The sequence below is a fragment of the Primulina eburnea genome, chromosome 3 (assembly GCF_022965805.1).
Source record: "Primulina eburnea isolate SZY01 chromosome 3, ASM2296580v1, whole genome shotgun sequence".
Taxonomy (NCBI): Eukaryota; Viridiplantae; Streptophyta; class Magnoliopsida; order Lamiales; family Gesneriaceae; genus Primulina; species Primulina eburnea.
Window position 1 is genome coordinate 31,601,754 of NC_133103.1, and position 72,089 is coordinate 31,673,842.

Here is a 72,089-nt window from a genome sequence, read left to right on the forward strand (position 1 = left end):
CAACTGCTGGCAGACATTGTAGCCAAAGGGCTTTTGGCGAAGGCTGGGTCGTTTGCTGCTCTGACTCTGGAAAAGTTTCAACTCATCACCGTAATCATGACTGGACGACGAATCAACTGGAAGCATCTTCTATTCACTATTTTGAAGAACATGTTCTCTTCTGCTAAGCAATCCAAAGGTTTTGCTGTCCAGCTCAGTTATCTGCTGAAAAAACAAGGGTTAATTGCTGATGATTCTGACAGATTAACAAGATTCAAGGTATTCAATGCTAAAAACATTCTACCATCCAAAACCAAATTATATCTTTCCCCTGAGAAATTCATCAAGATCAAAAAGGAAATTGGGATGGAGCAGGCTGCTCCCAAATCAGTCAAAGTTGCCAAGAACTTGACAAAGAAGAAAGAGTCAAAACGCAAACTGACTCTCAGTGATTCTGATAGTCAGAAGACTCTACCTCTTCAAATTGTCAAGAAACCAAGGACACTGAAGACCAAATCAATTGATCATGTTAAACCCACATCCACTGATCAGGTAATGGTTACAGGAACTCAACAGCCAATCCAGGATGTTTTCTCAAAGGAAGTTTCAGTTGCATCCTTAACTGAGGATCAGTTACCGTTATCCTCATTACTGCCAAACATCACTGCATCCAGCAAATCATCAAAACTTCCAGGGGTCAAAGCACCACTGATTAGTATCTCACCTTACTCTTCTTTACCATTTGTCAGACCCACCGGAATAATACTCAGAGAAAATATTGACGCAACTACATCAGGATTAACTATTCCACACATTTTAAGTGACTCAAAGGGCAAGAGTAAACTTCAAGAAGAACCCAGGCCCTCAAATGCAATTCAGACTCATATTGACCTTATCTGGCAAGAAGTCAATACATTTGCAGCAGAGAAGCACCAAGTTTTTGAGAAATGGGTCAATTTCAAAGTTAATGTTTTTGCTAAGGAACTGCGCAATAAATCAAAGTTGAAAAGATTTATTGATCTAGAACAATTAGTGCTCAAAACAGTTAAGGCCTCCTCTATTCAGCAAGCTTTGCAAAGGAAGAAATATTTCTTTAACTTACATCGGGAACAAAAGTTACAGCAAATAGTTGCTGAACTCAGGCAAAACTTTAATCCCTTTAGTCCAACAGCATTCAACGACAAAGCAGTATATGCTCAATTGGAAACAGATCTGATAACACTACAAGCAGAAATTAAAGACTGGGAAATGGGTCAAGAGCTGATCATCCCAGAGATGTCTCAAAAAATTACTGAAGAAGCTCCAGCTGATCATTCAGTTGGAAACCCAGTCACGGATCTTGCTGATTCTTCATCTCAACCAAAAGGTATTTCATCAATTGCTCCATCTTCATCCGACACAGCACCTACAACTAATATTCCTAAGATGTATTCTGAGGCTGAGCTGAAATTGGGAAACATTGATGAAGTTATTCAGTCAGTTGTTCAGGAATTTTCCACAGTTGATCACTCTGCTGATCAAATCAATCCGGAGGTCACTATTGAATCTGTACAACCTGATCTATCTAATGATCCGGTTCACCCCACTAATGAGCCAGACACTTTAATCAATCATCCTGAAGAGGCACCAACTTCAGTGCTTTTATCATCTGCTGAACAGAACCCTTCTTCATCACCTCAGGATTTAGATGAAATCACTGCTGATGATATTCCAGTTCAAGGAGAAATAACTGAAACTGATATTTCAGTTCAAAATGTTATTGAATCAGTCTCAACTGATCAAACTTTGGTCATTTTTGAGCACATCTCTAAAGAACAAGGAACATCTTATCAGTCTCCTCCTTCATCTTCTTCAGATGTTGCACTTATCTTGGAAGAAGTTCAGCGCCTACAGAATAATATGGAGCAAATGATCTCTACCATCTCCAAAATTCAGAACACACAACTATCTCACACTCTAAAGCTGGACCATTCACATGCATCCAACTTAGAGAAAATGAATAAACTTCAAGCCAATATGGACTCTCTTATCCAAACTGTAACAGATATGAAGAAGGGACTCATCAACTCTTTCTCTACAAATCAGGATGTAAACAGTCAAAGAATTGGGCGACTGGAAACCTCTGTTTCAAAGAAGATAGAATTACTGCAGACTTCTTTCACCACTATAGCCACAAGTATCTCCTCAGATGTAAAACTTCTATCCATCGATGTTAGAAAGCTCTCAGACAGAATGGAGGTATTTGACAAAAAGGGGGAAAGCAGCTGAAGCAACTGATATCATTTGTCCAGTTATTTTATGATTCAGTTGAGCTGAATAATTAGTTGAAGAATAAATCAGATTATTATTATCAACTGATATCATTATATCATTTGTCCAGTTATTTTATGATTCAGTTGTGCTGAAGAATTAGTTGAAGAATTAATCAGATTATTATTATCAACTGATATCATTTTCTCAGACTTTATATTATCTACAAGGAACCCAGCTATTCTATGATTCAGTTGCGTAATCTATTTTCAACAAAGAGCTGAGTTAAATCTCTTGGTTTTGTCAAACACCATAAAGGGAGAAATTGTTGGAAACTAAATTCTAGAGTTTGACAAAAACATAAATCAATCGATTAAATCATCTAATACGCGAAAGCAAATTCGGCAGCTGTTTCGGCAGCTGGACTTATCAACTGAAATCAGTTAACACAAACTGATCAGTTGAGAACTGATCAGTTAAAACATTCAGCCGAAAATATTAAAATCTCTCAACTGAAGATACCTCGGGAAAGATCATATCAGCAACTGAATATGGAAAGTCGCACCTCGATCACTACAACATAGAACAATGTGTTTCGGCTATTGCATTTAAGACGCCGTATCACAATAAATGAAGAGAACATTGCCCAAAGGAATATTGAAGAAGCAATCAACGGATACATAAATTCAAAGTTACCGTTGAAAGACAAGTCTATAAATATGACAAAAGAGCAGTTGAAGAAAAACAACGATCTATCAATTTCAAACTTGCTATTACTCTGTCAAAATCTCAGTTCACTCTTATTAGACTTATTCGTAGCAATCAAGGCTACAAGTTGAGCAAACTAGCACTCTGTAATATTGATAATTCAACAAGTGCTAAAGTTCAGTTACTTTAGAGAGATCATTGTATTATACTAAGAGTTTCAGTTTAGGCAATAGATAAGTCCTAACTGAAGTGGGTCTGTACAAGTGTTGTACTCGATCAAAGTCTTTTAGTGAATATCCTATCCTTGAGATAGAAGGGGTGACGTAGGAGTTATTCAAATCTCCGAACATCCAGAAACATATTGTGTTGTCTTTACTGCAGTCTTTCATTTTCAGTTAGATATTCTATCTTTCAATCAGTTTATTTTCCGCAACTGCTTATTCAGTTTAACTGATTGTTATTGACCGACGGGATATTTAGTTCAGTTTGTAATAAAACTGAACTATCTTTTTCAAAGAACTTTTAAATTCATAGAAGTGTTTATTCAACCCCCCCCTTCTAAACACTCCTTAGTCAATAACCGATCCTATCAGTTTGTATCAATCAAAGTATTTTAGTGTATATCCTATCCTTGATATAGAAGGGGTGACGTAGGAGTGTTTGAAATCTCCGAACATCCATAAAATCATGTGTCTTATTATTTCAGTTTTTATTCTATCTATCAGTCAGTTTATTTCCGCACAACTACTTGTTAACTGATTGATATTGACTTACAAGATTCCCAAGTATCAGTTTATCACTAAAATAACTCATCATTCAAAAAGGTTTTGAAAATTGTGATTTTTTATTCAACCCCTATTCTAAACACTCTTTCACCCTTAACCGATCCTATCAAATTTTGTGCATGCATGTGGTTTACGTATGTTTGGTTTTTCGGACGTTAAAATTTAAATATAAAAAGTCTATGTTTAAAATTTGAAAAATTTATATTAAAGTTTGAATTAAATCGGAGTTGAAACGTTCTACGAATTAATAGCTAATAAATAATTAGAAATCCTCAAATTTAAGCTAAATAAAAATATGAGAAATTTAATTTAAGCTTAAGTAATTATTTGGGATGGTCTAGAGTCAATAAAAGCAAGAAAAATTCAAAATCGAGGAATGCTACGCCTAGAGGTCAAACGATCATTTTACATCTGAAGAATAGAAAACGTTATGGCAGTGCCCCGAATGCTGTAATATATGTTAAATTTTTTATTTTATATGTTTATGAAATTTTATGATATAACGTTAATGCTAAAAGATTTGTTTCATGTTTGGTTTAAAAGAAAAATGATTTATGCATATTTAATTTTTATAAAGTGATGAAATTATGAAATGTTGAAGGAAGTGAAATAATTGTAACTAATACGATAATACGATTATGATGATACGATGATATGCAAGGTCAATGCTCAGTTGACAGGTGAAAGTGTCACTGATGTCCCTGCCGCCCAGTACTGTGGTAATACGTAGATGGATCCATCGACCTTCAGCTAATACGAAAACCACAATTAATGATCTGAATTCACGAAAGGAAAACGTACATGTATATGATGAAAATGAATATGTATATGCTTATATGAAAATGTTTAGGTTTATCCATGTTTATGAAATGTTATTTTAAGTAAAAATATTTTCACGGTTGTATGTGATTGTATACGTATTATTTGCTATTATAGATGGTTATGGTTTGCTGAGTCAATAGACTCACTAGTTGTGATCGATGCAGGTGAGCATGATGTTGATGTTGTTGAGGGCCTTGATGGTTGATCTTACTGGACTGAAGGTGCACATAACCCGAGGACCAGCACTAGTTTTTCCGCAGTTTTGATTTTAAGTTTATGTTAAAGATTTTTACGACTTTTATTATGTTTTTGAGTGGTTGTTAGAGTTAGCTTTATTTTGGAATATTGTTAAGTTAGGGTTGACAAACGTTTGACGGTTTTGATGTTTTAAACTCTTTCCTTTGAATTTTCAAATATAGTTGGTTGATTTATTTTTAAAATGACGTCAAAAATATTTTAAATATATGTGTATGTACTCGACCGAGATCTAATGTAAAAAAAAATTCTAGTATTTTTAAGAAAAACGAGTAGTTGACGTTTCAACCATGGTTAAAAAAGGTCAAATATCACAAAAGAGCTGATTCAGATTGAATATATCAAATAATGCTATTTTTAAATAAATAAGAAAAATGGAATAAATTACATTTAAAGGACCAATAAATAGTATGGTTGATATTTAATGATAGTAATAAAATGAATTAATTTTGGATCATATTAATGAATGGGGAATAAAATCTGACATTCTATAAAAGATTAGCCTTTTATGTGATTGGACAAATTTAACGTTTTGTGGTTTTTTTTGTTTTTTTTTTTTTAATCTCACGGTTCCGTAATGTACATTGTTTTGTGGGCCAAATGTTTGAAGTCCAAATAAATAGGTTTCTCTTTAACTGGAGGGTCAGGCCCAATATCGCCCATTAATTGCCTCGTCCAGAACCCGGATGAATTACATTTATTTCAAGGTTAACCAATGGATCGCAAAATCCAGATTTCGAACAGGGGTGCGGATAATCCATCCAATTTCTGTCCTATTCGAGGTAATTTTTAACCAAGTAGTGAGTCATGGTCAATCTCCATTGATATTTGCCCGTAGGTGCTGAATTATTCAGCTAAATCTCACTTCTCAGAACCCTCGCCGTAATGATTCCGCTCCCGTTTTGTTGTTCGCCTATTTCATGTTTTTGACATTCGTGTTCCCTTGATAGAAGTTTTCTGTTTGAAGATTGAATGTTGTATCCTACTTTTATTGGGTGATCATGTATTTGAAGGAAGGGTGTTCTTTATTGTTGAAAGTGCCCAAGCGTTCAATCCAGTTTGTGCTCAGCACGAACCCAGTATTCAATTTCATGCCTCAGAATGAAGTAAGTGGTAAAGAACCGGTATTGCTTAAAGATTCTCAAGTGTTGAAGAGATTGAAGAATGAAAAAGACATTATACTGGCATTGGAGTATTTTAAATCTTTAGCTAATTCGAGGTCTTTCATGCACACCCGATCAACATATCAAATGATGATCAAGAAGCTCGGGTGTGAGGGTGAAATTGATGCTGTGCAGTACCTTTTGCATCAGATGAAGTTAGAGGGGATAGGTTGTTCAGAAGATGCATTCATTAGTGTGATTAACTCTTACAAGCATGCCGGGGTCGCTGAGCAAGCTTTGAAAACGTTTTATAGAATAAGTGAATTTGGGTGTGCACCAACTGTTAGGTTATATAATCATCTTTTGGATGCATTGCTTAGTGAGAATAGGTTAAATAAGATCATTCCTATTTACAATAACATGAAGAAAGATGGGTTGGAGCCGAATGTATATACATATAATATTCTTTTGAAGGCGTTGTGTAAGAACAACAGTCTGAGTGGCGCCCGCAGTTTGCTTGAAGAAATGTCCAATAAGGGGTGTGAACCTGATAAAGTCAGCTATACAACTATAATATCGTTTTTGTGCAAGTCGGGAAGGCTGAACGAGGCACGGGACTTGGTTTTAAAATTCATCCCAAGTGTGTCTGTGTATAATGCTTTGATTAATGGTTGCTGTGCAGAGGGAAACTTTAGAGAAGCATTTGAGTTGTTAGATGTGATGATGGAAAAGAGAATTAGTCCAAATGTCATCACATACACTACAATCTTGAATTCTCTTGTTGATTCGGGATACATTGAATTCTCCCTTGCCGTTTTGGCCAAAATGTTCGTGCAAGGATGTAATCCCAATACCTGCACTTTTACTTCTATGATAAAAGGGTTTTCCTCAAAAGGTAGATTTCCTGAAGCTCTTAAACTTTTATGGCAAATGTTTGAAGATGGAGTTTTGCCGAATCAGGTCACATACAACACACTGATGCATGGCCTCTGCTTGGCTGGAAAAATGGATGATGCTTTATCTCTTCTTAATCAAATGGAGAGAAATTTATTCCTTCCAAATATAGTAACATATACTACACTAATTGATGGCTTTGCCAAATCCGGGAATTTAATTGGCGCATCCAAAATGTGGAACAAGATGATATCTCTCGGTGTTTGTCCAAATGCCTTAGCTTATACATGTATGATAGATCTCCTATGCAGAAATTCCATGTTTGGCCATGCTTATACCCTCCTTAAGCAGATGTCAACTCATAAGTGCCCACCAAATACAATTACATTCAATGCTTTTATCAAGGGTTTGTGTGTTCAAGATAGAGTTGATTGGGCTATGGAATTGTTTGATGAAATGGGGAAACACGGTTGCGTTTCTGATGTTACCACTTACAATGAGATATTGAACGGTTTATTTAAAGTTAAAAATATCGAGCTTGCATTTGAACTTGTCAGAGAGATGGAAGAATTGGGAATTGAATTTAACGTAGTGACGTACAATACTATCATTCATGGTTTGAGCTCTTCAGGTAAACTTGAGGAGGCACATAAGCTTTTTGGGAAAATGATTATCCGAGGAATTAAGCCTGATGCTTTTACATTAAATATGCTAATCCATGCCTATTCTACACATGGTAACGTTGAATATGCCATTCAACTTCTGGGTTCTATGTGCCACATAGGCTTGAATCCCGATATAATTACCTATACCAGTCTGGTGCGTGGGGTTAGTGAGCAGGTTGGAATCGAAGAAGCCTTTATTTATCTTCACAGGATGATAAATGAAGAGATCTGCCCCAATGTTTCAATTTGGAGCTTTTTGGTCCGATTTTTAACTAACAAGATTGGTTATGTCGGAGCCGTGAACTGTATGAATGCTATATTGGCTGATTCATCTATGTACAATTGAATTGGTTTACTCCGTTCTATCTCAAGCAATAGGTTCTGACCAACAACAGAATATGCAGCATGCTTTACTGAAATATGAAGCAAACTTTAGATGGAATCTTGTTCGCAGATCCAACATGACCCTTTGGTGGCAGGGCTTTGATTAGATTCCTACCCTACATACATTCCGCGTAAAGCATTTATCGTGAGGCTCAATCTCGCTCTCTTTGTATACGTGCATGTGTCTCAGATGGAATTATCCTGTTTCTCACAGATTTGTGTGATTTATATTACTAAAATCACGGTGCAATCGATAATTACCTCTCTTGGTGAGTCTAAGGTGGAACATCATCTTTCAGGTGGGGCAGCGGAATTTTTCAGAAAGTGAAAAATCACTTACTGTTCGAGGAAATGAAGATTCCTTTGGCTTACATTCGGAATCCATATATGATCAAAACCCATGAAGAAAAATTGAGCAGGAAAGATGCTCACCAAAATTTTGGGCCATATTGCATAGCAAACTCTTTAGCTGATTCAAGAGATAAACTGCATGCAGTTTTCAAGCTTCTTTACCATCGACGGTATATAACTTTCCACTTTAAAGAATTCACAAGAGTTCAAATTATACTAAAAGAGCTGCATTTTTTTTCCTTTTTTCCAATGGTTTGATGAAAGAAAAACCATGAGACCAAATGTATTAAGAAACGACTGCAAGCATATGTTAAACGCCATGCAAAAACGAATTCAATCTGGTTAAGTTGCATACACAAAATGTAAAGGTGACTGAATTTATTCATCGTACAAAATCATCAATATTACTGAAAATTAACACATAGGCCTACTTGGGAGTAATAAACGAAAAAAATTTCCTTTACGCTATGCAATCAGTATTCGACAAACAGATTCAGCCAAATATCATCCAGATAGGTCTAAAAACGACAGTACCTAAAATCATGACATTCTAAACCAACTCAAATGAAAATCTCCATTTCAAGAATTCAAATATATGGATTTCGAAATACAAAGCCAGCAACACAAGTGTATTGATGCAGTTAAGATAAATGAGTCGAGTAGACTGCGTATGTGAGATCCGACTGGTTAGTAAACTGGTCAACTTGGCCCGTAAATGGGCTCGCCTGACTGATAAACGGATCCATGTAGACAATACACAATTAATTTGCGGGGCGTCACATGCGTAACGAACACTCATCAAGTGGGCCTCGGGAGGGTTCTCGACGTAGACACTCCGACTCTCAAGTCAGTAAGCAGGTTAAAGAAAACTCAGAGAACTAAAGAACTTTTATAAAAAATGAGAGCCTATCTTGAATTGTGTGGGAGTTCCTCTATTTATAAATTTTTAGGAGTGTTTAATAGGCTTGGACTTTTGCAAGTACAATCCAAAATTTTGGGTTAGATAATGTTAAAACTAAACAAATAACTAATTGAATTAAACTTATTAAATTGAGCTTATTCTTATTAATCCAACAAATAATTAAACGAGTTGGATTAGATAATTATATTGAGCTTGTACCATCACAGGCCTCCCACTCTCAAGCAGCTTAAGGTAAAAGAAGGTAATCGAGAGTATAAATTGTGCGCGGAGATCAATCAAGCAAAGATCGATTTTTTTAATGCAGTTTTTGGGGGAATGATTTTATTTCCTTTTTTGCAATAAAGGTTATTTTTATTTGCGATATATATATATATATATATTTATATATTTTTGGGATGATTTTATTTGCTTTGATTTGTTATGGAAAAAAAAACCTCCAAGCACTATATATATGAGTAGGTGTTAATTAAACCAAAAGAAGACAAAACAATTGCAAGAAGAATTGTGAGTGGACCGAATTTGCAGAATGAGTACGCATGGTCTCTTCCATATATTTATTATTTTTGACTTTTCATGCCATTGTCGTTTTCACATCTTGGTAATGTGTCTTGGATTAAGACTTTTCAAACATGTCCTACTGTATTTTGATAATCATATATTCATTCTTCCATATTTGGACGAAATGAGATGGTTTCCTCATATGTGCTTTTTGTTTTTTATTTCTTTGTTTGGGTTTTGAATTGATGTATGGCGGAATTGCTCGATTTCCTCTGCTGATGTGGTGTATTTATGGCGACTTGGCAGATATGGAGATGAGTCGATCAATGCTGGAAAGAGGGATGCTTATTTGCGATCGGTTGAAAGGGCGATGGAGCATTGACGCTTACTGTACTCGTCTTTGCATCTCGTCACCAACAAACCACTGGTCCCCCCAACAAGCAATTCGGTCAACATGGCTCCGTTCTATGAGCGTCACAGCAAGACCATCTTGGATTAAAGGCCCAACCGCTGCCATATCGCCCCGAGACCCTGTGCTTGGAGAAGAAACCTGAACAGGATTATAGCCGTTGTTGCTCTGCAAAGCCAGCATCAAGACTTGATGTGGACCCCCAGTGGCCGAACGATCGAAGTCCGAGTAACGGAAAGCCTCCGTCACACGACAAGCTATCGGATGACGGAACAAACTATCGGCAGAGCCCGTCATTGGGCATAGGCCACTGGAACAATAGCCGAAGTCAACTCCACTACGAAGATATTGCCCATAAATCATCCCCCTCAACCTTTATCGCCTCTGCTAAGTTCATAGGCCCACGCGACCGAGCCCGGCCATCTTCATATGGTCTGCTGCCCGTCTCAAGTAGAAGCCACACGATCGTCAATGCCACCACGGCTTAATGCCACCAACATTGTCGATAATTCCATGTCTAAGCACACAACTCCACAACCACAGCCAAGGTCACAGAAGAATGCAGAATGACCATCACCACCATCGCCGCTGCCATGAACAATAAGATTTTGATCGTGGTGCCTCCATACCCAACGAGTTTATTTAGTTGGAGTTTCATGGTGCTTGAGACCTTATTATTATTATTATTATTATAAAAAAACATATGAGTTTTATTACACTACAAAAGAAACGGAGATTTGTAACCGTATTAGAGACCGCCAAAAATTTCGGTGTCTAATTTGAGACCGAAATTGTTATATCGGTCACTAAATATATTTTTGTCACGTTTTTTATTTAATATTATTTTTGTACCTCGATTTTTTATTCTACTCACAAATTGAAGACCGAATTTTTATTTAGGTCTCTAATTGGAGACCGATATAAATCCTCGGTCTCTAATTTGCAACCGATATATTGAGATGGCCCTAATTTGAGACCGATATATTTAGGCCGTCACTAATTTGAGACGGAAATATTAAGGTGGTCTCTAATAAAACCCAAATATTTTTAAACTCCCCGCGTTCCTCTCGCTCCAGTCATCTCTCAAACCCTACAAAACTTGCGCTTTCTATTCTTCCAACACCATCGCCGCTTGTCGCCACCTACTGCCGCCGCCGACTACAAGGTATCTTCCATAGCTCCTCCATATTCTGATTCGAGCAAATTTTCTAAATGTTAAGTTTTTTTTTCCTACCTCTTTTGAGTTCTTTTGGGAGAAATTGAAACACAAATTCTTTTGTTGAAAATCCCAAAACAGCGAACATACATGATCCAAATTGCAATTTTCGGTATAAATTATAATTGAAATCATATATACGTTCTCGAATTTCCTACAAGATTCGATTCCAGAGATGTAATCGATGCCGAAAGGTCCCCCAGCTACGAGGGACTGGCTTCTGGTCCTTCAATTTAGCCAGGCATCCTCCAAACTCTCTGACACTGAATTGAGGGTAATCACTATAATCCACGAAAAACTGTTGAAATAATGGACAGATAATGAAAATTTGCTCAAAATCGATATGAATTGAAAAGAGGTTGAAATTGGATTAAAGAGAACTAATGTTCTGACTTTAATAATAAATTAATGGCAATAGAGGGAGGAGATAGTTAATAAATGTGAATTCGTTGGCTTATGAATGCTTAAGCTCATCAATATGGATTATATTTTCATTATTTTTTCATACAACATTAATGAACACCACTGGAGAGGTCCAAACCACCAACATTGAGCAAATTAAAACATGCATCGGTTGCCCACCAAACCTGCAAAAATAAGCAGGCAACGATGGAGACATGCCTAACTTAAGCCCGAGATTGATTTACATATACATTTGTATGTCTGTTCATATATTTTTTTAAAGTACTTCAAGTATTGATTATGGATTTGTACTTCATTGAATTGATCAGGCATCAGAGTTAGAGATTGAAGCTTATCCACTGTTGGATGAGCTAACATCGAAGATCAGACTCTGAATTTGGAAAGGGATCGTCGACTGAAAAGCAGACCTGTTGAATTCACTCGGAGAGTTCAGAAGGTATGTAGCTTACCAGTTAACTTCATCGTGTTATGTTTGGGAATTTATTAAATGCAAGAGAGAATAAGGGGAGAAATGAAGAAAATGAATTACATTCCTTCACTCTAAAATGTAGGACTTCTCTGTAGACACTAATAAAATATTCTTTGTAATGGAATGAAAAGTGTGACTAGAATTATAATTTCAAGATCCCGTAATTTTGATACAGTTTTTTGTTAGTTTTCCATTTCAGATGTTGTTAGGATATTTCCACATTTTCTTGCTGTAGTATACACTTGAACCAAACGAGCTTCATCTTCGATTATGCAATTACATATAAGAAGAGGACCTAGTGAATGGATAGCAATTTGTAAAATGAAGGCTCGATCAACAATAGAAATGCCAACTTCCCTCACGCATGAGGACCACGATGCCTTTCAGAATGAGGAAGCGGAGGGACATTCACTTGATTCACAAGTTCAAACTACATCACAGTTACTTGTAGATGTAAACGTTACTTATGAGGAATTGGATGATGAAGAGATGTCTACCGATGATGAGATTGATGTCGTAATAGAGTCAGACTATGATAACTTGGATATTAATGATGATGATTATACAGACTATGATGAAGATTGAATTGTATGAATGAGAACAATGATATCTAACAACTTTCATATTAAAAGGCCATGATATCTATTTTTTATGTGATTGAGTAGTATTTCAAAATTGTTTGTGTTACGATTTGATTTTGCAGTCTTCATCATGGTTGACATTGCAGAAGAAGATGTTGGTGATCGGATTGAGCTCAGAGTAGTGGGTAATAAGTAAGTATTTTTTTAAATCAGCAATAAGTATTTTATTATTTTTAAATTTTATAATATTCAATCAATTTTATTTTTTGCCAGTTTTAAATATTGATGAATTTTTTATTGCAGTTTTGTTCCTCATGGACATAGGGTTTCTGCATATATCACTTCTAAGTTCAAACTACGACAGTATGCATCTGGCCATACATGGGGACATTTAGATGAAGAAGGAAAAGATTTTTACTACAAAGAGTTTTTGGTAAGAAGTTAAATACTAATAATAACAGTAGAAACAATAATTATTCTTTTTTTGTTTATGTTGGTTTAAACATTGCAGAAGATATATACATGGCAACCTGGGAAAGAGGAACAATTTAAGTCAACATGGAATTTGTATTGTCAACAACTATACAAAAAGCTGTTGCACAAATGGAGAAAAAAGATTCATCCGCCAACACATGTTCCTACTAATGTATGGGCTGCATGGCAGATTGTTTGGAGCGGGGTAAAATGGAAAAAAAAATCAGAGGTAGCTACAAATAACAGAAATAGTGAGGTGGCTGGCACAGGCACTGGAGTTACTAAGCACACGGCTGGATCACGCTCTATAATTGAGCATACTTTGAAATTGGTGAGTTTCAAATAATATATTTCATTCTTTAATATCACAAAGTTAGCATATTTGAATTTGTTTGTGCAGGAAGCGGAGTTAAAGCGAAAAATTAATTGTTGGGAGGTGTTTCGAATTACACATCGGCACAAGGATGGAACATTTGTCGATGCACGATCTCAAGCTCTAGATGTAAGTTTTAAAAAATTATTAGTAAATAATATAGTTCTACCATTTTCAATGCTTGAGTGCTAAAAACTCATCTTTTTTCTGTTGGATATAATTTTACTTGCTGAAATTTTTTCGTTTGACATAGGATAATATGACCACAAGAATTTCTGAGATATCTGAAGCTACTACAGACGGGGAAGAACCACATACTCCATCACAGGATGCCATAAACGACATATATTACGAGGTTGTTGGAGGGATGAAAAAAAGATGCATTTATGGACTTGGCTCCCAAGCAAAAGTTGTCTTTCCTCATGCGACGTCTGCTTCTACAGGAAGGGTTCGTCCAAGTAGCTCATGTGTTGAGATACAAGAGTTGAGGGCAGAGAATGCAGATTTGAAGACTCGAGTTACTGAATTGGAGGAAAAGATGCGTGAATTTATGGCTCGTTTTGTGCTTTCGCAAACACTAGTACCTCCTTCTGCTTTTCCAGACTTTTCTTCACCTATTATAGATTCTGATGAGACTCAAGCTCCTTAGACACCGTCCTAGTAGTTAAAGTTTGAGTTTCGATTAGATTGACATATAAATGTTTGGAAGTGGTTGAACATTTTGTAGAATGAATTGACATTTGTTTTGGATATTTAACACTTGAATAGTTGGTATAAATATTTGTATTGATTTTGGTGTTGATAAGTTGTGGTTAATACTGAGTTGTGTTTTTTGGATGGTTATATTGATTGATTATGCATATTGCGTTGTGTTTGGATTGGGGTAAATAACACAGGCTGGAGGGGGAAAAACAATATCTAATTTAGAGACCGATTTCTTACATTCAGTCTCTAACTTAGAGACTGATTATGTTGTGTTGGTCTCTAATATAGCGACTGAATAATAATTCGGTCTCTATATTAGAGACTGCGTGTACGAAGTCGGTATCTAAAGTAGAAACCGCATATATAATATCGGTCTCTAATTTAGAGACCGAATATGTAAATGTGGTCTCTAATTTAGAGACCGCTTAATTGTATCGGTCTCTCAAAATTAGCGACTAAGGGTATTGATACCAACAAAATCGGTCGCTAATCGGTCTCTATTGTGATGTAGAGACCGATTAGAGACCGATTTTTCGGTCTCTAATCCGTGTTTTTCTTGTAGTGTTACTTATATAAATACACACAAACACACAGATATTTTGAGTATGACAAAGCACTACAAGAAAAATGACTTTCCGCAGCACGTCATCAACAGCGTGCATTAAAAGCACGCTGCGAATACGACTTTTCACGGCGTGCACCGACCTGTGCGCCGTTAATAGTGTTACACTTGATACTATTAACGGCGTGCTTTAAAAGCACGCTGCGGATAGTACTATCGACGGCGTGCATATAAAGCAAGCTGCGGATAGTAACTTGATACTATGAACAGCGTGCATTAAAAGCACGCTGCGGATATTACTATGGACGGCGTGCATTAAACGCACGCTGCGGATAGTAATATTTGCAGCTTGCAATTTTGTGCGCTGTTAATAAATTATATAAACGACAGCTCACAATAAACGAACGCCGTTAATAAAATTATTAACGACGTGCAAGTTTATGTGTGCTGTTAAAATTAAATCATTTTTTTAAAAAAAATTCGTGTTCAGATATTAACGGCGTACATTAATCGCACGCCGTTAATAGTATTATTCACGGCATGCATATTATTAGCACGCTGCCGAAAATGAGTCCTAATTTCGATTTAAGGTCACAATTAGCGACGGTTGATCTATAACCGTCGCCGCCTTACACGATTTAAGGCCACATTTAGCGACGGGTTATCTACGACCGTCGCCGATGTAGATCGGCGACGGTTAACTGATAACCGTCGCTAAAAGAAATAAATCGGCGACGGTTTAATAAATTACCGTCGCAACAAAACGCATATTATCTATTTAAACCGATCTCCGTTTCATTTCCTCCACACTATTTAACAACACTTAAAATTTTTCTATACTTATATGATTTTAGTTTCGATTTAGATACCTGGTTTTGTTTCCATTTTTGGTTAATTTTTTAATTTTTATTTGTTAAAATTTATTAAATTATAATTTATTTTTTTTTTATATTTACACAAAATTTAGCGACGGCTTTTATAACCGTCGCAAAGTTTTAACCGTCTTTTTTTTTAAATTCCGTCGTTATTTTAGCGACGGTGTTTAATTTATAAACCGTCGCTGATAGGAGACGGTTTGATCCAAAACCGTCGCTAATATTTTGTTTTTTTATGACTAGTAACGGCGTACGCATGCACGCTGCGGAAAGTTGTATTAACAGCGTCCATATGCACGCCGTTAATAATAGTATTAACAGCGTACAATGCACGCCGCGGATAATCTTGAACTTTTAACAGCTTGTAACTTTGTAGCGTGCAATGCGCGCTGCGGAAAGCTCATATGCGCGCTGCGGAAAACCATTTTTGTTGTAGTGAAGATTCGGACCCTTCAAGCTCATGTGTTGTGATTGATATATTTTAAGGTTTGGGGAAATCTCACGTTTTATTTTTTATTTTTTTTAAAAATCTTTTGATTTTGTACATGTTCTTCCATTGTTTGAGAAATGATCCCGCAACGAAATGATGATGGCAATAAGTTTTTTTTTCATATAATTTTTTATTTGCGTGAGACGTATTGTTTGTAGGCATTTTGATAAATAAAAAGAACAAAAAATGAAATTTTGTGCAGGTTGTGCTCCTCGAGGGAAGGAATATTCCTTGCTATTGGCCAATCACCGGTTTAACCGAAATTCCATAAGTGGCTCTAGCGCCAGTGATGATTCTGATAGTTACTCTCCAAATTCGATTGCGTCCGAGATGACCGCCATAACCCACCATCGGGTCATTTCACCCTTTTCCTTGAATACTTCACTGGTGGACTGTCGTTTCCTCCGCAACCTCTTTTAGTGGAGTTGGTCGAGGGCCTTGGTATAAGTTTTAGTCAATTGACCCCAAATGCCGTTATAGTTTATTCATCATTTTGTCATAAAATGAGGGAAATTCGCATGCCTTTGTCTGTAGAACTGTTCAATTCACTTTTCTCGACGTGTAGGAGCAAACCAGACTCGTTTGTTTACTTTCAACCTCGAGCCAAATATAAATTTTTGTCCCGAATCCCGTCTCCTAGAAGCTTTTGGAAATCTCAATTTTTTTACGTTAAGGATTGCGGGTGGGAGATACCCGTGGTTTGGAGTTCGGGAGTTCGAGTTATTGCGATGAGAGGGACTCACCGCGCACTTCAACTTCAATGTCGTGATTTAGGTCTTTTTGAAGAACTTTTTAATCCTAGGAATTTAATGATCGTTGGTATTAATTTTAATTTTTTGTACACTGTGTTGGTTATTCCTTCATTCTCCATATTATTTCGCACTAGAATTAGCTGATTCTCTCTCTTTTATATAACCTTTTCGGCCAACTGTATTTGTGCAGGTGATATATTTGATTTGGCGACGATCCGGGCTCGCAAGGCCACTGTGGGGAGGCGTTCCCCGCTTTCTGGTGAGAGTAGAGCGCCTGCGAATCGGTCTGTTCATGACTTTCGTGACCCTATCCGTAGGGGTATCTCTCCGGCACGTTCTGAGTGTGGGGACCCGGACGCTAATTCATTCCTTAATCGTCTTTAGGAATAATTAATCAAATATAAAACAGGGTCTAAATTTTTAATTTTTTTTTTTCCTTAAATTATACAGCGGGAACGTAATGTAATTAAATTCAAATTACATTTTAAACATAACATACAATTATTGTATAATCTACAATAATCCAACTAGGTTCAATTACAAATAAGTGCTGAATCCTAAGTTGCTTCCAAGCCCGGATCTCCACGCTATCTAGTCCAGCCTCGTACTCTTCTTGACCCTGATCCTATCCCACCTGTTGCCATGCACACATACAAACAAGACAACAGCCGGATAACTCCGGTGAGATATAAATATCCCAGTATAAATCATGTATACATGCCATCATATAAACAATATAAAAGCATATATCAAAAATCATATTACATATCAAAATCATGATATCAATCCATAACAAGAATAATCATATTCCATACATGTACCCTAATCCGGAACATAATTCAATATCCAGAATAAATTCTATTCTAAGCATGTACCAATATCAGGAACATCAAGGAACATGAACCATATTCAGGAACATAATCAACATCAATAAATATAAATCAATATAATCGTCACTCAGACTCGTGACTCCATGTTTTAGACTAGACTCAATCCTAGCCTAGGGATCCCGGTTTCCAGATGTGGTATTCCTATATCGACCAACAGTAATAGAAAAGACTCCAGTTCTATCCACGTCGATATAACCAACATCCAGTGTCCTGACCTAACCGTCATGGACTGTGGTCCTATCACCAATATCCTGTCCTGTGACAAAGTGCAATGGGCCAGTGACGCGTCCTCACTATCCGGCCCTTCTGTCAGAAGATGAAATGTCTACGACTAAGCATATCCGCTTATGACTCAAGACATACATTGTCTATAAATCCATAGACCAAAAATATCAATCGTATTCAATTGCAAATAACAATGCAATAAAATAAAGTATGTGGTTAAGGGAAACTCGAGTCAAACCTCACTCAAGTTGTGCAATCCCAACTCAACATTAATTTATACCTTTATCTTCTCGCTCAGAAGAAGAAGAAGAAGTCCCGACTCTATCTCGGTTCATTCCCAATCTGGTAATAATAATACCGAACAGATATAATATCAATAACAACTCAATTCAGAACCTGTTCTGATCAATTCAAATTAAAACACATAATCTGATCAATGTCGAATCAAGACACCATCCAATTCATATCGACAATACTACGATATAATCGAAGTCATTACTGAATCTGATCAATATCAATTAACTGATGTTTCGACGGTATAACAATGCTGTCTCGATAACCCCGTCAATCAAAACATCACAGATATAATACCAGAACTCATAATTCATATCGATGCCAGTCATAATCTCAATAACAACACAGTTATGATATGAATTCTCAGTCAAATCGAATCCAAAAATCATAACAATTCCACAATCAGTCTGTTTCTCAATCTGACTTCGATTCTATGATGTCTAACATGACAAGAACATCATATATGAATCCTATTCAATTCTGACAATAGTCTAATTTCAAAACATGTCAAAACGTAGTAAAACTTACGTCCAGTTATAGCCTACGTTGATAGGAACACGGTACTGAAGTCGAATTCAAAATCAAACGGGCGGATTTTGCATAATCGCAAGTACTATTCCACGAAGGAATTTCTCTAGAGTTCCCTCGATTCTTCCTTTTTCTGATAATTGTCATTTACTTTTATATATATATATATATATATACACGTTCACGCATGCAATGGCAAGTGGCACCCTTACATTCTGCATGACTGGCGCATATGCGCGCCCAAGCGTCGCGCATATGCGCCGAACTCTCGGCCCGGCATTTTATCCCTTCGCGCATATGCGCCGTCACTCCCGCGCAAATGCGCCGAACCTTCTGTCCCTCACGCGCATGTGCGCCATTTCCGTCGCGCATATGCGCCGAGCTCTCTGGAGTTTTTCCTCGGCATTTCACCTACCTCGCGCATATGCGCGCCCTGTCCCGTGCATATGCGCGAGAGGTTCTGGAAATTATACGCATGTGCACGCTTACACGTCGCGCATGTGCCCGATGCACACCCTCGCACATATATTTCGCGTCTTGTCTCATCTTTCCCAGTCCGATCCGATCCGTCTGTAATTACCTTGATTAAATAATAAATCATTTCAGAAAAATCTCAGATTACAGTAATTATACTCAAATCATTTCAGATTACGGTAATCACTTTCTCGGGCCTTACATTTCTCCCCCTCTAAGATACGATTTCGTCCCCGAAATCACAAACACTCAATTCGTGTGATACAGATAATCATATCATATCTCAAATCAGGTATAAGAAGGAGATATACAGAACTGTAATAAGCTCATATCAACAACATCACTTGTAATAGAATCAACCTTAGAACAATGGCTATACAATATCCGTATATGCCATGTGACACCTCTGACCTCTTTAAATAAAATACACAGCGGAAATTAAAAATTTTCTTTAAAATATGGAAGGAGTTTCAAAATACAATTCTTTAAACATCTTTACAAAATAATAATACATGATCATTCAAATGACGAAACAAAATACAAAACATCATTCCTATGATCATGCCAAAATCTTCCTTCCAACGGTGTATGCATATGACCCCCTGTCCACAGTCAACGTCCCGGGCCTCTACTCTGATCTGCATCACATGAAAAATAACTGAAATGAGAATAAATCTCAGCAAGTGGAACTCTAACATAGCAATGATACAATATACTCTGTAAAACATGGCTTTGAAATCATAAATACCATCAACTCTGAAACATGAATATCATAGCAATAGCAATAGCAATGAGAGTATTTTCTTTACTCTGGGGATTGATATCAATAGTTTCTCTGCTCTGGTGCTAATACCCCTATCGATATAAACCGATAACTCTGAGGGATAAAAGCCTATGGTCGTTGATCAACTAATATTGCATGCAATCTCTGACTATGTATTTATCAATCCGAAAACATTTAAACTCTCTCTGGCTTTAACAATCACTTTGAAACTCTATCTTTGCTCTTGTATTCCCTTTTTAATAAATATGAGACATAAAAGTCTCCAATAATCAACAATGATAACAATACATAGCAATGAATCAATTGAAAGGAATAACACATTAAAACTTTTGAAACACAATACATATACAATCATGTGAGCAAAAGGGATGAGTTTCCACTTACAACCCACAAGAACACCTCCTCTAATCACTTGATTCACCACCTACAACAATAATCCAAATATAACACCAACATCAACTCAATATCCAAGATACCAAGCTAAACAATCCATAAATCCAACAAAATCAACAACCCAAATCAACTCTTAACTCAAAACCATGAGATAAATGCACCAAAAACTTACCTAAGCTTCCTCTCACCACGTAGAAGCTCGATCTAAACTCGGAAATCCAACTAGATCCAAGAATCAAAGGTAGGAAATGAATGAAATGGTAGAAAACCATAAGAAATGGAGAGAATTCGAAATGAAAGAGAAGAGAAGAAGGTAAAGTGATGGCCAACCACTCCAAAAAGCAACTTAAAATCTCGCCCATACCTAGACCGCGGGTGCGTCAACACAAGGGCCGCGGGTGCGCTGAGCTCACGGCAATCCACAAAATTCTGAACTACTAACACCACGGGTGCGGCGCTGCAAGCACCGCGGGTGCGGTCCCTGCATCACCACAGGTGCGGTGATGCTACGGCTCTCCAACTCAAAAATCTGCACAGTCGACCGCGGGTGCACTCCTTGCACTACCGCGGGTGCGGTCTCCTCTCGGCCAAGAAACAAACCAAAGCAACTAAAATCGATCCGAAACACTGAAACAACACAACCAACAACATCTAATATAACAACCAAGCCACAAACAATAATACCAACTAAACTATAACCCATAACACAACTCTAATCATCTAAATACAAACCCAAATAACATACAAAACTTAAATCGTACCGTACACCGGGCTCGGCTATTACAATCTCCCCCCTTAGAGGAATTTCGTCCGCGAAATTGACGTCACTGCACGAACAACTCAGGATACTTCTCTCTCATCTCATCCTCTGGTTCCCACGTAGCCTCCTCGATCAAATGGTTCCTCCAAAGGACTTTAACGATGCCGATCTCTTTGTTCCTCAATACTCTAACTGTGCGATCCAGAATCTGAATCGGAATCTCTTGGTACGTCAAACTCGGCGTCAAGTCCAATGGCTCGTGGCGAAGAACATGGGAAGGATTCGCAACATACTTCCTGAGCATCGATACATGAAACACATTGTGAACTCTGTCAAGATCTGGCGGTAGGGCTAATCTGTAGGCTCTGTCACCGACTCTGTCCAATATCTCAAATGGACCAATAAATCTAGGACTCAACTTGCCCTTCTTGCCAAATCGCATCACACCCTTGAGAGGTGCTATCTTCAAGAACACGTGATCGCCAACCTCGAACTGCAAAGGCCTACGACGAACATCTGCATAGCTCTTCTGTCTCGATTGCGCAGTCTTCATCCTCTCTCTGATCACAGCAACAACATCAGCCGTCTGCTGGACCAACTCTGGTCCCAACATCCTCCTCTCACCAACCTCATCCCAATACAAGGGAGATCTGCACTTCCTGCCATAAAGTGCCTCATACGGTGCCATCCCAATCGACGCCTGGTAGCTATTGTTGTACGTGAACTCCACAAGTGGCAATTTAGAATCCCAGCTACCAGAATAATCAATAGTACAAGCTCTGAGCATATCTCAAGAATCTGAATGACTCTCTCTGACTGACCGTCGCTCTGAGGGTGATAAGCTGTACTGAACGCTAACCGCGAACCCATATCTCTGTGCAAACTCTTCCAAAACTCTGAAGTAAATCTGGGGTCACGATCAGACACAATCGACACAGGCACACCATGAAGTCTAACAATCTCTGCTATGTAATCCTCAGCATATTGGTTCATGGAATACGTCGTCTTGACTGGAAGAAAGTGCGCTGACTTGGTCAATCGATCAACGATAACCCAAATGGAATTGAAACCTCTCTGCACTCTGGGAAGACCCGTCACAAAATCCATCGTAATATGCTCCCACTTCCACTGAGGAATCGGCAATGATAACAATGTCCCAGCAGGTCTCTGATGCTCGATCTTCACCTGCTGACAAGTAAGGCACTGAGAAATGAACAAAGCAATATCTTTCTTCATACCTGGCCACCAATAGAGTCGACGAAGATCCTGATACATCTTTGTACTGCCTGGATGAATCGAATATGGCGCAGTATGAGCCTCTGTCAAGACGTCTCTCCGAATATCATCGCCAACAAGAACACAAATACGGCCTCTGAAAGTCACCAAACCGTCTCCATTCAAACCAAACTCTGAATTACCTCTCTCCTCTGCTCTAGCTCTCAACTCTGACAACTGAACATCGTCAGTCTGCTCTCTACGGATCCTGTCCGTCAATGTAGCCCGAATGACCAACGCTGAAAGGCGAGCAATAGTCCCCGGAACTACCAAAGCAATCTCCTCTCTCTGCAAATCCATCAACAATGGCCTCTGAATCAAAGAACTCAAGGAAGAACTCGACTTACGACTCAAAGCATCAGCCACAACGTTTGCTTTCCCTGGGTGGTAACTGATAGTCACATCATAATCTTTGACAAGCTCTAACCACCTCCTCTGTCGCATATTGAGCTCTTTCTGAGAAAACAGATACTTCAAACTCTTGTGGTCTGTGAAGATCTCACACTTTTCGCCATACAAGTAATGTCTCCAAATCTTCAAGGCGAAAACCACAGCTGCCAGCTCTAAATCATGCGTCGGATAATTCTTCTCGTAATCCTTCAACTGGCGAGAAGCATAGGCAATGACCTTACCTCGCTGCATCAGCACTGCACCAAGGCCTTTCTTCGACGCATCGGTATAGACAACAAAATCCTCTGAACCACTGGGCAATGAAAGAACAGGAGCTGTCGTCAATCTATCCTTCAACTCCTGAAAGGCACTCTGGCAATCGATGGACCACTCGAACTTCACAGTCTTCCTCGTCAGATAGGACAATGGCAGGGCAATCTTGGAAAAATCTGAAATGAAACGACGATAATAACCCGCCAAACCAAGGAAACTGCGTACCTCTGAAACAGTGGTAGGAATAGGCCACTTCTGAATCGCCTCTACCTTCACTGGATCAATAGATAAGCCATCTTTCGAAACGACATGGCCTAGAAAAGAAATCTGATCCAACCAAAACTCGCACTTCTTCAACTTGGCAAACAGCCTCCTCTCTCTCAACAACTGAAGCACAACTCTGAGATGCTCTGAATGAAGCTCTCTGGTCTTGGAATAGATCAAGATGTCGTCGATGAAGGCAATGACGAAGCTATCCAAGAACGGCTTGAACACTCGGTTCATCAGGTCCATGAAAACTGAAGGGGCATTGGTCAGACCAAAAGACATCACGAGAAACTCATAGTGACCATACCTGGTCCTGAACGCCGTCTTAGGGATATCAGACTCCCTAACCTTCAACTGATAGTAGCCAGACCGAAGATCAATCTTCGAAAAGACAGTGGCACCATGGAGCTGGTCAAATAGATCGTCAATCCGAGGCAACGGATACTTGTTCTTGACAGTCACTTTGTTAAGCTCTCGGTAGTCGATACACAGCCGCAACGACCCATCTTTCTTCTTGACAAAAAGAACCGGAGCTCCCCAAGGCGAAGAACTCGGACGAATAAAACCCTTGTCTAGAAGATCCTGCAGCTGCGTCTTCAACTCCTTCATCTCGGTAGGAGCCATCCTATACGGAGCCTTAGAAATAGGAACCGTACCTGGAGCTAAATCAATCACGAACTCAACATCTCTGTCCGGCGGCAAACCCGGAACATCATCCTCAAACACATCAGCAAACTCCCTCACCACATCAATATCATCAATATTCAATTTCACAATACTATCCACATCCACAACAGAAGCCAGAAATACATCACAACCTCTACACATCAATCTCTCAGCCTCAAGACAGGAAAGAAAAGGAAGGACCAGCGAAGTACCTGCACTGGCGAGAACTCCTCCCTGGCCATCATCTGCAAAAGTCACCGTCTTAGCAACGCAATCGATAACAGCACGATAGGTCGACAGCCAATCCATGCCAAGAATAACATCAAAGGCAACCATCGGGATCACAATCAAATCAGCAAAAACCTCCCTATCAACAATACGAACATGGCAAGCATGCACTATCGATGTTGGGCACAAGACATCTCCCGAAGGCAAAACAACATTGAACTGGAGGGGAATAACAGAAGGAACTATACCCAAAGATCTCAAAAACAATTCAGACATAAAAGAATGAGTAGCACCAGTATCAATCAAAGTCGTAGCTACTCTGCCTGAAATTAAAATAGTACTAGAGATCACAGAAGAATCATGATTAATACCTTCCTTTATCATCGAAAAGATACGACCCTGCACCTTCTCTTGGCTAGCTCCTCTTGGACAATCTCGGGCAACGTGGCCTGCCGTGCCACAACGATAACAAGTATGAGTGCCAAATCTGCACTCTCCCCTATGACGTCGACCACACTTAGAACACAAAGGCTTCTCTGGATCGGATGGAACAACTGGAACTGGCGGTGGTCTAGGACTCGACTCCATCTTGCCCTTCCCCTTGAATCGATCCCTGCCTCTCTGACTCGAACTCTGGCCCCTCTGAGCAAAGGCCTGGTGTCTCGCTTGCCTCTCCCGAGCAATATCCTTCTCATCCTGCTTAGCCAACAATGCCTTGGATACAATCTCCTTGAAAGTAGCGGCCTTGGACATATTGATATCCCGTCGAATCTCGGCTCTAAGGCCTCGAATGAAATGAGCGCCTTTATCTTTGTCATTGGATGCAACATACGGAGCAAACAAGCAACCCTCTTCAAATTTCAGAATATACTCACCAACATCCAAGCTCCCCTAACGAAGCTCCAAGAACTCCGTAACCTTCCTCGCTCGAAGTGCATCGGGGAAATACTTGTCATAGAACAAGTCTGTGAACTCTGACCACTTCAATGTCGAGACATCAACTCCTACTTTGGTCGCATTCCACCAAATGCGAGCAGCTTTAACCAACATGAAGACGGCACAGCTGATCCTATCTTTGTCCTCGTACTGGAGGTGATCGAAGATCGCCTCTAAAGCCTTGACCTACTCGACAGCAACTAAAGGATCAGTGCTACCTGCGAATTCCGGTGGATCCATTCTCTTGAAAGCAGAAAATATGGCATCAGTGCCAACAGCCTGAGCAACTTGCCCTCTCCCTTGACCTCTGCCCTGACCTGCTCCTTGCAATCGGAGCAACTGCTGAATCTGCTCACTGTGGACCTTGGCCTGCTCTTTAAGCAACTTGCCGAACTCGTCGACAACTCTCGAGGAAGAACTATCCTCACCCTCTACTGCTTTCCTCTTAGGTGGCATCCTCTACTCTACAATGGCTCACAAAAGACATATCAATATATAACAATGGATAGATGCAAGAAAACTTACCCGGACAGTTGACAGTAGATGAGGTCATATGCATTGGTCCGAAGAACACCGCTCTGATACCACTAAATGTGACACCTCTGACCTCTTTAAATAAAATACACAGCGGAAATTAAAAATTTTCTTTAAAATATGGAAGGAGTTTCAAAATACAATTCTTTAAACATCTTTACAAAATAATAATACATGATCATTCAAATGACGAAACAAAATACAAAACATCATTCCTATGATCATGCCAAAATCTTCCTTCCAACGGTGTATGCATATGACCCCCTGTCCACAGTCAACGTCCCGGGCCTCTACTCTGATCTGCATCACATGAAAAATAACTGAAATGAGAATAAATCTCAGCAAGTGGAACTCTAACATAGCAATGATACAATATACTCTGTAAAACATGGCTTTGAAATCATAAATACCATCAACTCTGAAACATGAATATCATAGCAATAGCAATAGCAATGAGATGGTATTTTCTTTACTCTGGGGATTGATATCAATAGTTTCTCTGCTCTGGTGCTAATACCCCTATCGATATAAACCGATAACTCTGAGGGATAAAAGCCTATGGTCGTTGATCAACTAATATTGCATGCAATCTCTGACTATGTATTTATCAATCCGAAAACATTTAAACTCTCTCTGGCTTTAACAATCACTTTGAAACTCTATCTTTGCTCTTGTATTCCCTTTTTAATAAATATGAGACATAAAAGTCTCCAATAATCAACAATGATAACAATACATAGCAATGAATCAATTGAAGGGAATAACACATTAAAACTTTTGAAACACAATACACATACAATCATGTGAGCAAAAGGGATGAGTTTCCACTTACAACCCACAAGAACACCTCCTCTAATCACTTGATTCACCACCTACAACAATAATCCAAATATAACACCAACATCAACTCAATATCCAAGATACCAAGCTAAACAATCCATAAATCCAACAAAATCAACAACCCAAATCAACTCTTAACTCAAAACCATGAGATAAATGCACCAAAAACTTACCTAAGCTTCCTCTCACCACGTAGAAGCTCGATCTAAACTCGGAAATCCAACTAGATCCAAGAATCAAAGGTAGGAAATGAATGAAATGGTAGAAAACCATAAGAAATGGAGAGAATTCGAAATGAAAGAGAAGAGAAGAAGGTAAAGTGATGGCCAACCACTCCAAAAAGCAACTTAAAATCTCGCCCATACCTAGACCGCGGGTGCGTCAACACAAGGGCCGCGGGTGCGCTGAGCTCACGGCAATCCACAAAATTCTGAACTACTAACACCGCGGGTGCGGCGCTGCAAGCACCGCGGGTGCGGTCCCTGCATCACCGCAGGTGCGGTGATGCTACGGCTCTCCAACTCAAAAATCTGCACAGTCGACCGCGGGTGCACTCCTTGCACTACCGCAGGTGCGGTCTCCTCTCGGCCAAGAAACAAACCAAAGCAACTAAAATCGATCCGAAACACTGAAACAACACAACCAACAACATCTAATATAACAACCAAGCCACAAACAATAATACCAACTAAACTATAACCCATAACACAACTCTAATCATCTAAATACAAACCCAAATAACATACGAAACTTAAATCGTACCGTACACCGGGCTCGGCTATTACATGCCAATCACCAGTTCATAACAAATCAGTATTGGCATCTGCTACCAAATTTGTTAATCTTAGTTAAAGATATATTCAATCTTTGGCTTCAAATACCAACAGTCATCGTCCGACATTGGCTTAATAGTCTACGTAATCTGAGCTATCCTCATTTCTTCTGAATCAGTTTCATTTTTCTTATCAGATATCTGATCCTATCAATTCCAATCTCAGGCATTACTGCAATATCATTCCTATCAGAAGGAAAATAGCAGTTTTCACTGTACAATACTTCAACTCAAGCTATTTCGATACTCGTTTAGTAGCTATTATCGTACAATAATTCAAAAGTGACAATGAATCATGCCAACTAGTGCTATAATCCAGCACTACATGTCCTGGATATCCTCCAGTATCTAGATAGTTCACTCCGACTATCCGTCAATCTATAAATTATAGATGAAAAATCATGTTATACACTCAGCCAAAAGTATAAAATCAAACGAAAATCACAGTCTGATAAAATCAACTTTGGCATTTAATACAATCTGACTCCTTTTCTGACATATCTCTCAGTCGTCTGGTCATATTTGTGCATCATCTTGTACAATAGAATCTATACCGATTTGAACAGTCGTTCAATCACAATTACTATCTTGGCAAGACTGCAGTAGTGTCATCACACAATCTATAGAAATGTACTCCCATTTCTATTTAGAAGTGAATAGTCAAGATCATTAATCTAAAAGTTTCTATCTTTCTGTCTTCACCTGTCAACGATTTAGACATTTCAGTACCAATTCTGACATAATTGATTTCAGCTGTTTATATCAAAACTGTCTATTCGAATTATCATACATTTCCCGTTACCAGAATAATGCTGAAACTACTACTATGTGCATCTGACAATACCTGTTATTTCAAATGCGAATATCTGACACAAACAAATCAGTTAATAATATAAATTAAAGAAAAATACCTACCTGATATTCAGTTCTGACTATCAAAATCAAGTTCTGAACAGTCTGATGAAACTTCTAAATCGCTGAATTTTCAAAACCAGTTTTGAGTCGACTGGACTGTATATAAACTCAACGGTTCATATCAATCGGTATCAAAAACGGACTCAGAATGATAATAATATCGGATCAGATTCAAAATATCAATACGCAATACTGATCTAATAACTGCATAGAACGCCATTTCTGACATTTCGAAAATTCTGCCATATTCAATGTTGTTCTCAGCCACTGATCAGGGTCTTACTGTGCACAATCAATCAGTATACTATCCTCAGATATGATAGACTCTGAATACAATCGGTTACAATCAAAATTCATATCCGAACAATTCTGTATACAACACTCTCAGTACCCAGAATATTCAATACAACTGTCAACTGTCCGATTCAATCAATCATACGCTGCGAATATATCAAAATATCATAGATAAAACGAGCATATAATCATCAGAACACTTCTAAGCACATGATTTATCAACCCATAAACGGAACTGAAGTACTTTACAGAGAACCATATAATCAGATGTAACTCCAACTCTTCAGGCAATAAATCTTTCCACTGATATCTCAATTCTCTCAATTCAATCAGTATCAGTCTATAAGAAATTCTAGAATGAAACCAATAACTGGAATCACATCACGGCCGAAATCACTCTCCCTGATACAGGACAACCTGAAATCTCATCTGTAAGACTATAGCAAACTTCCTGCTACTAGTAAATCAATCCCTGATAGGCTCATCTTCAGTAATCAACTGAATATATGAGGAATTACTCCATTCCTTTCGATAATCATCGAATCTTATATAATACGGATATCAAGGAATTCAAAATCAAGAATCCTGACCGTATATCATTCATTCTTTGGCCATTTCAGGTCCAAATCTTACCATTTCCTGGCAAGACTCTATAATCGCTCGGTACTTTTTCGATATATCAATATCAATCATGCAGTCATCATCAGACAATACAAGTACAAGCTAGTCTAACTCAATCTCATTCTCAACTTACTGTAGTATATGATATATCATGAAATATCACTGATATCAAATTTCTTTCCCCAAAAAAATAAGGAATCAAGACTACAGTAAATACAGACTCAACAGGTACAATGTATATCAATGCAATTCAGTCAAAGATATTCGTAAAGAATGCATTAGTATATATCAATACATATGCAATCTAATCATAAAAGACCAGTACCTGTCACTGTATCATCAAGTGTGTCCTGGGTCTGTTTCTCGATCACCACCCCCAGATGATCCTGATCCCTGAAATCTTCGGGCACCTTTCTGTGGACAGACTCTCGCAAAGTGTCCTTGCTGTTTACAGAAGTTGCACCGACCAGTCACTCCATGGCATAGCTCCGGGGAATGTCTCCCACCGCAATTCCTGCAATAAACTCCAGTATAATTCGGACTAGAGCCATTGGAACTAGATGAACCGCTCCCAAACTTCTTGAATTGCTTCTTTTGAACTTTCAACATCTCTTTCTTTCCACCACTGCTACTGCCAATCTCGATTCTGGAAGGTAGTTGTTGTGGTACCGGTGTTGGAAGAACATATGAAGCTTTCTTTTGTCTCACTAGAACGGTTTCTGCTCTTCTGGCTCGATTCAGAGTATCAGTAAAATTACTCGGTTGTTTCACAGTTACCAAGGTGCGTATTTCTGGATTCAAGCCCTTGATAAACTGATCAGCTACAGCTGTATCATTTCTAGCCACTTGCGGGCCAAACTTTAACAAGGTGAAGAAATGGGCCAAATATTCATCAATCTTCAATGGACCCTGCCTCAAATTTGCAAATTCTGCACTTTTGTCCTCTCGATATGATAGAGGTACAAACCTTTGATAAAATTCTACTTTGAAGAGTTTCCACGTAATCGTGAAACCACGCTGTGCTATGGCTTCCCGGGTTATCAGCCACCAACTCCTAGCGACTTCCGTAGTTGATTCCCAACCAATTTAATTCTGCACTCATCTGTGAATCCCAGAAATTCAAACAGCATTTCAATCTCCTCCAGCCAAATCTCACAATCAGCTGGTGCCTCAACACCCCTCAAAATCGATGGTTGAAACGACTGAAACCTTATCATCTGTGTTTCCATCAGAGTTTCAGACACATCCATCTGATCATACGATGTACTACCCCCTTTCTGGAATCCTTCTAGGAGGAATATCTGATAATCACAGACGTTAGTAATAACAGGAGACAAATCCGTCTCAATCCCAATCCTGATCAGCTTACCTCTGATCAAGAATTGGTTCTGATCCAGTTTCAAATAATACATATTACCAAATCAACTCAGATAGTCAGGTAACATGTAGCTTAATATACAGTAAAAACATACTGAAATCTTATCATATACAATGTAATATTCAATCATATGCCATATAAATCCAGGCAGTAAAGCATAATATCATGCTAGCATACACAATGTAATTCCACATTATAATCAATCACATGCTAGCAATCACATGCAAGGAAAGAAAACTCATTCTACCCCGCTCACTCTCCTCTATCTCACTGCTAAGGAACCTATAGTTCAAGGACCTACAACTCTGATACCACCTGTTGTGGGGACCCGGACGCTAATTCATTCCTTAATCGTCTTTAGGAATAATTAATCAAATATAAAACAGGGTCTAAATTTTTAAATTTTTTTTTTCTTAAATTATACAGCGGGAACGTAATGTAATTAAATTCAAATTACATTTTAAACATAACATAAAATTATTGTATAATCTACAATAATCCAACTAGGTTCAATTACAAATCACTGCTGAATCCTAAGTTGCTTCAAAGCCCGGATCTCCACGCTATCTAGTCCAGCCTCGTACTCTTCTTGACCCTGATCCTATCCCACCTGTTGCCATGTACACATACAAACAAGACAACAGCCGGATAACTCCGGTGAGATATAAATATCCCAGTATAAATCATGTATACATGCCATCATATAAACAATATAAAAGCATATATCAAAAATCATATTATATATCAAAATCATGATATCAATCCATAACAAGAATAATCATATTCCATACATGTACCCTAATCCGGAACATAATTCAATATCCAGAATAAATTCTATTCTAAGCATGTACCAATATCAGGAACATCAAGGAACATGAACCATATTCAGGAACATAATCAACATCAATAAATATAAATCAATATAATCGTCACTCAGACTCGTGACTCCACGTTTTAGACTAGACTCAATCCTAGCCTAGGGATCCCGGTTTCCAGATGTGGTATTCCTATATCGACCAACAGTAATAGAAAAGACTCCAGTTCTATCCACGTCGATATAACCAACATCCAGTGTCCTGACCTAACCGTCATGGACTGTGGTCCTATCACCAATATCCTGTCCTGTGACAAAGTGCAATGGGCCAGTGACGAGTCCTCACTATCCGGCCCTTCTGTCACAAGATGAAATGTCTACGACTAAGCATATCCGCTTATGACTCAAGACATACATTGTCTATAAATCAATAGACCAAAAATATCAATCGTATTCAATTGCAAATAACAATGCAATAAAATAAAGTATGTGGTTTAGGGAAACTCGAGTCAAACCTCACTCAAGTTGTGCAATCCCAACTCAACATTAATTTATACCTTTATCTTCTCCTCAGAAGAAGAAGAAGAAGTCACGACTCTATCTCGGTCCATTCCCAATCTGGTAATAACAATACCGAACAGATATAATATCAATAACAACTCAATTCAGAACCTGTTCTGATCAATTCAAATTAAAACACATAATCTGATCAATGTCGAATCAAGACACCATCCAATTCATATCGACAATACTACGATATAATCGAAGTCATTACTGAATCTGATCAATATCAATTAACTGATGTTTCGACGGTATAACAATGCTGTCTCGATAACCCCGTCAATCAAAACAACACAGATATAATACCAGAACTCATAATTCATATCGATGCCAGTCATAATCTCAATAACAACACAGTTATGATATGAATTCTCTGTCAAATCGAATCCAAAAATCATAACAATTCCACAATCAGTCTGTTTCTCAATCTGACTTCGATTCTATGATGTCTAACATGACAAGAACATCATATATGAGTCCTATTCACTTCTGACAATAGTCTAATTTCAAAACATGTCAAAATGTAGCAAAACTTACGTCCAGTTATAGCCTACGTTGATAGGAACACGGTACTGAAGTCGGATTCAAAATCAAACGGGCGGATTTTGCATAATCTCAAGTAATATTCCACGGAGGAATTTCTCCAGAGTTCCCTCGATTCTTACTTTTTCTGATAATTGTCATTTACATGTATATATATATATATATATACACGTTCACGCATGCAATGGCAAGTGGCACCCTTACATTCTTCATGACTGGCGCATATGCGCGCCCAAGCGTCGCGCATATGCGCCGAACTCTCGGCCCGGCATTTTATCCCTTCGCGCATATGCGCCGTCACTCCCGCACATATGCGCCGAACCTTCTGTCCCTCACGCGCATGTGCGCCATTTCCGTCGCGCAAATGCGCGAGCTCTCTGGAGTTTTTCCTCGGCATTTCACCTACCTCGCGCATATGCGCGCCCTGTCCCGCGCATATGCGCGAGAGGTTTTGGACATTATGCACATGTGCGCGCTTACACGTCGCGCATGTGCCCGATGCACACCCTCGCACATATATTTCGTGTCTTGTCTCATCTTTCCTGGTCCGATCCGATCCGTCTGTAATTACCTTGATTAAATAATAAATCATTTCAGATAAATCTCAGATTACAGTAATTATACTCAAATCATTTCAGATTACGGTAATCACTTTCTCGGGCCTTACACTGAGCCTGCCCGTGGGTCGGGTTCTAACTCGCAAAAGAAAACTAACTATTCACCATCAAGCAAAACTTTGGAGATTAGGCCTGCAAATGGGGGAGGAGGAGAGGCAAAAAAACGAGCTCATGAAGGGGTGCAAAAGAAGGTTGATGATGAAATGCAAAAGAATCCTAATAGGATCCGTGCGGGCGATGAAGGAAAACCTTCCAAGACTTCCCGTGTTAAGCATATCTTTGTCGATGGGGTGAACCATAGGGAGAAATCTGACTCTTTCTGGGATTTAGATGATCCAGAGATTGGATGGAATAAAGGACGGAGCATTGTCGGAGATTATGACATGGTCCATCTAATGTCGCTGTCCACGGATTCATTTGCTCATTCCCTTGCCTGGAATTCGTGTCAGGTATTGTGCTTATTATGTTAGAATCCTGCATGTTTTGTCCGCTTTAAAATTGTTTATTATTATATTTGCAGGGTTTGTCGTTAGCTAGCGCTGTGCGAGTTCGGGAGGAAAGGCTGCGCAATTGTCAAGATAAGCTGCATGAGGAGGTTGCTCGATTGAGAGAAGAGAATGTTCGTCTTACTCAAGAGAGAGAAAAGATCAATGTGGAGCTTCTACATGTAGACAAGTTAAAAGATTTTACAATCCTCGAAGAGAAGTATTATACTGAGGTCAAGACTGGTGATCAATTCCTTGACTCCGAGGAGGGCAATAATCTTTTGAAAAGGACTGAGGAGAAAGGCGTTCAGAATTTCAAAGCATCGTCAGCATTAAGAGAGGAGGTACTTGATCGTGCTATGATCATTCATAATGAGGTAGTTCTTGACTGTCGAAACCAACTAAGGAAGAAACTCGTGCCTGAAGAGATAGTGATGATGATTGAGCCCAGTGTCTCGGAGGTGGGTGGATGATCCATGTTTGATGTCCCTTCGGACAATGCTGAGATAATTGAAGCCTTGGATCTCCTCCCTACTGAGGGGGAAGCATAACATTAAGTAGCATTTATTATTACTCCTTAGATTTGTTTACTTGCATTTGTTATTTATCGTAATGTCCTTTATCGTGCTTTCACATGGATTAGATATTCGTTTCATTTGAGCCATAAGGCCGCGGTACTTTCACATTTGAAGATTTCATATATAATTTCTTTCATATTGTGCTACGTGTAGTAGTTTTGTTTGTGATGACGTAATGCTTGTTTTCAAGTGTACTTGGGAGGGGATCAATCTTCCAAGATTTTTTCTCAAGGGGAAGTCCTAAACCCCCATTAAGGATGGTGAGGTATCCCGAGACTTGTTTCATCGTTGACCTTCTCTAGAGTCGTCATGTCAGCAATCCCATGAGGTTGGCCAAACCTCTTTCTTTCACTTTTTTTCTCTTTTGGGAGCCTTCGACGACTACATGGGAAGGTTATGATATAAGCATACGTACTCGGAGTATGACACCTGAAAAAATCCCTTGCTAACATTGGAGAATAATTGATAATCTTATTGAGTACTGTAATGATGGAGATACATGGGAAAAATGATGACACATGGAACAACCAAACATAAACTATTATTTTCTTTTTCAACTACGTCCCTCTATGCATAAAACTTCTTCAGATTCGCTACATTCCACGGCCGAGGTAGTACTTTCCCATTTTGGTGTTAGAGGCGATAAATACCCATCTTGATTATCTCTACCACCTTATAGGGACCCTCCCACTTTGGGTCAAGTTTTCCGACTAAATGCAAGACTTCAGGTTTTCTCATCACAAGGTCTCCTTCTTGGAAGGATCTTGGATTTACTCGGTCATTATAAACCCTAGCCATGCATGCCCTGTACCTTTTTGCCCGGACGGATGTTTCGTTTCGCAATTCGTCGATTAAATCCAAGGAGGCTCGAAGGGCCTGATCATTCTCAAGCTGCTTGTACTGTTTTACCCTCAATGAAGTTTCTCCTATCTCAGCGGGGGTTACAGCTTCAACACCGTAAGCTAGATTGAAAGGTGATTCCCCTGTCGATGTGCGCGGTGTAGTTCGGTACGCCCACAATGCGCTCGGCAATTCTTCCACCCAGCTTCCTTTAGCGTTGCCGAGACGGGTCTTCAGATGCTGAAAGATAGTTCAGTTATTTAACTCTGTTTGCCCATTGGCTTGTGGGTTGCCGACCGACGTAAATAGTTGTTTGATAGAGAGACTCAGACACCACTCCTTTAGTCTTGCTCAAGAGAACTGAGTGCCGTTGTCCGAGATCAGAGCTCGGGGAATCCCAAACCTACACACTATGTTTTTCCACAGAAAATGTAATGCCCAAAAATTGTAGAATTGATAAGACAAGATTATGAGATGTTGCATGGACAGAAAATTAGAGTTTTTGAGTACAAGAGAGACCGCACCCGCGCTTAGAACAGGAGTGCACCCGCGGTCATTAAAATGAAATTATGAAGGGAAGGCCGAAGCATCACCGCACCCGCGGTGCTAGAAGGACCGCACCCACGGTGCAGCTACAGTAGGGTGACCGCACCCGCGGTACGAACAAGACCGCACCCACGGTCATCGAATTTCAGAAAAAAGAAATTGGTGCCGAGAGCACTGCGCACCCGCGGTGCAAGCATGACCGTACCCGCGGTGCAACGTGCAGCTTGAAAAATAAGCCACGTTTCCTGGTGTTGCATGCAGTATATATATGTAAGAATTACACGTTTTTCCCTCAGAAAATTCAGAATAGGGTCGAAGATTTTGAGAGAAAAATCCTTACGCCTTTCTAGATTTGCGATTGTGCAAGATCAGGCCGTTAGAATTTTAATCCGAACGCAGTATCGTATTCCTCTTGCTACGGGCTACACAAGGACGTAAGTTTTATTACGTTTTAAGATATTTTGAAAATACGATGTTGTCATAACTGAATATGATTCCGATATGGTATTTCTACTACCGTAGGTATTGTAGAATCGAAGTCAGATTGACGAATAGACTGCTTATACAATTGTTATGATTTTCGAAAGATATGAATTGAGATGTAATACCAGATTTGTATTGTTCGTGATTCAAGAATAGAGAGATGATTATTATTATGTGTTCTGGATAGATTATTCAGTATATCTATGAAATCAGATCGAAGAATTTATACCGTATGTCTGTGTTATGAATTTCAGCATCTCTTGAGTTGAATGTGATAGATATTGATATGCTAGAATTAGAATGGCGATGATATGGTGTTGAGTATGAATTCTGGTATTATACATGTGATGTTCAGATTGACGGGGTTATTCAGATTGTATTGTTATGCCGTCGAACATCAGTTGATTTAGATTGATCAGACTTGATATTGATTGAGATTCATTGTTATATCGTTGACATTGATCAGATTGTATACCGATTTGAGTATTGATCAGAACAAGTCTGAATTGAGTTATATACTAATATTTTATTCATATGACTGTTATTGCCAGACGGGGTATGGACAGATTGGAATACCAAACTTCTTCTTCGTCAGACCAGGAAGACAAAGGTATAATTCATGTTTTGTTTGGGGAGATACATCTTAAATGAGATCTAATTTGAGTTTCCCAACCAAAATCACATACTAGAATGGTTATTTATATTATGATTTGTTTATAGAATTTGTATTCAAATCTTTTGAGATGTTTATGCTTTGTTTATAGATTGATATACATTGCATTTAAGATTGGAGAGTCTTGACAGAACAGTCAGACTTCTAGACGTTCGGTGATATCGCAGCTTAGGGGAAGATCACCTCTCCTGTTGTAGATGTCGATACAGATCAGACCGAATCTTGGAATAAGACGTACAGTCACCCCGATTGGGAGGGTAGGTGATATCCATTGACGTCTTATTCACACCGGGATCCCTAGAGTTAGAATCGAGTCGAGTCAAGACATGATTTGATTTGACTAGCATGTTTAGATAGATTGGTTCCTAGATCAGGGAATCCATTGTTATTACTTGCATGCTTATTTTATTGTGAGTTCAGAGAATTTGGTAACCATTGTCATTGCATGCTTATCTGATTTAGTTTCACAGACCATGGAACCTATTGTTATTGATTTTATGCATGATAGTATGCTTTATGATTTATATGGCGTTCATGCATGTTTATCATGTTTTATACTGGGATATTTATATCTCACCGGAGTATCCGGCTGTTGTCTTGTTTTGTATGTGTGCATGACAATAGGTGGGACAAGATCGGGGTCAAGAAGATGATGAGAGAAGACGAGTTTAGCGTGGTGATTCCGGACTTATTGTAGACTTGGTTTAATACTTGAAATTTAGTAGTTAAACATTAGATTAGTTTGAGTGAGTAATGTACATTATTGTACTTTTATACTGAGATGTATATTAGATTGATGCCATTACCTTCCGCACTTGTACTTTAAAAAGAAAAATTTTTAGACCCTGTTATATCTTAATTGATAATTAAATCCCAAAGATGATTAAGAAAATGATTAGCGTCCGGGTCCCCACAACAGGTGGTATCAGAGCGATAGATCCTTTAGACTGAGTTAGATTGAGATAGAAGAGAATGAGCGGGGTAGATGATTTTTCTTTCCTTGCATGTGATTGCTAGCATGTGATTTATTATCGCGTTGACTTACATGTGTGCTAGCATGAGACTATGTGTTACTGCTTTGAGATACATGTTTACCTGATTATTTGATTGAAATTGGTATTATGTATCACTGAATATGAATCATATTTGATTCTTGATCAGCAGTAAGATGATCAGAGAAAGATTAGAACAGATTTGTTGTATTGGGTTACTAATGCTTTTGGTAATCAGATATACCTCCCCGAAGAATTCCAGAAAGGGGTAGTACTTCGACTGAACAGACAGATATGTCCGAAACTCAGATGGAAACACAGTTGAAGAGGTTTCAGTCGTTTCAACCGCCGATTCTGAAGGGTACTGAGACGTCAGTAGATTGTGAGAATTGGCTTGAGGACACAGAAATGTTATTTGAAGTTCTTGATTTCACAGATGATTGTAGAATCAAGTTAATTGAGGACCAGTTGCAAGAGACTGCAAGAAGATGGTGGTTACTAACCAAAGGAGCCTTAGAACAGAGTCGTTCAGTGATTACGTGGAAAATTTTCAAGTTGGAATTCTATCAAAGATTCTTCCTCGTATCGTATAGAGAGGACAGAAGTGAAGAGTTTGCAAACCTGAGACAGGGTCAGATGAGTATTGATGAGTACTTGGCACAGTTTTTCACCTTGCTACGTTTTGCCCCTCTTGTGGCTAGAAATGATGATGCTATATCTAGTCAGTTCATTCAGGAATTGAATCCAGAGATACGTACATTGGTGAATGTGAAACGATCGATTAGTTTTGCTGATACATTGAATAGGGCCAAAAGAGCAGAAATAGTTCTGATGGGACAACAGGGATCATCGTATGATTTTCCAGCACCAAATCCACAGCAACTGTGTTCTAGAGTTGAGATTGGCAGCAGCCGTGGTAAAAATAAAGAACCATTGGAAATTCAAAAGAAACAGTTCAAGAAGTTAGGAAGTGGCTCGTCTAGCTCCAGTGGTTCCAGCCCGAGCTATACTGGGGTATATTGCAGGACTTGTGGAGGGAGACATTCCACAGAGCAATGCCAGGGAGTTACTGGTAGATGCAATATTTGTAAACAACCGTGACACTTTGCTAGAGTCTGTCCCCAAAAAGGTTCTCGAAGATTTTAGGGAACAGAATTGTCTGAGGACAACGACTGAGGAACAGACCCAGAACACATCACATGTACTATTTTTATGAATACATCGCATATGTATTGATATATACTAATGCATTCTTTATGATTATCTGTGACTGAGTTGCATGGAGATATACTGTATCTGTTGGGTTTGTTCGTACTGTAGTATTGATTTCCTTATTTGTTGGGAAAAATGTTGATATCAGAGATTTCTGTGAAATATTATATGTACTGCAGTAAGATAAGAATAAGATTGAGTTAGATTGTGATATACTGTGTTATCTGATTTTGATTGCATTACTGACATTGATATGGTGATCAAGTACCGAGATATTGTAGAATTATTTCAGAGATGGTAAGATTCAGACCGGATATGACTGACAAACGGAGATTCCCTGGTAAGGATTCTAGATTTAGAATTCCTTTGATATATTCATTGTCTATGACTCGATTATTACAGAAAGAAGCAGATAGCATCCTTATGTATTCAGTAGATGTACTGAAATCGAGCCTAGCATTGGCAGATTTGCCATTGATGTACGAGTTGGCTGATGTTTGCCCAGACAAGATTACGGGTTTACCTCATTTCAGAGAGATTGATTTCAGCCTTGATTTGATACCAGGTACTGTTTTGTGTTAGAATTCAGTACAGAAGGACATTGAATGTATAGAATGATACAGAGTGAATTGAAATAATTGAAAGATCAGTAGAAGAGTGTCGACTAGGAGTTACATCCGATTTAGTGTTTCTCTTTGGCATGTTTTAGTTTGTTCAGAGATATTCTGATGCTTTCATGCTCGTTGTATCTATGATATTTTGATATATTTGCAGCATCTGATTGATTGAATTGAACATCTGAAGAATTTATTGAATATTCTGAGAACTGTGATGATTGTATACAGAGATTGTTCAGATATGAATCCGATTGAAACAGATTGTATTCAGAGTATGTGATATCTGAAATTAGTATACCAATTGATTTTGACACAGTTCAGATTGTGATCAGTGGCTGAGAATGATATCGATGTCAGAAAGATCAGAAATATCAGAAATGTCAGAAATTTATTTTTCTCTGAGTTGGCAGATTATCTTATATGATGGTTGTTTTGTATCTGTTTGAGTATTGTTATTGTTCTAAAACAGTATTTGAGACAGCTTATATTGTTTCAGAGCATATTATATTTGCAGATGATATATAGCAGTTGATCTGAGCGACATGAAGATATGATTGATTAATTAGAATTGCCAGAAATTGCGGTTTTATGAGTTTACTAGATCAGTATAGATTAGCGCTATTTCAAATCTGATTTGATATTGCTATTGTTCTGAATCCGTGTTTGGTACAGATTATAGTGAACCGTTGAGAGTATATACAGTTCAAATCGAATCAGAGATGAATTCGAAAGATTGTAGCAGTTCAAAGATTTAACCAGAATGTTCAGAACTTAAATTCGATAATCAGAGTAGAGTATCGATTAGAGGGACAAATATGTGATTTGTACTGTATGAAAATGAGTATCTGGTGATGTCAAATGTTTCAGAATGGTACAGCAGAAATTGATATCGATAGTCAGAACCGAATACCAGGTAGGTATTTTTCTTTCATTTACATTATTAACTGATTTGTTTATATCAAATGGTTCGAACTTGAAATGACGGATAGTGTCAGAAACACACAGTAGTGAATTCAGTTTTCAGTTGGTAACTGTGAATGTATGATATTCGAACAGATAGTTGTGATATAGACAGCTTAAATCAGTTATGGCAGAAATTATGCTGAAATGTTGGCAGAATTTGTACTGAAATGTCTGAGTCGCCAATAAAAGAAGATAGAAAGATAGAGATCAGAAAATTTATTACAGAATGTGTATATTTCTGACTAGACATGGGGAGTATAATCCAATGAATTTCGTAATAAGACTATTTTAATACTTTCCAGATTGTGATATGATATGATTGTGATTGACATATTGTTCAATCTATATCTATTAGTTTGTACAAGATGACGTACAAACATAACCAGATGACAAAGATCGATGTCAGAGAAATGATCAGATTGACCGGAATGTAGAAATAGAGCATATCATATCGTGATTCTCGATTGATTTTGTACTTTTGGCAGAATGTATAGCATGATTTTTCACCTATCGTCTGTAGATCGACAGATAGTTGGAGTGAACTAGCCTGATACTGGAGGATATCCAGGAACTGTAGTGCTGGATGCTAGCACTAGTTGATATGATATATTGTCGCGGTGTGAATTATTCTGCGATAATTGAATTCAGATTATCAGATGGATAGTGGGATAGTTACAGATGATATACTGTACAGTGAGTACTGCAGATTTCCTTTGTATAAGAGTAATATCTCGGAGATACTTGAGATAGGGTCTGATACGGTCAGAGATATGACAAAGAAAATGTAGCTAAATTCAGAAGAGAGTGAAGATAGCTCAGATCAGATAGACTTAATATGCCAAAGTCGGACGATGACTGTTGGTATGTGAGGCCAAAGATTTCATATATCCTTGAAGGGGATAAACAGATTTGATAACAGCTGATGGTAATGATTTGCTATGAGCTGTAGATCGGCATATGCGGATGTTGTATAGCTAGTAATGCGAGATTGATTCTGTCAGAAGGATTTGGAGAAGTATTATAATATTATACTCAGTGAATTCTTATTCCAGACTGGAATCAGATATTTGAGTTTTGATTTAAACTCTATTATACATTTCTTCTAGTATATCTACATTGATTACTTACGAGTTCGAGGACGAACTCAGATATAAGAGGGGGAGAAATGTAATGCCCAAGAATTGTAGAATTGATAAGACAAGATTATGAGATGTTACATGGACAGAAAATTAGAGTTTTTGAGTACAAGAGAGACCGCACCCGCGCTTAGAACAGGAGTGCACCCGCGGTCATTAAAATGAAATTATGAAGGGAAGGCCGAAGCATCACCGCACTCGCGAGGCTAGAAGGACCGCACCCGCGGTGCAGCTACAGTAGGGTGACCGCACCCGCGGTACGAACAAGACCGCACCCACGGTCGTCGAATTTCAGAAAAATGAAATTGGTGCCGAGAGCACAGCGCACCCGCGGTGCAAGCATGACTGCACCCGCGGTGCAACGTGCAGCTTGAAAAATAAGCCACGTTTCCTGGTGTTGCATGCAGTATATATATGTAAGAATTACAAGTTTTTCCCTCAGAAAATTCAGAATAGGGTCGAAGATTTTGAGAGAAAAATCCTTACGCCTTTCTAGATTTGCGATTGTGCAAGATCAGGCCGTTAGAATTTTAATCCGAACGCAGTATCGTATTCCTCTTGCTATGGGCTACACAAGGACATAAGTTTTATTACGTTTTAAGATATTTTGAAAATACGATGTTGTCAGAAACGAATATGATTCCGATATGGTATTTCTACTACCGTAGGTATTGTAGAATCGAAGTCAGATTGACGAATAGACTGCTTATACAATTGTTATGATTTTCGAAAGATATGGATTGAGATGTAATACCAGATTTGTATTGTTCGTGATTCAAGAATAGAGAGATGATTATTATTATGTGTTCTGGATAGATTATTCAGTATATCTATGAAATCAGATCGAAGAATTTATACCGTATGTCTGTGTTATGAATTTCAGCATCTCTTGAGTTGAATGTGATAGATATTGATATGCTAGAATTAGAATGGCGATGATATGGTATTGAGTATGAATTCTGGTATTATACATGTGATGTTCAGATTGACGGGGTTATTCAGATTGTATTGTTATGCCATCGAAAATCAGTTGATTTAGATTGATCAGACTTGATATTGATTGAGATTCATTGTTATATCGTTGAAATTGATCAGATTGTATACCGATTTGAGTATTGATCAGAACAAGTCTGAATTGAGTTATATACTGATATTGTATTCATATGACTGTTATTGCCAGACGGGGTATGGACAGATTGGAATACCAAACTTCTTCTTCGTCAGACCAGGAAGACAAAGGTATAATTCATGTTTTGTTTGGGGAGATACAACTCAAATGAGATCTAATTTGAGTTTCCCAACCAAAATCACATACTAGAATGGTTATTTATATTATGATTTGTTTATAGAATTTGTATTCAAATCTTTTGAGATGTTTATGCTTTGTTTATAGATTGATATGCATTGCATTTAAGATAGGAGAGTCTTGACAGAACATTCAGACTTCTAGACGTTCGGTGATATCGCAGCTTAGGGGAAGATCACCTCTCCTATTGTAGATGTCGATACAGATCAGACCGAATCTAGGAATAAGACGTACAGTCACCCCGATTGGGAGGGTAGGTGACAGCCATTGACGTCTTATTCACACCGGGATCCGTAGAGTTAGAATCGAGTCGAGTCAAGACAGGATTTGATTTGACTAGCATGTTTAGATAGATTGGTTCCTAGATCAGGGAATCCATTGTTATTACTTGCATGCTTATTTTATTGTGAGTTTAGAGAATTTGGGAACCATTGTCATTGCATGCTTATCTGATTTAGTTTCACAGACCATGGAACCTATTGTTATTGATTTTATGCATGATAGTATGCTTTATGATTTATATGGCGTTCATGCATGTTTATCATGTTTTATACTGGGATATTTATATCTCACCGGAGTATCCGGCTGTTGTCTTGTTTTTTATATGTGCATGACAACATGTGGGACAAGATCGGGGTCAAGAAGATGATGAGAGAAGACGAGTTTAGCGTGGTGATTCCGGACTTATTGTAGACTTGGTTTAATACTTGAAATTTAGTAGTTAAACCTTAGATTAGTTTGAGTGAGTAATGTACATTATTGTACTTTTATACTGAGATGTATATTAGATTGATGCCATTACCTTCCGCACTTGTACTTTAAAAAGAAAAATTTTTATAACCTGTTATATTTTAATTGATAATTAAATCCCAAAGATGATTAAGAAAATGATTAGCGTCCGGGTCCCCACAGAAAACCTATGACGTCTTTCTCCGAAATTTTTGCCAATGGCTCTGCCTCGACCCACTTCGTGAAATAATATATGGCAACTATGAGAAATTTTCTCTACCCCTTGGCTGGGGGGAAAGGTCCTACAAGGTCTATTCCCCACTGGACAAAGGGTAGGGGGCTTTCAAGTGGTTATAACAATGTCGCGGGTTGGTGATGGAAATTGGCGTGATCTTGGCAAGATCGACACCGCTTATTCCCCACTGAGAGTAACATCTTTTATAAAGCTCTCCTTCTATAACTGTGAATCGTGCAGCTCTTATCCTTAGCTTATGTGCAGCGCCGGGATCTCGAGGGAGATCGTCACGCATTAAATAGTTAACAATCTCTTCTTTCCAGCTTGGTTCTTCTCCATCTACGCAAAAGATGTTGCAGCCGAGCTTCTCTGCCTCCTCTTTACTGATTGTCAAGAAAGTTATTGTTCTGTTGTCTATGTTAGTCCAGGAACTGGCTATCTTGGCCAGACGGTCTGCCACTTCATTATTTTCCCTGGGCACTTGTTTTTTCTCATAGCTCTCCAGTAGAGCGAGTAATTCGTTAACTTGGGTCACATATTGGTTCATTTTTTCCTCTTTCGCTTCGTAAGTTCCATTGAGTTGGTTCAAGACTAGCTGAGAATCACTGTGCACCACCAGACTTCTTGCTCCTGCCGACAGAGCCAACTTAATTCCTGCTACGAGTGCTTTATATTCGGCCTCATTATTTGACGTGGGGAGTTTACATTTGATGGAATACATCAATTTATAACCTTGAGGGCTTTCTAGCAAAACCCCGGATCCGCTCCCGTGCGAAGTTGAGGATCCATCGACATGGACCACCCAAGTCTTGATGGAGCATTCTGCCTCATTTGTGGTCATTTCAACAAGAAAATCTGCAAGAACTTGTGCTTTAATGGCTGGGCGAGGTTTAAACTCAAGTACGAATTCGCTCAGCTCAACGGCCCACTTAAACATTCGACCCGACGCCTCTGGAATAGATAGCGCTTGCTTTAGAGGGTGATTGGTGAGCACCACCACTTGGTGACATAGCAAATATGGGCGCAATTTTCTTCCGGCAACTACTAAGGTAAGCGCTAATTTCTCAATGTTGGTATATCGGAGCTCAGCTCCATGTAAGGTCCGACTTATATACTACACAGGTTTATGTTCTCTTTCTTCATTCACCACGAGCACAGTGCTAACTGCTTCAGGTGAGAATGCCAAATGAAGAATTAATGCGTCCCCAAATCGAGGTTTTGCCAGGAGTGGCAGTGTGGATAAATACTTCTTTAAGTCTTCGAATGCTTGCTAACATTCTTCCGTCCACTTGAATCCTTTTCCTTGCCTTAAAACTTTGAAGAATGGCAGGCCTTTTGTCTGCAGATCTAGAGATGAAACGGTTCAAAGGAGTCATCCTTCCAGTTAATTCTTGTACTCCCTTGACGCTCCGCGGGGTAGTCATGCTTAAGATTGCTTTTATCTTTTCGGTGTTTGCCTCTATTCCTCTTTGTGAAACCATGAATCCAAGGAACTTTCCACCACGTACACCAAAAGAACATTTTTCTGGATTTAGCTTCATGCGATACTTTCGTAATACTTCAAAGCATTCTTCCAGGTCCTCCACATGCTTGATTGCTCGGATACTTTTTGTGTAACGCTCAAGGTCCACGTAAACCACATGCATGCAATTATTAAATTATTTGTTGTTTTAATTAATTATTGTAATTGCATGAATTAATTATGTTGTGCATACTTGCATGTTTAAAATATATTTTTGTGAGGCCCGAGGCCGAAGAGGGCGGGGGGGTGATCGCCGGTGCCATCAGTTGCACGGACAATGAGCGGCTCCTGGCAGGCTTCTAGGTGGAGGGAACATGAATGTACCGAACCACACGGGAATGAGAGGGATTCCGAGACTGTTCAATGTAATAGACCGTACAGTTGAAGAGGCTTAAAATATTTGATTGGTGCTACTCATATCACGAAGGTGCATCTTCTTTTCGGTAGCTCATCACATAAGAACTTCAAAGTTAAGCGTGCTTGACTTGGGGCAATTTTGGGATGGTGGACCTCTTGGGAAGTTTCCCAAGGTGCGTGTGAGTGAGGACATAAGCACGCTGGAAAGACTCGTCTTGATACAGTGAGGACAGTCGTCGAATCTGAGGCGTTACAGTTGGTATCAGAGCAAAGGTCCTGTAAAGGGTTGTGCCACCATCGGTGTCGGGAAGCTCACTCGTCATGTGACACCCTGACCCGTAACGATAAAAATACAGCGGAATTTTAAAATTTTCTTTCAAATGGAAGGAGTTTCAAAATACATTTCATAAAATGTTTACAAAATAAATACATGATCATTCAAATGATATACAAAATGCAAAACAATCATTCCTATGATCATGTCCCAAATGATAACAAAAACATCATCCTTCCAATCTTCGTATGCATATGACCTCTGACCACAGTCAACGTCCTGGTCTGTCGCTCTTAACTGCATCACATGAAAATAACTGAAATGAGTATAAAAAAACTCAGCAAGTGGAACTCTACATAGCAATGATACATAGTATACTCTGTAAAACATGACTTGAAATCATAAATACCATCAACTCTGAAACATGAATACTGTAGCAATAACTGTAGCAATAACATAGCAATAGATAGCAATACGATGGTATTTCTCTTTTCTCTGGTTGGATTGATATCAACAGTATCTCTGACTGTAGTTGCAAATATCCCATCGATATAAATCGATAACTGTGAGGGATAAAAGCCTATGGTTGTTGATCAACTAATTGCATGCAATGCTCTGACTATGATTCAATCAATCCAATAAAACATTTGAATCCTCAATAGCATTTAAACAATCACTTTGGAAATTATATCTTTTCTCTTGTATTCCCTTTTTCAATAAATGAGACATACAATGCCTCCAATAGATAATCAATGGAATCAATACATAACAATGGATCAATTGAAGGGAATAACACTTTGAAACCTTTGAAATACAATACATATAACATCATGTGAGTAAAGGGATGAAATTCCACTTACAAACCAATAGAACACCTCCAAACTATACTCTTGGTACACCACCTACAACAATAATCCATAAATAATACCAAAATCAACTCTATATCCAAAAATACAAGTCAAATAATCCATTAAACCAACCAATACATCAACCTATAGCATCTCATTACCAAAAACCATGATAGAACTCAACCAAAAACTTACCTAAGCTTCCTCTCACCACGTAGAAGCTTGATCTCAACTCGGAAATCCTACTAGATCCAAGAATCAAAGGTAGGAAATGAATGAAATGGTAGAAAACCCTAAGAAAATGAGAGGAAATCGAGAATGGAGGAAAAGGAAAGGTAGAAATGAAGCCAACCACTCCAAAAAGCAACTAAATATCTCGCCCATACCTCCACCGCGGGTGCGCTGCCACAAGCACCGCGGGTGCGCTAAGCTCACGGCAATCCAAACAATTCCCTGAACTCGATGACCGCGGGTGCGGTCCTGCAATTACCGCGGGTGCGGTCTCACCGCGGGTGCGGTGCTTGCACTGCCTCGGGTGCGGTGATGCCACGGCCTCCCAAATCCAAAATCATGAACAGTAAACCGCGGGGGCACTCCTCTAAGAGCGCGGGTGCACTCTTGCTACGGCAATGAACAAAACCAATGCAACTAAAATCGATTCGAAACTCTGAAACAATCAACCAACAACAACTAACGCCTCAAGAACAATAATAACCAATAATACTATGGTCCAAAACACAACTCTAAACATCTAATCACATAACCCAAATAACAAACGAAACTTAAATCGTACCGTACACCGGGCTCGGCTATTACAATCTCCCCTCCTTAGAGGAATTTCGTCCGCGAAATTGACGTCACTGCACGAACAACTCAGGATACTTCTCTCTCATCTCATCCTCTGGTTCCCACGTAGCCTCTTTGATCAAATGGTTCCTCCAAAGGACTTTAACAATGCCGATCTCTTTGTTCCTCAAAACTCTAACTGTGCGATCCAGAATCTGAATCGGAATCTCTTGGTACGTCAAACTCGGCGTCAAGTCCAATGGTTCGTGGTGAAGAACATGGGAAGGATTCGTAACATACTTCCTGAGCATCGATACATGAAACACATTGTGAACTCTGTCAAGATCTGGCGGTAGGGCTAATCTGTAGGCTCTGTCACCAACTCTGTCCAAGATCTCAAAAGGGCCAATAAACCTCGGGCTCAACTTGCCCTTCTTGCCAAATCTCATCACACCCTTGAGAGGTGCTATCTTCAAGAACACGTGATCGCCAACCTCGAACTGCAACTGCCTACGCCGAACATCTGCATAGCTCTTCTGTCTCGACTGAGCAGTCTTCATTCTCTCACGGCTAACAGCAACAACATCGGCAGTCTGCTGGACCAACTCGGGACCCAACATCTTCCTCTCTCCAACCTCATCCCAATACAAAGGAGATCTGCACTTCCTGCCATAAAGTGCCTCATACGGTGCCATCCCAATCGTCGCCTGGTAGCTATTGTTGTACGTGAACTCCACAAGTGGCAATTTAGAATCCCAGCTACCAGAATAATCAATAGTACAAGCTCTGAGCATATCCTCAAGAATCTGAATGACTCTCTCTGACTGACCGTCGCTCTGAGGGTGATAAGCTGTACTGAACGCTAACCGTGATCCCATAGCTCTGTGCAGACTCTTCCAAAACTCGGAGGTAAATCTATGGTCACGATCAGACACGATCGACACAGGGACACCATGAAGTCTAACAATCTCTGCAATATAATCCTCGGCATACTGATTCATGGAGTACGTCGTCTTGACTGGGAGAAAGTGCGCTGACTTGGTCAACCGATCAACAATGACCCAAATGGAATTATAACCTTTCTGCACTCTGGGAAGACCAGTCACGAAATCCATCGTAATGTGCTCCCACTTCCACTGAGGAATCGGCAAAGATAGCAATGTCCCAGCAGGTCTCTGATGCTCAATCTTCACCTGCTGACAAGTAAGGCACTGAGAAATAAACAAAGCAGTATCTTTCTTCATACCTGGCCACCAGTAGAGTCGACGAAGATCCTGATACATCTTCGTACTGCCTGGATGAATCGAATATGGCGCGGTATGAGCCTCTGTCAGAATGTCTCGTCGAATATCATCGCCAATAGGAACACAAATACGGCCTCTGAAAGTCACCAAACCCTCACCATTCGAACCAAACTCTGAGTTACCCCTCTCTTCAGCTCTAGCTCTCAACTCTGACAACTGCAAATCAGTCGCCTGCTCTCTATGGATCCTGTCCGTCAAAGTAGTCCGAATGACCAACGCTGAAAGGCGAGCAATGGCTCCCAGAACTACCAAAGAAATATCCTCTCGCTGCAAATCCATCAACAATGGCCTCAGAATCAAAGAACTCAAAGAAGCACTCGATTTGCGACTCAACGCATCTGCCACAACGTTCGCCTTCCCTGGGTGGTAACTGATAGTCACATCATAATCTTTGACAAGCTCTAACCACCTCCTCTGTCGCATATTGAGCTCTTTCTGAGAGAACAGATACTTCAAACTCTTGTGGTCTGTGAAGATCTCACACTTTTCGCCATACAAGTAATGTCTCCAAATCTTCAGGGCGAAAACCACAGCTGCTAGCTCCAAATCGTGCGTCGGATAATTCCTCTCGTAATCCTTCAACTGGCAAGAAGCATAGGCAATGACCTTACCTCGCTGCATCAGCACTGCACCAAGGCCTCTCTTCGACGCATCGGTATAGACAACAAAATCCTCAGAACCACTGGGCAATGAAAGAACAGGAGCTGTCGTCAATCTATCCTTCAGCTCTTGGAATGCACTCTGGCAATCGATGGACCACTCGAACTTCACAGTCTTCCTCGTCAGATTGGACAATGTCAGGGCAATCTTGGAAAAATCTGAAATGAAACGACGATAATAACCCGCCAAACCAAGGAAACTGGGTACCTCTGAAACAGTAGTAGGAATAGGCCAATTCTGAATCGCCTCTATCTTCAATGGATCAACAGCAATGCCATCCTTCGAAACAACATGGCCTAGAAAAGAAATCTGATCCAGCCAAAACTCACACTTCTTCAGCTTGGCAAACAGCCTCTTCTCTCGCAACAACTGAAGAACCACTCTGAGATGCTCTGCATGAAGCTCTCTGGTCTTGGAATAGATCAAGATATCGTCGATAAAGACAATGACGAAGCTATCCAGATAAGGCTTGAACACACGGTTCATCAGATCCATAAAGACTGAAGGAGCATTGGTCAGACCAAAAGACATAACCATAAACTCATAGTGACCGTACCTGGTGCGGAACGCTGTCTTAGGGATATCGGACTCCCTAACCTTCAACTGATAGTAGCCAGACCGAAGATCAATCTTCGAAAAGACAGTGGCACCATGGAGCTGGTCAAATAGGTCGTCAATCCGTGGCAACGGATACTTGTTCTGGACAGTCACTTTGTTGAGCTCTCTGTAGTCGATACACAGACGCAAAGAACCATCCTTCTTCTTGACAAAAAGGACCGGAGCTCCCCAAGGCGAAGAACTCGGTCGAATGAAAACCTTGTCCACTAGATCCTGCAATTGCGCCTTCAACTCCTTCATCTCGGTAGGGGCCATCCTGTACGGAGCCTTAGAAATAGGAACCGTACCTGGAGCTAAATCGATCGAAAACTCAACATCCCTATCCGGCGGCAAACCCGGAACATCATCCTCAAACACATCAGCAAATTCCCTCACAACATCGATATCATCAATATTCAACTTAATCAGTCTATCCACATCCACAATAGAAGCCATAAACACATCACAACCTCTACACATCAACTTCTCAGCCTCAAGACAAGAAATAAAAGGAAGGACCAGCGAAGTACCTGTAGTGACCCGTTCCAGAATCACCTACTAATCAGATCTTAAGCATGAGAAATTTAACATTTAAAACTGAATCAGGTAAACAGCGGAAAAACAGTAATACAACCCAATCGAATCTGTAAGTACAAAATACTTAAACAACCAGATCGAACTAAATTCCAAGAACAAATACCAACAACTACAAGTCAACCTCTGCCAGCTCCCTGTCCACTCCCTCCTGGACCGTCCAACCTGAGACCTGCCCCATCGAATAGGGTGTTCAAAACAGAGATAAACCGAGGACGTGAGCATAAAACACTCAGCACCGAAAGCATGAGTATACAAGACTATGACATGCATGTATGCAAAATGTACTGGATACCAGGATCTGGGTATAACGAAATACTGCTCAGGTAAATGACGTCAAGGTATGTAGCACTCTGCGCCGTCGCACCAGGAGGTGGCTCCCATACCAAAATAAACCTGTGGATATACCGGTGACCTGACCACCGTCGGCCAACGGGGTCCAACCATCCACAACAAACGAGGGCTGAGCACCCTCTCAACAGGCTATCTCAAAGATAATCAGGCCCAACATGATTATGCAAATGCCGCATAATAAACCATGCATCATATGACAGATAATAATGCAACATATAAACATGCAACACATAGTAAAGTATACTCAATCCTGCTATCTCGGATAGTACTTTCGTACCTCAAACCAGTAGATCCTAGCAATCAGCCCTAGAATCAAGCCTACGTCCGTAGTCAGCCCACTGATGCCGCTAGCTCCCAACTAGAGCACAGCTCCGCTACAAAACCAGTAGCTCCCCGCTAGTGCCTGAACCTCGGGAAAAGACTAGAAACCCATCAGAAACGACTAAAACGCTCTGGAACACTCGGAATTGGCGAGTAAAAAGTGAAGCCTCGTGCCTCTATTAATAGACAACGATCGGTAGATCCGATCCACTTCGGAAGATCCGATCCGGTACACTTCGGACCTTCCGAACCCTGATCGGACGATCCGAACCCTGCATGTCTTCCACGTGTCCAGCCACCTGTCTCGGACGATCCGAACCCTGATCGGACGATCCGAACCCTGCATGTCTTCTACGTGTCCAGCCACCTGTCTCGGACGATCCGAACCCTGATCGGACGATCCGAACCCGGTTCGGTCCTTCCGATCCCACCGAAATATAATTAATCCAATAATTAACTCAAATTAGGCATCGGGATACTACATTCTCCCCCCCTAAAAAGGATTTCGTCCGCGAAATCGTGTCTGAAGAATGACAATTCTGAACAACAATACATTCAACTTAAGAATGAATTACAACTGAAAGTACAACTGAAATTACAATCATAACTGAAAATACTACAACTAGAACAACTCTGGATGCTCTGACCGCATGCGACTCTCTAGTTCCCAAGTAGCTTCTTCAGTACCTCAGCGCTGCCACTGCACTAAGACAAGAGGAATAGTCTTATTCTGCAGTACCTTATCCTTCCGGTCTAAGATCGAAACCGGTCTTTCCACAAAAGACAAATCTGGATTCAGCTGAACTTCTTTCGGATGCAAAACATGAGACTCATCCGCTACGTATCGTCTCAACAAGGACACATGAAACACATTGTGAACACTAGACAGATACGGTGGCAAAGCTAATCTGTAGGCCAAATCTCCCACACATTCTAAGATCTCAAAAGGACCAATGAATCTCGGAGATAGCTTACCCTTGAGTCCAAATCTCAGAATCCTCCGAAAAGGTGATACCTTGAGAAACACTTTCTCGCCTGCATCAAAATGAAGAGGTCTGCGCTTGGTGTTCGCATAACTCGCTTGTCGATCCTGAGCAGTCTTAATCCGCTGTTTGATCACAAGAACTTTGTCCATGGCCTGCTGAATCAATTCTGGACCCTCGACCTGTCGTTCTCCGACTTCCTCCCAGAACAGAGGAGTACGACAACGTCGACCATACAATGCTTCAAACGGAGACATACCAATACTCCTATGAAAACTGTTGTTGTATGCAAACTCTATCAGTGGCAGATGATCCTGCCAAGCTGGCCCGAAATCCATCACACAAGATCTCAACATATCCTCAAGAGTACGAATAGTCCTCTCTGACTGACCATCAGTCTCTGGGTGATATGCAGTACTCAAACTCAAGGTAGTGCCCAAAGCTTGCTGAAAGCTACCTCAAAATCTAGATGTAAATCGAGGATCTCTGTCACTAACGATACTCACGGGCACACCATGAAACCGTACAATCTCCTGAATGTACAACCGTGCCATCCGATCGAAAGTGAAATCTCTGTTATACGGAAGAAAATGGGCAGACTTAGTAAGCCGATCCACTACCACCCAGATAGCATCTCTATTCCCCACAGACATAGGCAAGTGAGTCACGAAGTCCATCGTGATATGCTCCCACTTCCACTCCGGAATAGGAAGATTCTGCAACAAACCTCCAGGTCGTCGATACTCAGCCTTCACCTGCTGACAGACTAGGCACTTGGAGACATACTGATAAACATTACGTTTCATACCTTTCCACCAAAATCGAGTCCTCAAATCCTTATACATCTTGTTGCTCCCCGGATAAACAATCAACTTGCTACGATGAGCCTGGGACAAAATCTCCTCCCTCAAAGTGTCATCTTCCGGTACAACAACACGACCAGATAAGCACAAAAGACCCTCGGACTGATAGTGGAATCCAGAAGTATTATCTCCATCAGCCAACCGAGCTAATTTCTGAACCTTAGAATCAGACATCTGAGCATCTCTAATCCGAGAATACAAAACTGGCTCAGACAAAATAGTAGCTACACGGATACTCTCTGTTCCCTTCCGATGCTTACAATTGAATCCCATCGAACAGAAATCCTGAATAATCCCAGATACAACACAAGTCTGAAGAGCAGACAATCTCACCTTGCGACTAAGAGCATCGGCCGTGAGATTCGCAGATCCAGGATGATACTTGATCTCACAATCATAATCCTTGAGTAAATCCATCCAACGACGCTGACGCATGTTCAACTCAGCCTGAGTGAACAGATACTTCAAACTCTTATGATCAGTGAAAATCTCAAATCGCTCACCATACAGATAATGGCGCCAGATTTTCAAAGCAAAAACGATCGCTGCTAATTCCAGATCATGAACAGGATAGTTTTCCTCATGAGGCTTCAACTGTCTCGACGCATAAGCAATCACATGCTCATTCTGCATCAGAACACACCCTAGTCCCTATAAAGAGGCATCGGTGTAAACACTGAAACCACCAGATCCAGACGGTAAAGCCAAAACAGGCGCAGATGTCAAACGTCTGCGAAGTTCCAAGAAACTCTCTTCGCACTCTGATGTCCACTCAAATGAAACATCTTTCCGAGTGAGCTGAGTGAGTGGCTTAGCAATCTGAGAGAAGTTGACAATGAAACGGCGATAATACCCAGCCAATCCCAGAAAACTGCGGATCTCGGCTACTGTCGTCGGACGCGACCAGTTCAATACCGCTTCCACCTTGCTCGGGTCAACTGAAACTCCCTTGCTAGAAATGACATGACCAAGGAATACAACCCTGTCAATCCAAAACTCACATTTACTCAACTTCGCATAAAGCTGATTCTCGCGAAGTGTCTGTAAAATAATCCTTAAGTGTTGTACGTGTTCTTGCTGATCATGCGAATAGATTAAGATATCATCTATAAACACCACAACAAACTTATCCAAGAAATCCCGAAATACCCGATTCATCAGATCCATAAAAACTGCTGGTGCATTCGTCACCCCAAAAGGCATAACCAGAAACTCATAATGCCCATACCGGGTCCTGAATGCAGTCTTCGATATATCTCCCTGATGAACCCGAAGCTGATGATAACCCGACCTTAAATCAATCTTGGAATACACAGAGGTACCTTGCAGATGATCAAATAAATCATCAATCCGTGGCAACGGATACTTATTCTTTATCGTAGCACGATTCAACTGCCGATAATCTATGCAGAGCCGCATAGAACCATCCTTCTTTTTGACAAAAAGAACTGGTGCTCCCCACGGGGACACACTGGGTCGAATATACCCCTTGTCAAGAAGATACTGCAACTGCTGTTTCAATTCTTGCATCTCCGATGGAGCTAAACGATAAGGAGCTCTAGAGATTGGTGCCGTGCCTGGCACTAAATCAATGCCGAAATCCACTTCCCGAACGGGAGGAAAACCAGGAATCTCCTCGGGAAAAACATCCGGAAAATCGCAAACCACTGGAATGTCACTGATACCGACACTATCTGCGGACGAATCAATAGCATAGATAAGGTAGCCTTCCCCGCCCGACTCTAAAGCACGACAGGCTTTCAGAGCAGAAACCACAGGCATCGGGGGTCGCGCTCCCTCTCCATAGAAAAACCAACTGTCGCCCTCAACTGGACGAAACTGCACAAACTTCTGATAACAGTCCACAGTAGCTCTAAACACAGTCAGCACATCTATTCCCAGAATGCAATCAAAATCCTCCATCGCAAGAATCATCAAATTAGCAGTTAAAACATTACCCTCAAACTCTAGAGGACAACCCAAAACTAGACGTTTAGCTAGCACCGAATGACCCATCGGTGTGGAAACAGATACCACAACGTCCAAAGAAGTGAAAGGTAACGCATGACGCTTAGCAAATCTCGCATATATGAATGAATGTGATGCACCAGTATCAATGAGAACGTAAGCAGGTAATCCACATAATAAAAAAACACCTGCGATAACTCTCTCGTTCTCCTCAGCAGCCTGATCCTGGTTAAGAGCAAAGACCTGCCCTTGAGTACGCGGTCGGAGGTTAGAACCCTGAGTAGACTGTCCCTGCTGTGGTCTCTGATGAACTGAAGCCTGAGAACCAGATCTTGATCCTCCGCCCGTCTGTGGACAATCTCTCTTCATGTGACCCATCTCACCGCACTTGTAACAAGCACCCGCAACCTTGCGACAACGCTCCGTCGGATGATCCTTCCCGCAATGCTGACACGGGCCCTTCTTCTTCCCAAAATGGTGAACTCTTCCAGATCCAGAGGAAGAAGAAGTAGATCCAGCCTTCTTAAATGCTTGGGCGCGGGGACCCAAAGAACTATTAGGACGAGCAGACTGCATGGCTCGACCTCTCAGCAAACTGCCCTCAGCCTGGCGACAACGGTTCACAAGGCCCTCATACGATGTCGGATCATCACAGACAACAACCCGATCATAAATCTCCTGATTGAGGCCCTGAAGAAAATGGTTATACTTGGCCCTAGCATTGTCACTGACATGTGGAACATACGGAAGCAACTCAAAGAACTTCTGCTGATACTCATCAACAGACAAACTTCCCTGCTTCAGATTGATCAACTCAATCGCCTTGGTCTGCAGAAGAGCTGGCGGAAAGTAAAGCAGCATGAAAGCGGCTTGGAAATCGGCCCAAAGAACTTGACCCTGTCGCTGAACTATCGGTGCAGAGGTAGACCTCCACCACTTACGCGCACCACCCTCCAGCAAGAAATCAAGGGTATCAATCTGCTGCTCCGCCGAGCACTGAAAAGTCTTGAAGCAGCTCTCCATCCTCTCAAGCCAGTTCTCCGCAACATCCGGAGTCTCACAGCCCGAAAGAGGTTTCGGCCCCATCTGCAAGAACCGATGCATACTAAAACTCCGAGGCTCATCACGACGGTGTTGACGACGTTCTCGATGCTCTCGGCGACGCTCCCGATCGTCGCGGTCTCCCCAGCGTCCAATGCTGCCATGACAACTAGCATCGTCGTCAAAACCAGACATCTCTAGCTTCAAAAGTTACCAGAGATTAAACCCAAAAGAACAGTTCCAAATCCCAAAATCTTAATGCATGCTCTGATACCATAAATGTAGTGACCCGTTCCAGAATCACCTACTAATCAGATCTTAAGCATGCAAAATTTAACATTTAAAACTGAATCAGGTAAACAGCGGAAAAACAGTAATACAACCCAATCGAATCTGTAAGTACAAAATACTTAAACAACCAGATCGAACTAAATTCCAAGAACAAATACCAACAACTACAAGTCAACCTCTGCCAGCTCCCTGTCCACTCCCTCCTGGACCGTCCAACCTGAGACCTGCCCCATCGAATAGGGTGTCCAAAACAGAGATAAACCGAGGACGTGAGCATAAAACGCTCAGCACCGAAAGCATGAGTATACAAGACTATGACATGCATGTATGCAAAATGTACTGGATACCAGGATCTGGGTATAACGAAATACTGCTCAGGTAAATGACGTCAAGGTATGTAGCACTCTGCGCCGTCGCACCAGGAGGTGGCTCTCATACCAAAATAAACCTGTGGATATACCGGTGACCTGACCACCGTCGGCCAACGGGGTCCAACCATCCACAACAAAAGAGGGCTGAGCACCCTCTCAACAGGCTATCTCAAAGATAATCAGGCCCAACATGATTATGCAAATGCCGCATAATAAACCATGCATCATATGACAGATAATAATGCAACATATAAACATGCAACACATAGTAAAGTATACTCAATCCTGCTATCTCGGATAGTACTTTCGTACCTCAAACCAGTAGATCCTAGCAATCAGCCCTAGAATCAAGCCTGCGTCCGTAGTCAGCCCACTGATGCCGCTAGCTCCCAACTAGAGCACAGCTCCGCTACAAAACCAGTAGCTCCCCGCTAGTGCCTGAACCTCGAGAAAAGACTAGAAACCCATCAGAAACGACTAAAACGCTCTGGAACACTCGGAATTGGCGAGTAAAAAGTGAAGCCTCGCGCCTCTATTAATAGACAACGATCGGTAGATCCGATCCACTTCGGAAGATCCGATCCGGTACACTTCGGACCTTCCGAACCCTGATCGGACGATCCGAACCCTGCATGTCTTCCACGTGTCCAGCCACCTGTCTCGGATGATCCGAACCCTGATCGGACGATCCGAACCCTGCATGTCTTCCACGTGTCCAGCCACCTGTCTCGGACGATCCGAACCCTGATCGGACGATCCGAACCCGGTTCGGTCCTTCCGATCCCACCGAAATATAATTAATCCAATAATTAACTCAAATTAGGCATCGGGATACTACAGTACCTGTGCTGGCGAGAACTCCTCCCTGGCCATCATCTGCAAAAGTCACCTTCTTAGCAACACAATCGATAACTGCACGGTAAGTCGAAAGCCAATCCATGCCAAGAATAACATCAAAGGCAACCATAGGGATAACAATCAAATCAGCGAAGACAACTCGCTCCTCAATACGAACAGGGCACGCAAACACAATCGATGTCGGGCACAACACGTCCCCCGAAGGCAAAACAACACTAAGCTGGAGGGGAAGAACAGAAGGAACTATACCCAAAGATCTCAAAAACAATTCAGACATAAAAGAATGAGTAGCACCAGTATCTATCAAAGTCATAGCTACTCTGCCTGAAATCAAAATAGTATTAGAGATCAATGAAGAATCATGATTAATACCTTCCTTGGTCATCGTAAAGATACGACCCTGCACCTTCCCTTGGCTAGCTCCTCGTGGACAATCTCTGGCAACGTGGCCTGCCGTGCCACAACGATAGCAAGAATGAGTGCCAAATCTGCACTCTCCTCGATGATGCTTGCCACACTTAGGACACAGTGGCTTCTCGGGATCAACTGGAACTGACGGTGGTCTATGACTCGACTCCATCTTGCCCTTGCCCTTGAAACGATCCCTGCCCCTCTGATTCGAGCCTTGGCCTCTCTGAGCAACAGCTTGGTGCCTCTCCTGCCTCTCTCTAGTGATGTCCTTCTCGTCTTGCTCGGCCAACAATGCCTTGGACACAATCTCCTTGAAAGTCACGGCCTTGGACATGTTGATGTCACGACGAATCTCAGCTCTAAGGCCTCGAATGAAATGAGCGCCTTTATCTTTGTCATTGGAAGCAATGTAAGGAGCAAACAAGCAACCCTCCTCAAACTTGAGAATATACTGACCGACATCCAAGCTCCCCTGTCGAAGCTCCAAGAACTCCGTAACCTTCCTCGTTCGAAGTGCGTCGGGGAAATACTTGTCATAGAACAAGTCTGTGATCTCTGACAACTTCAATGTCGCAACATCAACTCCAACTTTCGTCGCATTCCACCAAATGCGGGCAGCCTTAACCAACATGAAAACGGCACAGCTGATCCTGTCTTTGTCCTCGTACTGGAGGTGATCAAAGATCGCCTCTAAAGCCTTGACCCACTAGACAGCAACTAAAGGATCGGTGCTACCTGCGAATTCTGGTGGATCCATTCTCTTGAAAGCAGAAAAGACGGCATCAGTGCCAACAGCCTGAGCAACTGGAACTCTACCTTGGCCTCTACCTTGTCCTGTTCCTTGCAATCGAAGCAGCTGCTGAATCTGCTCACTATGGACCTTGGCCTGCTCCTTAAGCAACTTGTCGAACTCATCGACAACTCTAGAGGAAGAACTATCCTCACCCTCTTCTGCTTTCCTCTTAGGTGGCATACTCTACAATTGCTCACAAGACACCAATCAATAGATAACAATGAATAAATAGATGCAAAGAAAACATACCCGGACAGTTGAAAGTAGACGAAGTCATATGCATTGGTCCGAAGAACCGGTGCTCTGATACCACTAAATGTGACACCCTGACCCGTAACGATAAAAATACAGCGGAATTTTAAAATTTTCTTTCAAATGGAAGGAGTTTCAAAATACATTTCATAAAATGTTTACAAAATAAATATATGATCATTCAAATGATATACAAAATGCAAAACAATCATTCCTATGATCATGTCCCAAATGATAACAAAAACATCATCCTTCCAATCTTCGTATGCATATGACCTCTGACCACAGTCAACGTCCTGGTCTGTCGCTCTTAACTGCATCACATGAAAATAACTGAAATGAGTATAAAAAAACTCAGCAAGTGGAACTCTACATAGCAATGATACATAGTATACTCTGTAAAACATGACTTGAAATCATAAATACCATCAACTCTGAAACATGAATACTGTAGCAATAACTGTAGCAATAACATAGCAATAGATAGCAATACGATGGTATTTCTCTTTTCTCTGGTTGGATTGATATCAACAGTATCTCTGACTGTGGTTGCAAATATCCCATCGATATAAATCGATAACTGTGAGGGATAAAAGCCTATGGTTGTTGATCAACTAATTGCATGCAATGCTCTGACTATGATTCAATCAATCCAATAAAACATTTGAATTCTCAATAGCATTTAAACAATCACTTTGGAAACTATATCTTTTCTCTTGTATTCCCTTTTTTAATAAATGAGACATACAATGCCTCCAATAGATAATCAATGGAATCAATACATAACAATGGATCAATTGAAGGGAATAACACTTTGAAACCTTTGAAATACAATACATATAACATCATGTGAGCAAAGGGATGAAATTCCACTTACAAACCAATAGAACACCTCCAAACTATACTCTTGGTACACCACCTACAACAATAATCCATAAATAATACCAAAATCAACTCTATATCCAAAAATACAAGTCAAATAATCCATTAAACCAACCAATACATCAACCTATAGCATCTCATTACCAAAAACCATGATAGAACTCAACCAAAAACTTACCTAAGCTTCCTCTCACCACGTAGAAGCTTGATCTCAACTCGGAAATCCAACTAGATCCAAGAATCAAAGGTAGGAAATGAATGAAATGGTAGAAAACCCTAAGAAAATGAGAGGAAATCGAGAATGGAGGAAAAGGAAAGGTAGAAATGAAGCCAACCACTCCAAAAAGCAACTAAATATCTCGCCCATACCTCCACCGCGGGTGCGCTGCCACAAGCACCGCGGGTGCGCTAAGCTCACGGCAATCCAAACAATTCCCTGAACTCGATGACCGCGGGTGCGGTCCTGCAATTACCGCGGGTGCGGTGCTTGCACTGCCGTGGGTGTGGTGATTCCACGGCCTCCCAAATCCAAAATCATGAATAGTACACCGCGGGTGCACTCTTGCTACGGCAATGAACAAAACCAACGCAACTAAAATCGATCCGAAACTCTGAAACAATCAACCAACAACAACTAACGCCTCAAGAACAATAATAACCAATAATACTATGGCCCAAAACACAACTCTAAACATCTAATCACATAACCCAAATAACAAACGAAACTTAAATCGTACCGTACACCGGGCTCGGCCATTACACGTCAAGCCTCAAATTTGTAAGTTTACATGTTATATATGATTTTATAATGTTACCTGCATAAGTACATGACTTATATGTTATGTCTAATGTTTAATAGCTTTATGATAATATATGTTTTATATGCTTTAGAATTTTATACGTGATACGATATGAAATGAAAAATTATTTTTCAACGCATGTTGGTTTTGTGGTGGAATTGGACTATCTTGATATTTGGGTTTTAGTGTTGACGTTCTATTTTTGGGCTATAAGTTAATCGTAAATTTTATGAATGTTTTGGGACACGTAGATTTTCTAAGACATTTTTTATGATTCATGGTTACTAGTTGAATTGATATTTGGGAATTAGACGTAAGGAATACTGATTTAAGGATTTGCAACGACTTTGGGAGCAAAAAAATGTATAAATTTGGATTTTAAGTTTTGATGAAAGTTAAGATTGGTTTTAAGAATTGCTTTTTGGGTAAATAAGTTTAAATTTATTGAAATTATGTTATGGGAAACCCGTAGAAGAGAATTAAGAATACCAAAAATTTATGGGTTAATCATAAGATTTTCGAAATTAAGGACCAATAAAGATAATTTTTGGGAAAATTAAGAATTAACTTTGATATCTTTAAGGAATTTGGGAACTAGTTTAGCAATAAGTGATAATTGGATGGTTTAAATGATAAGAATTTTGAGGATTTAGACTTTTAAGAATATTTGGAACCTCGGGATATCTTGGGTTATAATGTTATAAGGAATGCTAATCAAGGGTTTTTAAGAATGAATCGATATTAGGCTTGAAAATCTAAGCGTTAGCGGAAGCATTTGGGATTTTAAGATTATAATTTGATAAGTTGATAATCATTTTGGGTATAATATAAGAGAAATAATATAAGATAAGTACGGTCATCCATCTTTTTAATATTGGGAATCGTAAGAAAAATTGAAATTCGGGGTTATAATAGTAACAGCATTAAGTCATAATGGGTCGTTTTAAGTTGCGAAATTGCAAATAAGGATTTAGAAGGAAAATTTAATTGGGATACTAGAATTAAGTCTGAACTTTGGGTTATTAAAGATAAGCGAATTTCGAGGACGAAATTCAATTTATGGGGGGGAAGATTGTAACGTCCCGAAAATTTAAAGGTCCACACGAATCACATGCACAAATTATTAAATTCTTTGTGTATTTCAATTAAATGATTTAATTGCATTAATTAATTATGTGATGCATATTTACATGTTTAAAATATATTTTTATACATGGTTGCATTAAAATGTATTTTTAAAAAGATATTCGAGTTGCGATCGAGGAACGGAGACCGAAGACAGAACAAAATAGAAAATGTTTTTAATAAATAATTGTTTTTAAAATATGATTGGTGCTTTTTAGTATTTTGGAAAATGAGGGGTTGTGAGGTGAATTTAATACGCCGGGACGTAAATTTTTATCGGTGTTAATTTTTCAACAAAAATACGAGCTTTTTCACAACCCGGCTAATAAATTCACAAACATTTCTAAACAAAATTATTTTTAATATTTTAATTAATCACTAATGAGCTTAATTGGGCCTAATTAACTACCTAATGGGCCTAAGCTTGTTCAAGGATTAATTAAACTATATAATATGCAATTAACCTACCCCAAACCCTTTGCACTACACGCCACACTATCCTAGCAAATCAAAAATTCCCCCCTCAATTTTAACACGACACACACACACAAAAGTTGAAGGAAAAAGCATCAAAAGTTGCAAGGATTTTCAAGCCGTCGTTTCTTTGTCGCCGTTCTTCCATCGCCAACGGTTTTTCGTGCGTAAAATACGCAAAGGCACGCCATATTCTCCTTTTACTCATCATCACACCATATTATGTAATTATGTTTGAAATTGCATGAAATCAAGTGGCACCTTTTAAGATTTTCGTTTATGCCTCTTTTATGGTTTTCAAAACATGCATGTTGATCCAAAATTCATGTTTAACATGATCCTAAGGGGCTGCCATGACTAGGTAAGGTTTAAGAGTGGTTTCTACATGTTTTAAGGAGTCCTAATCACACGAAAAAGATCCTCATGCAAAACAAACAAAAGCTGGAACTCACGTGGGATAAGGGAAGAGGGCCGAGAGTGTGTTGCCTTCATGGGTTCGATTTCCTTGCATGGGACTTAGGGCTTTGGCCAGGGCTGGCTGGGGCTTGAGCAGGGTCAGGGGTGAGAGCCTGGTAGAGTCCTAGGCGGCCTGGGCTCGCGCTAAATTGGGTGGAGAAGAGTCCTCACGAGAAGGAACTCTTCTCGCGCAGAAGCAGCTGTTTGGGAAAAAAAAAGAGGGGCTCGCTGTTGTGGCTGGGGCGAACCAGGGTCTAAGGGAGATGTTCTAGGGTCGGTCCAGGGTCTAGAGTGGTTGGGCTGGCCACTGGTTTGAGAGGGCGTGAAGAAGCAAAAAGACACGCAGCGTGCGATTGCTGAGTTCAGAACTTCGCATCTTGGGTTCTAGGGTGTGGGTTGGTCTGGGCTTGGTCTGGGAGTGGCCCATGGAAGGCTAGGGTCATGAGAGGTCAAGTGGTTCAGGGCTGGAGGTGTCCTAGTTGGCTAGGAGTCCTAAGATAGGCTAGAAGGCACTCATGCACACATGTAGAAAATTGGGTCAAGTTCAATAGGCTTTTTGAGTGTGTTAGGTTCATGTTTTGGGGCTTGGCTTGCACAGTAGGGTCCCTAGATGGGTTGGCTAGGTTTTGGCTCAAGGTGGCTCGGGCGTGGCTCGGGTAAATTAGGAGATAGCTCGGTGCGTTCGATAAAGTGTCAAACGAAAATTAAAAGGCTAAAAATGAATCTATGGGTCCACGGGGGTGGCTCATGACTTGGAAGGGTAGAATAAATCTTAAAAATGATATATTTAAAATTTGGGATGAAAATAATGAGTTTGGATTTATTCGGAATTTAATCGCCGCACGAAACGCTAATTAACGAGTTAATTGAAAAGCCTAGTTTTAAGCTTTATAAAATTATGGAAAAATTTTGTTTAAGCTTAAATAATTATTAAAAGTCTAAGTTTTTAATTTGGGAATTTTATATTGAAGTTGGGTTTGACTCGGGATTAAAACGCATTAATACGTCACATTTTAAAGATTAATTTAAAGTCCTCGATTTAAGCTAAATGAAAATATGAAAAAATTCATGTAGGCTTAAATAATTATTTGGGACATGTTAGAATCAATGAAGTTAAGAAAATGTCAAAAACGGAAAATTTTATGTCTAGGGGTAAAACGATCTTTTTACACCAAGAAATTAGTAAACGTCCTGGCAATGTCCTAAATACTATTTTATATGCTAATATGATTATTTTCCATGATTATGGATTTTTATGAATTTTTATATGATAATATGTCAATTTTAAATGGTTATGAATTTTTAAGATGTTAAAACGTTTATTTTAAATGCTCATGGATTTTTATGGTTTAATCTTTGACATTTAAAATATATATATGTTGGATGCTTGGTTTCAAAAATAAACGATATGCATATACATGATTTTTATTAAGTGATGATAACATGTTGAAGGATGTGAAGGGATTGTGACTACTGAATATGCTGGAAATATCGTAAGGGTTATGGTCGCAGTGGGAGCCCGACGATCGTGTTTCCGTTGATACGGATACGAATACGATGATATGATTGGAGATGTCGTGAGGGGAGAAAGCTTCAGAAGGAGCCCATTTGTGGGAAAAGGCCCCAGAGGGAGCCCCGACAATTGTATTTCCAATGACACGAATATGTTAATACGTAGGCCAAGGCCCAGTTGACCGGTGAGAGTGTTGCTGGTGTCCCCGCTGCCCAGTACTGTGGTTTTATTTAGTTGGATCCATCGCCCAATACGTTTAAGAATACGAGTCACAATCACGATCTTAATTCAACAAACAACGAACATGAATATGAATACGGATACGAATATGGATTTGCATACGAATATGAATATGAATATGTTTATGTTTTTATGAAAATGTTTTTATGCATCATGAAAATGTTTACAAAAATGTTTATGTTTTTGCATCTTCATGAAAATGTTATTTTAAGTACAAGTATTTTTCTCTGTTATATGTTAACTGTATTACGTATTACTCGTTATCAAGGATATGACGTGTTGAGTCTTTAGACTCACTAGGTGTGATTGATGCAGGTGATATTGATTATGAATATGATAATGGAGGTCTTGATGGTTGATCTGACTGGACTGGAGGTGCACATAACCCGAGGACCGACGCTAGTTTTCCGCACTAGTTATTATTTATGATTTAAAGTAAGGTTAAAGATATTTTTACGTCTTTTATTTATGTTATGAGAGATTTTTGAGAGGTTATAGTATGGGCTATACTTTTCAAATAATGTTTTTAGGTTGGTAAAATGTTTGACGATTTTATGCTTTAAAATATTTTCCTTTGGATTTTTAAATGGCAGTTGGATGTTTATTTTTAGAATGATGTCAAAAATATTTTATGGTTCGGCCGATGCTAAGTGAGGTTTTAAAAAAAAAAAAAAATTCTAGCACGTTGTAAGAAAACGAGTAGCAGACGTTTCAGTTTGTATCAGAGCCGACCTCTCTTAGTACGGTGTGGTTCGGGGACGAACCAAGCGGAAGCTGGTGGGCATGTGAGGCCCGGGGCGGAAGAGGGCGGGGGGTGATCGCCGGTGCCATCAGTTGCACGGACAATGAGCGGCTCCTGGCAGGCTTCTAGGTAGAGAGAACATGAATGAACATGTAAGGCTCGAGATTTATTAATCGTCATTGACGTGAGACTCGGAATATTTGAGAATGCATGATGTGCAATGAGGGGATAAAGACATGAGAAATTAGAGTGTTGATAGACCGCACCCGCGCTTAGAACAGGAGTGCACCCACGGTCATGAACTTTTGATTTTTGAAGGGCAGGCCGAAGCCACACCGCACCCGCAGTGTTAGGAGAAACCGCACCCGCGGTCGATGTCCAGTAGGGTAGGAAATTTTATTCGAAGCAAGACCGCACCCGTGGTGCAAGAAGGACCGCACCCGCGGTGGTGTGACCGCACCCGCGGTCTTATATGTACCGCACCCGCGGTCGTCGATTTTAGAAAAATGATAGGGTTGCTGGGAGCATAGCGCACCCGCGGTCTTAGAGCTACTGCACCCGCGGTGCAACGTGTTTATTGAAAAATAAGACACTTGCTTCAGCCATGCAATATAAGGGTATGTGTCTTCTTTCCCTTCCATTCAGCTGAGGATCACCGAGAAAGAAGTCCAGGAAAGTGCAAGTTTCTTCAATCCTTGAATTTAACCTTGGGCAAGATTTAGCCATCCGATTTGTATTCCGAGTTGAGATTCTTGTTCTTTGCATCAAGAGCTTCAGAAGGGTATACTTTTTATCTCTTTTCAGTATGTTTTGAAGATGTCATGTGGAGGAATTCAGATATGTTTATGGTTATATGTTCTTGAGATTATACATGTCATAGAACCGTAAACGGAATGTTTATCGGGTATCATACGCTATTGCTATGAATTTCCAGCATATGTGTATAGGAATTTTTACAGATTTTGTGATGCTAATTAGTAGAATATATGGATTATGAATCAAAGATTATGATGTATTGATAAATGTTGAGATTTGGATTGGTTGGTACCGCGAGAACACGTCGTTATGCTATCCAATTGTGTCAAGACTGATTATAGATTGTATATATGTCTTGATTGAGTTAGAGATTGAAAAATGTATATCAACATTGCCATTTCAGATTCGATATCAAGAATACGAGACTCAGACTTCTACGAACTCCAAGAAAGGTATAATTCATGTAATTATAGGGAAGATACGACTCGAATCAGATTTGATTTGAGTTTCCCAACAAAATCACATACTAGATTTATTAATGTTTATATCTTTTGATATGTTTCGATTTGTTTATAGATTATGTTCAAATCTCCTGATATGATAATGCTGTGTTTATACATTTATATTCAAGCATTGAGATAGGAGAGTCATTGACAGATTTGTCAAAACTAGACGTTCGGTGTATCGACGCATAGGAGCAGATTTCCTCCGATTGTAGACATTCGATACAGACACGACCGAAGTCTAGGAATAAGACGTACAGTTACCCCGATTGGGAGGGTAGGTAACGGACAGTGACGTCTTATTCACCCTGAGATCCCTAGAGTAGAGTCAAGACATGAGTTGATTTGCATTGCATGCTTATATATGTTGGTTTCATAGACTATGGAACCTATGATTTAGATCACATGCATGATATTGTGTTTTATGATTTTATTATGCATATGCATGTATACATGTTTTATACTGGGATGTGTTCTTACCGGAGTTTCTTGCTGTTGTTATGTCTGTATGTGTGCATAACAACAGGTGGGTCCGGATCTGGGTCACGACAGAGATGAGTACGAGATAGCGTGGTGACTACGGGCGCAGAAGATGACTAGTGACTCTTACTAGACTTGTGTAGTATTTGTATTTATGGTTTGTATTAAACTATACACTAGTTGGATTGATGTATTAGGACGAGACACATTTATCATGTTTGTACATTATATATGATGTAAATTAATAAAGAAAGATTATGCTTAGTAATGAAATTTGATTTAATGTTAAAAAGCGAAAATTTGACCCACATTTTCTCACAGATCCATTTAATCCCAGACAGAACTGAGTTAGAGCCCGGGTCGCCAAAACAGGTGGTATCAGAGCAGTAGGTTCTGTAGACTGAGATAGATAGAATGAGTGGGGTAGATCGAGTCATCTTCCTTGCTTTTGATGTGCTAGAATGATTTATTGCTTTCCATATCATATGTTTTTGTATTATCTGATTTGATTTAAAGCATATAATTGTCAAGCCTGAATAAGAACTGATTCTAGATCAGAGGTATATGATCAGAGGAGGGCTGAGACAGCCTGTATAGACTATATACTAATCTGTTTGATTATCAGATATGCCGCCTAGAAGAGTACCGCAACCGGCTGCAGGACAAGTGCCAGAATAGGGGAGTACGTCAGGCACTCAGATGGACGTGACCGCTACACCAATGGAAACTCTGTTGAAGCGGTTTCAGTCGTTCCGACCCTCAACGTTGAAAGGCACCGAGAATGCAGCTGATTGCGAAAGTTGGCTGGATGACATAGAGATGCTGTCCGAATCACTTGCCTATTCAGACGAACGGAGAGTAAAGCTGATTGGTCATCAATTGAAAGAAGTGGCCAAGAGTTGGTGGCTAACGGCGAAACGAGCCCTAGAACATCGAGGTATTGATATTACTTGGAAAGTTTTTAAAGATGAATTTTATCAACGTTTCTTTCCAGTATCATACCGAAAAGACAAAGGGGCAGAGTTCGCCAATTTAAGACAGGGGCAATGGAACATCGAGGAGTATGTTGCCAAATTCTCGTCCTTGCTTTGACTTGAAGCACATGTAGCAGGGAATGACGAGGTAGTTGCTGATCAGTTCATAAACGGTTTGAATCCGGACATCTTTACTCTAGTGAATACGGGGCGACCTAATACCTTTTCTGAGGCGCTGAACCGAGCAAAGGGAGCAGAGGCTGGTTTGATCAGACAGGAGGGTTCCTTGTTTATGCGGTAGATCTACAGAAATCGAGCCCGGCATTGGCAGATTTGCCAGTAGTGCGGGAGTTTGCAGATGTGTTTTCGGATGAGATTCCAGGGTTACCTCCAGCTCGAGAGGTAGATTTTAGCATTGATCTGATTCCAGGTACCGCCCCTATTTCGAGAGCTCCTAATCGAATGGCACCGATAGAGTTGAAAGATTTGAAAGCACAGTTAAAAGATCTTCTGGCCAAGGGATACATTAGACCGAGTGTGTCTCCTTGGGGTACTCCGGTGCTATTTGTACGGAAGAAAGACGGCTCTATGAGATTGTGTATAGATTACAGGCAACTGAACAAGGCAACGATAAAAAACAAATATCCTTTGCCTAGAATAGACGACTTATTTGATCAGTTGCAGGGATCATCTATCTATTCCAAGATTGACTTGCGATCGGGATATCATCAACTCAGAGTTCGAGATGTTGATATACCGAAAACGGCATTCCGAACCAGGTATGGACATTATGAGTTTGTTGTCATGCCTTTTGGTTTAACGAATGCTCCAGCGGTGTTTATGAGTTTGATGAACCGCATCTTTCAGAGGTACTTGGATGAGTTTGTGATTGTGTTTATTGATGATCTTTTGGTGTACTCTAAGAATTTGAATGAGCATGCCAATCATTTGAGAATTGTGTTGCAAACCCTGAGAAATGAAAGATTATATGCTAAACTGTCCAAGTGTGAGTTTTGGCTAAGACAGGTTGTCTTCTTGGGTCATATCATATCTGGAGATGGTATTTATGTGGATCCGACTAAAGTTGAAGCTGTGATCAGTTGGCCGAGACCGACTTCTGTGCCAGAGATACGTAGTTTCATGGGTCTAGCAGGGTACTATAGAAGATTTATCAAAGATTTCTCCAGTATTGCGAAGCCGATTACCCAGTTGACACAGAAGAATACGCCATTTGTGTGGTCTGAAGATTGTGAGTCTAGCTTTCTAGAGTTGAAGAAGAAGAGGCTGACCAGTGCACCTGTCTTGATGATTCCTTCAGGTACGGGTGAGTTCGTTGTATATTGTGATGCATCTCACAGAGGGCTGGGATGTATTCTTATGCAGCGAGGACACGTGATAGCATATGCCTCTAGACAGCTGAAGCCACACGAGACTCGATACCCAATTCATGATCTTGAATTGGCGGCTATCGTATTTGCACTAAATATTTGGCGTCATTATCTGTATGGCGAGAAATTTGAAATCTACTCTGATCATAAGAGCTTGAAATACTTGTTCTCTCAATCAGAGTTGAATATGAGACAGCGTAGATGGCTCGATTTGTTGAAAGACTTTGATTGCGAAATCAAATACTATCCAGGGAAGTCAAATGCAGCAGTAGACGCCTTGAGTCGAAAGGTTTGTGCTTTATCCTTGTCGACGATAGGGGTTTCAAATTTAGTTGAAAATTGCTGTTTGTCTGGATTAGCATTTGATACAGGTAGTAGACCATTGCTACTTTCTTCGATTCAAGTTGAGCCAGATTTGATTATGAGAATCGAAGAAGCACAAAGAATTGATCCAAACGTGCAGAAATCGATTGATATGGTCAGATCAGGGCATATATCAGAATATCAGGTACGTGATTCTGTGCTATATGTGAATAACCGTCTTGTAGTGCCAGATGTTTCAGATTTGAAACAACAGATATTGTCAGAAGCGCACTGTAGTCGGTTCAGTATTTATCCTGGAGGCAGAAAGATGTATAACGACCTGAAGACACAGTTCTGGTGGAAACAGATGAAGTCAGATATCGCCGAATTTGTGTCAAAGTGTTTGAATTGCCAACAGGTAAAAGCTGAAAGAAAGAAGCTCGGAGGATTACTTCAGAGTTTGTCTATTCCAGAATGGAAATGGGATTACATTTCCATGGATTTCGTGACAAAGTTACCTCGATCATCTAGAGGCTGTGATGCGATTTGGGTCATTATTGACAGACTGATCAAATCAGCTTGTTTTATCCCGTATAGAATGACTTATCGACATGATCAGATGGCGGAGATATATGTCCGAGAGGTAGTCAGATTGCATGGTGTGTCGAAGTCTATTGTATCAGATCGTGATTCACGATTCACTTCGCACTTTTGGCAGACTTTGCAGCAGGCTCTAGGTACGAATTTACACTTGAGTACTGCTTATCATCCTCAGACAGACGTACAGTCAGAGCGGACTATTCAGACATTAGAGGATATGTTGAGAGCCGTAGTGCTAGATTTTGGCATTAGTTGGCAAGATTCTCTAACTCTTTGCGAATTCTCATACAATAACAGCTATCAGACGAGCATCGAGATGGCACCGTTTGAAGCTTTGTATGGCAAGAAGTGCAGATCTCCGTTGTACTGGGATGATGTATCTGAGGTACCAGAACTTGGGCCTGATATGATACGTGAGATGATTGAGAAGGTAAAGATCATTCAGAAAAGAATGAAGACGGCACAAGATAGGCAAGCGAAATACGCCAATATCAGACGTAGACCGTTGGTATTTGAAGCAGGAGACAGAGTGTTTCTAAAGATTTCTCCTTTCAGAGGCGTTGTCAGATTTGGCAAGCGTGGAAAATTGTCTCCTCGATACATCGGTCCTTACGAAATTCTCGAAAAGATTGGCGATCGAGCATATCGACTCGCTCTTCCTCCTTCTTTATCCGGGATACATGACATTTTTCATGTATCGATGCTGCGTAGATACATGCCTGATATTTCGCATGTCATTCATCCTGACGAAGCTGAGCTTGATCAGACATTGAGCTATGTTAAACAACCGATACAGATTCTTGATCGGAAAGAAAAGAAGCTCAGAACGAAGACTATTCCGCTAGTGAAAGTCCAATGGGGTCGACATGGCATCGAAGAAGCGACTTGGGAGACAGAAGCAGATATGAGACAGAGACATCCCGAATTATTTACATGATGTAAGTGATTCTTCAGTTTTGATTATATTACTTCTCATGTATGATATGATAGATTGCATGCGATTTCGAGGACGAAATCATTTCTTAGAGGGGGAGAAATGTAAGGCTCGAGATTTATTAATCTTCATTGACGTGAGACTCGGAATATTTGAGAATGCATGATGTGCAACGAGGGGAGAAAGACATGAGAAATTAGAGTGTTGATAGACCGCACCCGCGCTTAGAACAGGAGTGCACCGCGGTCATAAACTTTTGATTTTTGAAGGGCAGGCCGAAGCCACACCGCACCCGCGGTGTTAGGAGAGACCGCACCCGCGGTCGATGTCCAGTAGGGTAGGAAATTTTATTCGAAGCAAGACGGCACCCGCGGTGCAAGAAGGACCGCACCCGCGGTC

At 40.0% G+C, this 72,089-nt stretch overlaps 4 protein-coding genes across 5 annotated transcripts; 3 read left to right on the plus strand and 1 right to left on the minus strand.

Moving 5' to 3' along the window:
- Positions 1-5,461: 5,461 nt before the first annotated feature.
- Positions 5,462-8,549, plus strand: LOC140827523 (uncharacterized). 2 transcript variants are annotated; one of them, XR_012116984.1, is made up of 3 exons: positions 5,462-5,581; positions 5,813-7,990; positions 8,145-8,549. XR_012116984.1 is itself a non-coding variant. In XM_073190205.1 (1 exon), exon 1 carries the CDS (start codon positions 5,801-5,803, stop codon positions 7,805-7,807), a length of 2,007 nt encoding a protein of 668 aa, XP_073046306.1. In that variant the 5' UTR covers positions 5,469-5,800; the 3' UTR covers positions 7,808-8,056. The 2 variants fall into 2 exon arrangements, 1 of the variants encoding a protein (XP_073046306.1); XM_073190205.1 differs by lacking the exon at positions 8,145-8,549 and having other exon boundaries at positions 5,469-8,056.
- A 2,523-nt stretch (positions 8,550-11,072) lies between these two features.
- On the plus strand, positions 11,073-14,367 carry LOC140828459 (uncharacterized). Its single transcript, XM_073191415.1, has 7 exons — positions 11,073-11,190; positions 11,973-12,100; positions 12,837-12,906; positions 13,018-13,147; positions 13,226-13,519; positions 13,589-13,690; positions 13,815-14,367. The coding sequence occupies exons 3-7, from the start codon at positions 12,845-12,847 to the stop codon at positions 14,208-14,210; spliced, it is 984 nt and encodes a 327-aa protein (XP_073047516.1). The 5' UTR covers positions 11,073-11,190; positions 11,973-12,100; positions 12,837-12,844; the 3' UTR covers positions 14,211-14,367.
- An 18,477-nt stretch (positions 14,368-32,844) lies between these two features.
- On the plus strand, positions 32,845-34,651 carry LOC140827257 (uncharacterized). Its single transcript, XM_073189894.1, has 3 exons — positions 32,845-32,851; positions 33,299-33,726; positions 33,798-34,651. The coding sequence occupies exons 1-3, from the start codon at positions 32,845-32,847 to the stop codon at positions 34,233-34,235; spliced, it is 873 nt and encodes a 290-aa protein (XP_073045995.1). The 3' UTR covers positions 34,236-34,651.
- Positions 34,652-44,148: 9,497 nt separating this feature from the next.
- Positions 44,149-45,718, minus strand: LOC140827258 (uncharacterized). The gene is made up of 2 exons (XM_073189895.1): positions 45,320-45,718; positions 44,149-45,186 (listed from the first exon to the last, which is right to left on the minus strand). Exons 1-2 carry the CDS (start codon positions 45,716-45,718, stop codon positions 44,149-44,151), a joined length of 1,437 nt encoding a protein of 478 aa, XP_073045996.1.
- Positions 45,719-72,089: the final 26,371 nt, after the last annotated feature.

Bases quoted from the DNA above. Each gene is read 5' to 3' on its own strand.
- LOC140827258 (XM_073189895.1), bottom strand. From the start codon at position 45,718: ATGCATGTGGTTTACGTGGACCTTGAGCGTTACACAAAAAGTATCCGA. The intron at 45,187-45,319 runs GTATTTATCCAC...AAACCTGTGTAG, and splicing joins GCATTCGAAGACTTAAAGAA to TATATAAGTCGGACCTTACA.
- LOC140828459 (XM_073191415.1), top strand. From the start codon at position 12,845: ATGGTTGACATTGCAGAAGAAGATGTTGGTGATCGGATTGAGCTCAGA. The intron at 12,907-13,017 runs GTAAGTATTTTT...TTTTTATTGCAG, and splicing joins CTCAGAGTAGTGGGTAATAA to TTTTGTTCCTCATGGACATA. The intron at 13,148-13,225 runs GTAAGAAGTTAA...TAAACATTGCAG, and splicing joins TTTACTACAAAGAGTTTTTG to AAGATATATACATGGCAACC.
- LOC140827523 (XM_073190205.1), top strand. From the start codon at position 5,801: ATGTATTTGAAGGAAGGGTGTTCTTTATTGTTGAAAGTGCCCAAGCGT.
- LOC140827257 (XM_073189894.1), top strand. The intron at 33,727-33,797 runs GTATTGTGCTTA...TTATATTTGCAG, and splicing joins TTGCCTGGAATTCGTGTCAG to GGTTTGTCGTTAGCTAGCGC.